We start from the raw sequence: 72,089 nt of genomic DNA, 5'->3' as shown, positions 1-72,089 counted from the left end.
GCTGTCGCCTCTTCCCTCTTTTTCTTGCCACAGATGTCAGGTGCCCCCAAAAGGGTAGGCTAAATATATAATGCCAATAAACATACATGCAGTAAAGAAACATTTCCTTAATCTACAAGCAAATACACCACATAGGTTGTATAGAATAGAGAAGTACAGATAAACTCCAGCAAAAGAAAGGGGGACGGAGGGAGGGTAACCTGGACTGCAACAGTGAATACACTCTAACATCTACATTTATGGTACGTACACAACTGTACTATGTTCATCGTGTTTCACTGTTGCAGTCATTACTCTTGGGTTGAATCCCAAAGCTGAGGATGGGTGGCTGGGCTAAATAGGATTAGGAGAGGCTATGAGGCCCTGCAGCAGTGGCAAAGCCTGCTCTGGATTTAGAGTAAAGAGGTAAGAGGTAGTGCTTTGTAAAGATGTGCACTGAAGTCCAAGTTGCATCCTCTAAGATGTCTTTGGTTGGTACTCCTCTGAGGAAGGCTGCTGAAGTGGCTGCTGCTCTGGTAGAATGAGGCCTAATGCCCTTAGGCACTGATTTGCCATGCTGAGAATAGCAGAAATGGATGCAATGGGCTATCCATTTAGAAAGTCTGTTTTGAGATGGCCTTTCCTTGTGATCCTGCAGCATATGACACTAAAAGTTGCTCAGTCTTTCTGAAAGCTTTAGTTCTGTCCAAGTAGAAGCATAGCTGCCTGTGTATGTCCACATGTTCTGTGGGTTTGGATAAAAGGTAGGCAAGTGAATGGTTTGGTTAAGGGTCACACTGGACACCACCTTAGGCATAAATGTTGGATTTGTCCTCAGAGAAACCCTGTCTGGATGAAAAATGATAAAAGGTTCCACAGCCATGAGTGCTTGTAACTCCAAGACTCATCTCGCAGAGGTTATTACTAGGAGCAGAGCTGTTTTCCATGATAAGAATTTTATATCAGCTGTTGAGGCTGGCTCAAAAAGAGGCAGTGTGAGCTTCTCCAAGACATAATTGAGGTCCCATGCCGGAATTGGTGCTCTCCTTGGAGGCCTGATGTTTTTGGCCCCTCTGAGGTACTGCCTTATTAAAGGATGAGAAAAGACAGGTGGTTCTGTATTGTAATGGGCTGAAATGGCAGAGGCATGAATCTTAATTGATGGAAAGGCCTTTGTCCAGCATCTCAGTTAGTTATTGTACAATCTGAGGGATATTTGGTACATGTGTGTCAATGCCTTGTTCCTGGTTCCAAGCACAGAATCTCTTCCATTTTTCTGCATAAGATTTTCTGGTACTGGGCCTCCTAGATAACATCCATAACAGCTTTTGAAAGAGGAGTGTTCTGTATGGCTACATTAGCCGCCATGCTGCCAGATTTAAGGTCCTGAGTTGGCTGTGCAGGATCAGATTGTTTTGTTGGGTCAGCAAGTGAGAGGTTTGAGGCAATATCCATGCTGGACCTTGAGACAAGCTCTTTAGGATTGGGTACCAGTGCTGGCGTGGCCAGTCTGGTGCAATCAGTATCATTTTTGGCTTCTCTTGTCTGACCTTTAGGAGTACCCTGGGAAGAAGAGGCAGTGGAGGAAAGACATATACTGTTAGGTTTATCCAGCTGAAGGATAGGGCGTCCACTCTCCATGCTTGTTTGTGATACATCCTTGTGCAAAATCTCTGTAATTGGCAGTTGTGAGGGGAGGCAAATAGATCTATGTCTGGCAGTTGTGAGGGGAGACAAATAGATGTATGTCTGGGCATCCCCATTTCCTTGTTATCATGCTGAAGACTTGTGGATCCAGTTTCCACTCGTGGGGATCCATGAGGTTTCTGCTTAGTTCGTCTGTCAGAGTATTTGTTTTTCCTGGCAGGAATTGTGCTTGCAGGTGAACTTGATAAGTCAATGCTGTGTCCCATAAGGTCATTGCTTGTCTGCAGAGGGAGTAGGAATGTATGCCTCCCTGCTTGTTTATGTACCACATGACCATAGTATTGTCCGTCTTTATCAGTAGCTGTCCTGGATGAAGTAGATCCTTGAAAGCTGTCAGGGCATTCTGAACAGCTAGCATCTAGATGCATCTGGCTTGCAGGCCATGTGCCCTGAATACATTTTCCTGCCATATGGGCCCCCCCAGGCATAATCTGATGCATCCGTTGTCAGTGTCTGTCTGGCTGTGGGTAAAGTGAATGACAGACCCTTGTTGTGGTGACAGGCCTGTGCCCACCATTGAAACTCCTGTTGCAGGCAGGGAATGAGGGTAATTACTGTCTCCAGGCTGTGGCAATGCTGAGTCCAAACACTTTGTAGATACCATTGTAGTTTCCTCATATGCAGTCTGGCATATGGAATTAGTAGAATGCAGGATGCCATGAAGCCAAAGGCCTGCAGGATTTTTCTTGCAGATAACTGGGTCTTTGCTGCTAACTTTTTGAAGTAAGAAGTCAGTTGCCTTTGTTTGTCTGGCGTGAGATAAGCCATCTGGGCAGTTGTATTTAAGCTTTCACCCAGGAATATTATCTCTTGAGAGGGTACTAGTTTTGATTTATTTTCGTTTACGGTGTACCCTAGGCAAATTAGTAATCTTTTTACAAATGCATGTCTTTGTTCTCTGCTTGAATAAGGCAGTTGTCCAAGTAGAGATATATTTGAATTCCTTTTTGTCTGCAAAATGCAATTACTGGTGCCAGGCATTTTGCGAAGACCCTGGGTGCAGTAGATAAGCCCAAGGGCAGTGCAGAGAATTGGTAGTGCATTGAGCCAGCTATGAATCTGAGGCATCTTCTGCAAGATTGTCTGATTGGGACATGCAGGTATGCCTCTTTTAGGTCCAAAGTTACGAGCCAAGCCTTCTTGCCCAGCATGGGCAGTAGCTGCTGTAGAGTCAACGTCTTGAATTTTGGAACCTCCAGAAACGTGTTTAGTATAGACAGGTCCAATATTGGTCTCCAGGTTTTGTCCTTTCTGGGCACTAAGAAAAGTCTGGAGTAAAATCCTTGCCCCTGCTCTTGTTGTGGTACTTGTTGAATGGCCCTCATGTCCATGAGGGCTGTAATTTGCTTTTGTGCCTCTGCCCATTGATTGTGTGGCAGGTCTGGCATACCTTTTGCTCTTGGTAGGGTGTGAAAATGGAACCTGTAGCCTTGGGACACTATGTTCAAGACCAGTTTGTCTTGGGCAATCATTTGCCAATTTGGTGAAAAATGTGCTAGCTTCCCCCCCAAGGGGGCTGCCAAAAGAAAAGTGCTTGGATCTGGCAGAGGAAAGTCATTGAGACCGTTTCCTGTAAGGTTGTGATTGGTCTTCTCCGCTTTTGGAGGTAGGAGCACCCCATTGTTTAGGCCTGTATGAGCCTTGGGGCTGAGATCTGCCTCTGGGACGTCTGTATCTGCCTCTTTGTGGCCTGTCTGATACTGGAATGGACCAATTTTTTGAAGGCCAGTTCCTGTTAAATCTGGGTGGCTGTACCTGTAAGAAATCCTTAACTGTCTGCATGGATTTCACTTTATCCTCCATTTTCTTCAACACCTCTTCTGCTTTAGCACCAAACAAAGTATCATGCTGTAATGGAGCATCTAATAATTTTGCTTTAACATGATCAGGCAGATTCTGTTCCTTTAACCAAGCATGCTTTCTAATAACAGACCCTGTAACAGCGGCCCTGCAAGAGGCCTCCAGTGAATCATAACCACATTGCAAAGTATGCTTTCCCACTTGTTCAGCTGCATGCAATAAATCCTGCATTTCCTTGTTCTCTGAACTTTCAGAATTTGGCAACATTTTCTGTTTAAGCAGTGACATTAAGTATTGCTGATATTTAAGCATATGAAACTGACAATTTAAAGCCCTTACAGCCAAGCTAGCAGAAGTGTAAACCTTTTTTCCCCCATCTGTCCAATGCCCTAGAATCCCCATCAGAGGGGACAGGGTTTTTTGCAGTAGATGCTTTGACCCCTTTGGGACCCTGAGATATAGTTTTGGGGTCAGCAGCGGGGTTTTTATATAGGAATTTATGAGAATCTGGGACCCTGTAGTATCTGTCTGGCTTAGCAGGTGCAGGGGTAAAGAGTCAGGGGACAGGCCGGACTCTGAGAATACATCATCTACAATGTCTAGAACAGGTGGAATAGCAAGGGGTTGTGCTGAGGAAGAAGCAGAAAGTCTGAGCCTTTTCTTAGATTCTGAGTAATCTTGGCTCTCCCAGTGGAAATGCTCCCTCATGGTATGCAGGGTTTCCCCAAAAGAATAATCCTCAGGAGGAGAGGCTGAAGGAATGGATTCTTCAGCATCAGAATCCTCATAGGGAGGAATAGAATAATCCTGTTCAGAAGAGGAATCAGAGGAAATAGAGACCTGATTAGAAGAAGCATATTCTGTCTCTTGCCTAGGCATCAGGAGGGGGATGGGAACCCCTGATCAAAGTAATTAGGTCTTCGGCCATTTTAAGCATCTGTTTTTTAGGAATAGAAGTCCGAGTAGGAGAATGCTGTACTTGTTTCTTTGTCTTTAGAGCTGCTTTAGTCTTTGAAGCTGAAGATGGTTTAACATAACTGTGTAGGTCTGAAGACACCCTCAGAAGCCGATGCCTGCTCAGTGGCTCCGGACCCATCTGAGGGAATGATTTCCGAGTGTCCAATACCTTGAGTATCCAGAGGCCCAGTCGGCTCCACATGGGAGTCTGAAGTGGCCTGTGGCTCTGAGGTAGCGGGTGCCAGGGGCTGCGAAAGCGCCTCACTGAGAACCGGCGACTGGCCTAACGGAGGCCTCGTCGTCGGTTTTGGACCTCAGATGCCTATCCTTTTCCTTGTCCTTGCGTTTTTTGTAAACTCCAGTCATCAGCTGTTCCGATGGCATTATATAATTAAACCTTTGGCCAAAGTAATGAAATGCAAAATCGAACAGACGCTTAATAGTGTGTTGGTTAAATCTAGCACAAAACCGACAGCTAGCAACGTCATGGTCAGGGCCTAGGCAAGGAATACAGTAAGAGTGAAAATGCTTATGAGGTATTTGCTTCCCACAAGAAATACAATTATTAACTTTTTCTGACATCGGTCTGGAGCAAGAAAAACGTTTCCCCAATGGGGTACTTAGCTTTAATGAAGACTTCGGTTCTGAAATTCGGATTTGAAAATCTCAGGAGTCGGCCGACCGGCACTTGTGAACTGCTTTTGCTTCGGGCACCGCACGACAAGAAAGACTGAAGAAAATGGCGTCGGCTGCATCTTTTATACCCCTGGTACACTGACATCAGGGAAGAGGTGACAGCAACCGATGCCAGACCAGGACTGCTGACTGCGGGTAGCCTGCGAGCAGGATAACCCAAGAGTAATGACTGCAACAGTGAAACACGATGAACATCCTGTAAATGGTTCATCTCCCAGGCTCTGCTTGTAAATGTTTCACCTCCCAAGCCCCTGCTTACATTTATCAAGGGTTCCAGAACTTGTCAGAGATTTGGGATGCATGACTAGGCTTAAAAAGCCCCTTGTAGTTGTTAGCCTAATAAATACCTATGAACCTATGTAGATTCAGGTGTAATGCTCTCTCCCAAAATTCAAACTGGCTCTTTATAGAGTTGGAAAGATCTGCGTCTCCTTAGTTGTTTACGTACAATATTACTGAAGTATCTTCTGTCTTATCAAAAGGTGTCTTGATTGAAAATTGTTCTACATTCAAGTCCTTCAGATTAATAGGAAGAGATATTTTTTCCTATAGAACAGGTGTCTTCTACTGACAGGCTCTTGAAGTGAACTCTCCAGGAAAAGTCCAAAGAATTGGTTTTAAATATTGCATTTCAGATTGGGAAAGCAGTTCCCTTTTTATGTGTAGGTTTGTCATGCACAACCGTCACAGGAATTCTGTAGTTATATATTGAGGAATGGAAAGGACCTCTTAAAAACTATCTTTGCCAGTTAACGTAATACTAAGATAATTTTGTTGGGACTGATTAAATACGTGTCCGAATCGGGAAATTTCATCAAAAGGATTAAATCTATGAGTGCATCAAGACATTTTATTGATGCTGAAAGTGTCAGAGATTATGTTTTAATTTATCCTTATGCACAGAGATTAGAAGAGTATATCTGCCTGCCGTATGTGCTGAACTGACACTTTTTTGCCACTATCAATCAATTGTCCAAACAGGTAAAAATAGTTATGTTCTTCTTTTTGATGTGTGCAAACAGCGGAGCTAAACATTTTGTAAACATTATGGGGCTGTGGACACAAGACAGAATAACTAAAAACTGAAAATGCTGCTCAGTTACTTGTAATATGGAGATAGTATTTGTGAGTGAGTCTCCCTGGAATGTGGAGGGAGAGAGAGAAGGTGTGTGGGAGGGTTTCCTGGAATGTAGAACTGGTATGTCTGGGAGAATCTCCCTGGAATGTGGAGGTAGTATTTGTGGGAGCATCTCACTGGAATCTGGAAATAGTTATGTATACAGGGACTAACTGAAATGTGGAGAGAGAGTGTATGTGTGGGAGAGTCTCCTTTTGGGAATGTAGAATTGTATGCATGGGACAGTCTCACTGGCATGTGGATACAGTATGTGTGGGAGGGCCTCACTCTAATGTGGAGACAGGATGCGTGGGAGAGTTTCACTGGTATACGGATAGAGTTATGTGTGGGAGGGTGTTGCTCTAATGTGGAGATGGGATGCATGGGAGAGTTTCACTGGTATATGGACAGAGTTATGTGTGGGAGGGCCTAAGTCTAATGTGGAGACAGGATGCATGGGAGAGTTTCACTGGTATACAGATAGAGTTATGTGTGGGAGGATGTTGCTCTAAAGTGGAGATAGGATGCATGGGAGAGTTTCCCTGGTATTCGAACAGAGTTATGTGTGGGACGGCCTCACTCTCATGTGGAGATAGGATTTGTGGGAGAGTTTCAGTAGTATATGAACATAGTTATGTGTGGGAGGGTCTCAGTGGATATACATCCACATCCAAGTTTGCCACATAATGGTTTTGCTCTGTGAAGGGAATCGAGTCTTCAGAGCCATCACGCTGAATGACTTTATGTTGATTAAAGTAATCTAAAACTGGCTTTGAAGGTGTATCCTTCTTAGGAACTGCAAACAGTCTGGAGTGAAATGTTTTACCTCTCTGATTGGAAGGTACCTTTTCTACCACTTTATTTTATTAACATGTAATTTGGCAACCATAAGGCTTGTTTTTAAGACATGCACATCCCCTCAATACTATCCTAACCTGGCAGCCATTGACAAAATAAGTACAGCATAATATGTACATTTCAATGGGAACTCTAATTTCATGCAGTAAAGCAGATAACTTATCCGTTGTTTTCATGACAGGCTGCACATAACTTATCCGTTGTTTTCATGACAGGCTGCACATTCTACTGAACCTGTTCTAACATAGAATTTTCATATGACACTATGTGACATAAATAATTTATTGCCCTTGCAGCTAAGGTATTGAAAGAATATATTTTTACCATAATTTTCTGGCAACTGAGAATATTTTAATATAAAAACAAAAGTACAGCTTTCTCACTCTGTTTAGCTATTGATAGAGAGACAGTAACAGGATTAGCTCTGTGTGAATTGTATAAATCCTATTAATTTAAAGCAGCTTTTTCAGCGGATAAAGCTTGTGAATGTCAGGATTGATCATTTGTTGCTAAACATTCTGAAAAATGTAATGCACTGGCAATACTTTCTGCTCTATATTTGGTAGCTGTATCATCTCAGTACATCTCTAATTAGAAGAATAATTCTCTGCAGACCAGTCCAGTTGAAAAAATATCTGCTACAAAATTTAAGGTATCCATAGAAATCAATACCTTATGTTGGAGATCCAGAAGAAAGCAAAGAAGAATCTACCTTATGTGAATCCTTTAAAAAAAAAAAAAAAAAAAAAAAGAGGTAAAATCTGGATAATATAACATTATCCTGTTCACTAGTGGAGACACAGGGGAGAAGTTTTCTATTTTTTTACCCTTTATTCCTTTTAATGATTCCCTCTGGTGACTTTGATTGTCTTAGTCTTTCTTTCCTTCTTCTTATCAAGCTCCCTGGTGTGCACAACACCTGTTTCTTATTGAATTCCTTCTATCAAGCTCCCTGGTGTGCACAGTGCCTGTTTCCTATTGAATTCCTTGTATCAAGCTCCCTGGTGTGCACGAAAACTGTTTCCTATTGAATTCCTTGTATCAAGCTCCCTGGTGTGCACGACGCCCGTTTCTTATGGAATTCCCTGTATCAAGCTCCCTGGTGTGCACGACGCCCGTTTCTTATTGAATTCCTTGTATCAAGCTCCCTGGTGTGCACGGCACCTGTTTCTTATTGAATTCCTTGTTATCAAGCTCCCTGGTGTGCACGGCACCTGTTTCTTATTGAATTCCTTGCATCAAGCTCCCTGGTGTGCACGGCGCCTGTTTCTTATTGAATTCCTTGTATCAAGCTCCCTGGTGTGCACGCCTGTTTCTTATTGAATTCCTTGTATCAAGCTCCCTGGTGTGCATGACGCCTGTTTCTTATTGAATTCCTTGTATCAAGCTCCCTGGTGTGCATGACGCCCCTTTCTTATTGAATTCCTTGTATCAAGCTCCCTGGTGTGCATGACGCCCCTTTCTTATTGAATTCCTTGTATAAAGCTCCCTGGTGTGCATGACGCCTGTTTCTTATTGAATTCCCTGTATCAAGCTCCCTGGTGTGCACGACGCTGGTTTCTTATTGAATTCCTTGTATCAAGCTCCCTGGTGTGCACGGCGCCTGTTTCTTACTGAATTCCTTGGTGTTTGTACATGGTTGAAAAAGGAGCTAAACTATGATATACAAAAAGGGAAAAAACACCTATCACAGTCAGACTTTAATCCTTTATGAAATGTGAATGAAGATCTTGGGGGAAACAATCAAGAAAAGTTTGATGAGCACAGATCACTTTTTATAATGTCTATTCATTTACTAAAGTTTGATGCAAGTCAGTTGCTGTGGCACCGAAAGAGGGAATAAAGCACTGAAAGTAGAAAGAAAGAAATGAAGAAAGTTCCGGGCAATTCTGCCTATATATGAATGACTCATGCACACACTAAGGGTTCATAACATAAAACCAGCATAAGCCTTCATGGAAGGTGTGATCACATCTGGTAAAAAAACAAAAGGGCTCTCAGCTTCTTCATTCCAGAATAAGGAACAACGCCAAGAATAATCAGGGACAAAGGTCTCAAATCAGGGACACTTTTTAAGTATTGGTAGTATTATATTAGAAAGTTAACAGAATTATGTAAATTACCTTGGATTTTATTAAGCAAAAAAAGGCTAGACCAGACAGTAAAGTTTTGAGCCAAAATTAGGGACATCCTTGAAAATCAGGAACATTTGAGAAGGTTAGTGATAACTGTGGCCAGACCACGGGGGGATAAACCAAACTGTTACGAATTTCTTTTACAGTGACCCTCTCTGAAGAAGATTGAATAATTGTGTACGTGGAATGATTTCCTGAATCATTGTAGCAAAATCAGAGATATATCACTTCTTGCTGTAATAACAGAAACTATACGTATATAGACCACCAGGGTAGATAATAATTAACATTATTTCTTTAAATTAGCTAATTCAGAACTCATAGGCAGCCACGGTGGTGCAGCGGTTAGCGTTGGTGCCTCACAGCAAGAGGTTCTCCGGTTCGATCCTCGGCTGGGGTGCTTTCTGTGCGGAGTCTGCATGTCCTCCCTGTGGTCGTGTGGGTTTCCTCCGGGTGCTCTGGTTTCCTCCCACATCCCAAAGACATGCTATAGGTGGATTGGACACACTAAATTGGCCCTAGGTGTGAGTGTGTGCATGTGTGTGCCTTCTATGGAAGGTTGGGCACTGGGCTGGCAACTCGACACCGTAAAACTCCACTGCCAATCGTGAGTAGACGGTGATCTGCTGTGGCGAACCCTAACTGGGAAAAAAGCCGGAAGAAGATAATTCAGAATTCAAGGGTTATCTTTCGGGTTGTCATGCAGTGCATAAAAATGAAGTTCATGAAATTTCATTATTGAAAAGCATGTTCACAAAAAGCTGTATTTTAACTGAATATGTTGATACAAGACATAACATGTCTTTTTTCAATATTTTGATAGCTGAAAATGCTAGGGCGGCCATGGTGGTGCAGTGGTTAGCACTGTCGCCTCACAGCAAGAGGTTCTCCGGTTCGATCCTCGGCTGAGGTGCCTTCTGTGTGGAGTCTGCATGTCCTCCCTGTGGTCGCATGGGTTTCCTCCGGGTGCTCCGGTTTCCTCCCACATCCCAAAGACATGCTATAGGTGGATAGGACACTCCAAATTGGCCCTAGGTGTGTGTGTGTGTGTGTGTGTGTGTGCCTTCAGTGAAGGTTGGGTGCTGGGCTGGCAACTGGACACTGTAAAACTCCACTGCCAATCATGAGCGGACAGGTGATCTGCTGTGGCGACCCCTAACCGGGAAAAGCCAAAAGAAGAAGAAGATAGCTCAAAATGCTTCTTCTATTTTTCTTTTATTATTATTTATTTTTTATTTAGGGCTCAACAACATTTTTTTTTATTTTCTGTATTTTTAAGCAGGTAGTGGACACTTTTCAGGCTTCCGGCACCACCTAGGCAGAGGGAGAAACAGAAAACATGCACACACAGTTACAGCTTTTAAATAAGACATTCTTAAATGCAGGCTTAAAAATCAAGGCAGCTCTGTGACAGAGGGATAAAACCCTAACTATGACCAGAAGGCCAAGGTCTGACCAGCAGCAAGGACAATGGAGTAGGTGACTGGGCAATTGTGTAGTGTACTGGCTCACCTTCAGTTCTGTGCAGGAGTGGGCGTTGCTCTGGTGATTGGCGTGAAAAGTTGCATATGAAATGAGGCATGATTGACATGCCATTCATATTAGACAGTGACATCATGAATGCAATTATGTGGCCGAATGTAACAATAGTACTGTAAAAGTATCACGTGCAGACTCAATTAACACCTGGCAAGTCTGACTATTTAAAAACAAAGACCAGTTACCACCTCGCATCTTTTAAAATATATAGGTGGTACTTTCCTAGAACTGTGGTGGTGGTGCTGCGGTAGCATTGTCGCCTCACATTAAGACATCATGTTCGATTTTCAGCTAGAGCGTCTTCTGTGTGGAGACATGCGTGAATGGGCATACCTTCGCTGAAGGTTGTGCGTCAGGGCCGGCAACTCGGCACGTAAAAATCTACTGCCAATCACTACCGGACCAGAGTTCCGCTGTGGCAACCCCTAACCGGGAAAAGCCGAAAGACACAACAACAAAATGTGGCACTTTCCTCACAACTTATCCGGTCAATAGATTGGTGATTAAAACTATGATGCCTCTCTGAAAGAAATGTTAGGGTGGTTTGTTTTCTTTGCTATCACTAGCTGTTTATCATGTAATGTTTCATAAAATTGTCCGAAAATAGGAGTACCTCTCAAACACACACACACACACACACACACACACACACACACAGTTCAGTCACACCTGATTTAGTTCTCACAATTCGGAGAAGCTTAGTGAAAACACAGCCATGGAAATTAAGAGAAATGCCATTTCCCCGGTCACTTAATACCCCCAAGCGTATTCTACTCGCTGTCTTGCGTCACTCATGAGACTCTAAGATAACATTTTATCTTAATTCTCACAGCTTTTCTTGGAAAGCTCACTTTGAAAAGTATCGAGTTCGCTTCCATTAGCAATCTCAGCACCGTTCTTTACCTCGTGCTACAGTTGTCAAGTCACTACTAACTTCACCATTCACAATGGGTGCACACTAATAATGTAACATGACTTTTTATAACTAGAATTTCACAGCTGGCAGGATTGCTACTGCCTTCTCGTTAAGATATCGATCTGATAACTTTAACCGAGAGTTGTTAACTTCTTTTGCCTCTTAACACAGTACTAACAGTCATTCGACTAATTTACATTTTAATTACACATTTCCTGCAGATGTGGCATTGTACAGTATTGTGACATTGTACAGTTGGGAAACAAAATAAATATTCATTCACACCAGATGAATATTGAATACTTCCAACTGACGTACAACAACGGGGAGGGTTTTGGGCGGTGCTTTCTACTGCGCATCTGGTGAGCCAGTACACTACACTATTGCCGGTAACTGAGCAGACAAAGGTGTCATGAACCCGTTATCTCTTGCTTGGGGAGTGCATAGTCAGGGCACAGAATCCATTTGAAATCCCAATCAGAGATCATGGATTAAGGTATATACTTGCCTTCAAGAAGGGCAGAGCGATTGAGAAAAACAATATCAGTAATAGAAACAGCAGCAGACTTACACATGCATATGCATTATGGACCAACCCATTGGGTCATAAAAAGCATTTGCAGAGGAAAAAGGCAACGCCTAAAATTAAAAAAACAAACAAACAAAAAAAACTGATCCACGCAAGATGAAAGCATTGCTGCTGTAACCTGCCTCTCACCTCTTGGAGATCAGGAGCATATAAAGGTGTGAAAAAAGTTATAAAAAGTCAGAGGTGAGAACCATGTGAGTACAACAAACCTTACAGTTTGAACAAAAGTATGCAGTTACTATATAATGGCCATCTGGTACTGGCTCACAGTTGAAAATGGTCCCTGGATCTTTCCTCAGTTAACAAATAAAGTAAAAACTATGGGGAGGTGTATTTGCATCAACTTCTAGCAAGTGTAAGGTACTAACAAGGTCTAGTAAGGAGGAATTAGGAATATGAAGGGGAGAAACAGAAACAAAGTAAGAAATGAATTGAAAACAGCCACATTAAGATAGACACTGACTACAGTAAAAGTGTAAAAATCCCACATTTTGTTACAACAAAGGCAGTCCTTCAATGGAATTCATTATTAAGCAATCAGAAAGACTGGCTAAATTAAGAACACCAGACAAAGAGTTAATCTGTGCCCTGAAGGAAGAGTAGATAGTCTGGGCTGTCATGAATGGCAATAATTTATCTCTAAAGGATAAGGATTTGTGAAGATTTCTGATGTTTGAAGGCAGTGAATTCCAAGCTGCGGGAACAAGTTTGGAAAATTCTTTTGCACTTTTTTCATTTAAAATTTGAGAATGAGCAGAGCCACGTCTCCTTTATTCTGGGATAATAGAAAGCAGGGATGTAGTGTTCATGGCCGCTTTGTTGACTAAGAAGGCTTACTGTTTTATTTCCCTAAATAAAGCTCAAATATTAAGAGCTGATGCCACAACGGCTGTCCTGATCCACAGAGGTTGATAGTATTGTGGCGGCAGTAGCAGCGGCTCCTAATATTTGTGATTTTTCTTTTTCTCATCTCCTGACTGTCCTTTAAACCACACAGTACACTTTGCTTGAAACGTCCTGAAGGTTTCTTTATTGCAAGTTCTTCCTGCCTTGCTCTTATAGAACAGACCTTCTTGATGCGTTTTCATGTCTCTGCATGTTTTACCACCATAGTGGCTTTTTTACGCAATGCCAAACTGATAAACTGAACTTATGGAGGAATATCTGAAGATGGTACTGCTCAACGCAAGAAACTCCACTCCCTGCAAGCCTTCCTCTGCCTGGAGAGTACAGATGTGTGCAGTAACAGAGACATGGTTTTAAAGTCATGGAAAATACCCCAGCAATGTAAGGTTATAATGCCTTTCACACCTGTAGACCAGCTAATGCACAGGAGGGAACTAAAATTGGAGGAGTCTCAGTTTATATTAAAAACAACCTCACATCCAGATTAGTTAAAGTGTATGATCCACTGGAACTCATACATGCTTAACTCACCGTAAACAGGGTGTTGTACCATCACCTTGCAACCTATGGGTCTCCCTCTATGTCCATTGGAAACCCATACTACCTATCTCAATGACTAGAGTCCCTCATCTCTCATTCCAATGTGATAATCATGGTGATCTCAACAGCCCCACTACAGAATTGGGAATCCAACACCACTTCTAATGCACAAGCCCAGCAATTCCTAAACTTTGTTAATGCCAATATCCCGGAACAGTTGGTCCATTCTCCTACCAGGGGTACAAACATCCTTGACCTTGCACTCATGAACATGGGGAGAGGGCAATGTTCCTCACCCAATCTAATATGTCTTCACTCATCAGATCTGACCATAAGGCAGTATTACTTGAAATAAAAATTAAATCCGGGCATCCAGTGAAACCAAAAACCTTTAGGAACTATTCCAAGGTTAACCTCTCTCTACTAAACAACACCTTAGCTAAATTCCAAGCACCTCTAAACCCAGTAAATACCATAGCATATGCTGAGTTATTTACAAAATCCTTGTATAGCCTTATCGATTGCTGTATAGAGTGAGCTGTGCCCACTCATATAAAGAATAAGACAAAGTCGAAAGACAAGCCACCCTGGTGGAATCACAATATCAATCAGTTATACAACAAAAGAAAACAATCTTGGCCAATCATAAGAGGAACAAAGCCATACATACTAAAATCCCCCTGACCGATCTAAACAGGCAGCTAAGGGGATCAATTAATATTTCAAAGGCTAAATTTGAAGAAAAAATAATTTCTCAGGCAAATGGCAACCACAAAGCTTTCTACAGCTGTGTCCATACCCTCAGGGTAATTACACAACACTGCACAGAATGTATTGTAAATGACATCACCCACACTGAACCAGAGGCCATTGACAACCTTTTGGCTGGCTAAGCATAAATTTATCCCCCTACTACCCTCCTGATTGTCCAAAGGCGATACTCTATACCACAATCCCCCAAACTACTAGGGAACTGGTCATCAATGCATTTTCCAAGGCCAAAAACATTGCATCAGTGGGCCCCAATAACATCCCGGGATGTTTAATAAATAGCATGAAACAGGACCTCTCTGGTCCACTTGAATCACTCTTCAAATGGAGCCTTCATTCAGGTTTTGTGCCCAAGGAATGGTTGATGGCTACAGTCATTCTCCTGCACAAAGGATTTCCAACCACTGATCCGAGTAACTACGAGCCCATAAGTCTTACCAGCCTCATATGTAAGGCCATAGGAAGAATAATCATTGACATGATAAATGAGGACATAGGTAACCAAACCCTGGACCCATCACAGTTCAGCTTTGTTAAAGGAAGGTCATGCCTATGAAATCTGGTGGGCTTTTTTAAGAGGGTCACCAAAGCACTGGATAAAGGTAGGACTGTGCACACAGCTTACCTTGACCTGGCCAAGGCTTTTGATACAATACCCCACTCAGGCATTTTAGTCAAGTTCACTAATTTAGGTATAAACCCTTTTATCATCCACAGGATAGCTAACTGGCTCACTGATAGGACCCAGGAAGTCACATAGGTGAGGCCACCTCCAAGATGTCAGTCACTAGCAGAGTTCCCCTGGGCTCCATACTGGGCCCACTCCTTTTTGGCATCTATTTCTCTGAAGCGGAAGCAAATGCTGAAGGTTTATGGCGGACTACGTTTGCAGATGATTGCATGCTGGGGTTTGGCCTCAACTCTCTGCAGACATAAGCATTCATTAAGAAGGTCTGTCTCTGATGGTGCCAAAGCCATGGTCTTGGACTCTATGCTAAGAAATGCATAATTCTACCCGTTGAGAAGTCAACCATCCTGGCTAACTACCATGTTGATAATACGCCCCTAAGAGTCGCTCCAGTGGTCAGGGATGTTGGTCTACATGTAGATAGTAGCCTTAACGTCAGCCACCACTTGGCACAATGGTGAGGAAATCCTTTTATGTTACACAACCTATAAGTAAGGGCATGGCAGCCAAGTCCAAAGTGGTCATTATTTCTCTGTACTCCACTCTTATAGAGTACGAGTACAATGCTACTCTTGGTATGAACCTGACCAGGTATATGCAGAAACTAGTAAAACTTCAGAGGCTCCTTACAAAAAGAGTACAAGGTGTATCAAACCTGCCTTAAAGTCCTTTCCCTCTACTCAAGTGTCCTATAGATCGTTGAGGGGTGATCTATGCCTGGCTTACAAGCCATTTGCAAACCCCATGCTTACGAATCTCTTACATATTTGTAAGTCAAAGAGCAACAGAAATACAGAGTCTAGAGACCTGAATTGTGCCTGTGACTTAAACAGAACATGCTGGAGCAACAGATATGTGTCCCAGTGACTGCCCTTCCTATGGAACAGGCTTCCCATCAACGTGAACCTGAATTCATCTATTACCCAGCACAGACTAGACTAGTGGATGGGGAATAAGAAATTTACACCAGGCCTGGCACCCATGTCCCTTATGGCGAGACGTAACGTATAAATTCCTGGCTCCCAATGTCCTATTTGGATACAGGACATCATTATTTTTTGTGAAAACCTGGCTAGGCTTAGAAAGGCCCCCTGGGTTGTTAGTCTAGTAACAATCTATGAATTTATGTTAGGCAGTGGGACAGTGAGCAATGAAAGTTTTACATGAGTAACTGAAACCGATTTTATTATTTTATTGTTTTTTTTTTCTTTTGTTACTGCATAAATCATAACTGTATGTGACTAGTCTAATTTATAGTAATTGAGAGCTCTGCTACCTCTCTAAGTTAGGCTTTCTGTTGCAGTCTACAATAATCTATTCTTGACTTGTATAGTTTTATTGTCTGTTATTGACTGCTTATATTATCAGCTAGTCTGGTGTACACACTTATAACATTTTTAGTTAAGTAAATGTTTTGTGAGACTGTTGTAACAGATTTAGTTTAAAAGTGTATCGTAGGTTTACATGATACAAGGGCCTTTGAACTTAATTCGCCTAACTTGGCATTCTCACTTGCATGTCTAACTTATTGAAGTGTGAGGACTACTTAGGGATTCTGTTATTATTTCTTGAGGGTCTGGTTTATTTTTATTTATTTTACAAAATGCGTTACTTAGATATTTTTTAGACATTGTTGTAGATCAGTGAGTACTGGATCTCAGTGAAGTAGTTAGGATAAGGTACGTTTAAGTGTTTACTGGAGCTTTCCTTTTATTTCATTTTCTCTTTGGCTTAGCTAATATACCGATTATTTTTTTACTGATTTTTAGTGTTCACTACACCATGAAAGCACTCAACAGTTATGCCTTGGAAACTGTTCTTAATTATAAATTTCCGGTTCAGTGTTCAATATGGAAGGTTTCTATTAAATGTGTAATGATGTTTACGTTTCTAAATGTTTTAATTGTATCAAATTGCAACTACTTTGTGGCATCTTAGAAAGGAAGAATAATTGTAATTGCAATCATGTCACATTATTTCAGACTCATTTCCTTTACAGTGTCTTGGATAGAGGAACCTTCAGTATTGTCACAAATGTCTGTTGATATCTATAAATTGTTTTCTAACCCCATATCTTTACAATCTGTCATGGCTGTAGTTATATATCCTAAAGTACAGCAAAACAATCTAGTAAAAATAGGGTCAGGGCTCAAATAAAAATAAAAGAAAGGCAACAAGGAGAAGTGAAGAATTCGCCCCAAAACCTACATTACCATCTTCGAATGAAGTGGCCATATTGTCTGCTGGATATTCAAGTAATACTAGTCAGGTTGTTTACAAAAAAAAGGAAGGCAGTTAATATCCTTAAAAGTGCTAGAAAGAAGAAATTCGAGACTGGTATAGAGTGTCAGGATCTTGTTGTATATGTAGCTCAGACTGCTGTACCATCTTTGACCATACACATAATTCACCTGCTATCACCTCCCAGATCATGAATCGTTCGTTCTACTGACTTACGCATTGTAGCAGACACTGCTTATCAAAATATTAATTTACATGTAATTACTGAAACTCACTCAAAGTCATCATTGCTAATAAAGTGAAAATAGATGATATCAAAACGCTTGATTTTCATAATCACTTTACAGTCAGTGACAATGCTACTGTGGTACTGTCACTGATATTTTGGTGGATAAATCATTGAGGGACATCTAACAATAATAATATGGCTTTAAGTCTTGTTTCCAGGGTTACATGCACCAAAGTAACAGATAAAAACTTGTGGTGGCTCTCGTGATGAGAGGAAAAAGAAGTGCATTAGCAGAAAATGTTAACTTACCCCAAGAATTTTTAAAATCTTTAATAGAACAACCAGTTAAGGATCATTCTATATCATCTGACAATCACACTGAAATTAATTACTTTGTGTAAATTCAAGACCTAATTTCAGTGGATCACAAAAGTCCTATAGGTGACAATACTCTCATACTATCTGATTCTATGTTAAGCCCATTCAATGAATACTTAGTTATTCAGATAACTTTAGGGTCATAGTATCTTCATTGCCAGGACTCAGATCAATCAATAACCTATAGCTACTGCAAAAGGTTTTTTTTTTAATTAATCCAGTTATATTCACCTTGTCCTTCATTGTGGTACTAATGATTTAATATTTACTCCCTCTTAATCACATAAAGAACTTAATACTAGAAATTTTGGAAATAAACAAAGTACACATCACATGTAGTCAAATGTTATCATCTTTTAAATGCAGTAGCTACTGCTATATAAAAGCTTTAGAATTTTAACACTAGGTTAAGCCACGTCTGTACTACCTGAGGGTTTGAGCTAATGATATTCTGGGAAACATTTATGTCAGACTGTAGTTCACTCTAAGGATCTTTTGAATCTTAGCTTTTTAGGAGCTAAATGTGTGGGATATAAAGTAAAACCTATCATCAAGCCTTTTAGGCCCATCTCCAAAGCAAACAGACAACTTAATTCTTCTTTCACTTTCTATCTCTGCAATGCTCATAGTATGGCTAACACAATCAACGAGTTACTTGGAGTAATTCATAGTGAGGATTTATTAGTTATTGCTTTTACTGAAGCCTGGGATTCTTCTTTTGTGTAATCTCAAGAGTCATAAAATATGAATGTTTGCTGAAAAATAAGAATTGGGAAAAATATTATTAAATTAACAATTCTATGGTTTCAGAACTTAATGTTGTGAATAACTTGGAAAACGTGGCTGTAGTTCTGAAGGATATATGTACAAATAATGATATTAGATGAATACGTATCGATCCACAATTTTAGACAGTGCATCACATGATGACTACTTATCGTTCCTGGAACGTATTATGTCACATAATAGAATTATTTTATTAGGTGATCTAAATTGTCCCCATATCTACTGGACAGCATACATTTCCAAATGTAGAATATAATCCATATTCACTAACATTTTGTTACTGAATGGATTCAAACAATTGGTCATGGAAGCTAATAGGGAGAAAAATATTGTGGCCCTCATTGAAACAAACTGCAATAACTTTTAATTCAGAATATTAAATATTTACCACAGTTGGGAGATTCCATTCATTGTACCTCATCTTTTGAATCCATGTTAACATCAGCTGTGAAATAGAGCATTTTTAAGAAGTTTGATTTCATACATTAATTTTGATCAGCTAAAACAAGCTATTTGCTCAACTAACTTGAATAATGTGTCACTTTCTTAATCTCACTCTGTTTATTTACACATAGAAAAACATTCACCAAAGATATTTCTGAAACAGTTGGGAGCAACAACAACAAGAAAACCAGGAAAATCAATTTCCTTTTTAGTAGAACTGTTTCAGTTCTATAAGAAACATTCTATCTCAAGAATGAAAGAATGTTAAAATTAGTAAAAAATTCAAAGCTATACTGCACTGTGAAAAAATATTTATGAAATCAAGTTAGCTCACAATCACACTAGTAAAAAGTTATATTGTAAAAATGTTAACTCTTGTTTAAAATACCAGCAATCCCTGTTCCATGATTAATTAACAGGCTAGATCTATTACTCAGCCAAATCAAATAGCTGCATTATTTAATTTTCAATTTGTTACTAAGGTGTATACATCTTGTACGGACAGATCTGCCTTCCTGATTTCTGTCTCAACTCACAATGCAACTTTCCTTATTATTTCAAAGAAATGTATACATAATGTTTTAAAAGGAACTTGTAATAAGACCTGAATGGGGTCTGATAACATTCTGGGTGTTTTAATTGACCAGCTCAAATGAGATGTTACCAATGGGTTGTATATTATCTTTAATTACTAATTGAAGAAGGATTCTGTTCCTTCTATGTGGAAATAAAATCTATTGTTATGCCGATTTTGAAAAAGGATAATAATTTTGACATTACAGACCAATTAGTCTTACCTCAGTACTACACAAATGCTTTGAGAAATGTCTGGCTAATCCTTTGACTGACCCTATCTTAACTAGTACTCCACTTGACTATTAGCGACATGGCCTTACTAACTAACCCCACATTAACTAGTACTCCACTTGACCTTTGGTAGCATGCCTTTACTGACTGACCATACCTTAACTAGTACTGCACTTAACCTTTGGTAGCATAGCTTTGCTGACTGACCATACCTTAACTAGTATTCCACTTAACCTTTGGCAGCACGGCTTTACTGACTGCCCCTACCTTAACTAGCACTGCACTTGACCTTTGGTAGCATGACTTTACTGCTGGCAAGTCAACTTTGACAAGTTTAATAGAGTTTTATGATCAGGTTAGTATTGCTATAGAGCTTAGATTAACTACTGGAGTGTTTTACTTGGATCTTACCAATCTTTCAACATCTTACCTCATTATTCTGTTTTAAAAGTAACTCATTTAGTCCAGTTCTCATTAATAAGATACTGGCATGGCTTACTGGAGTGTTTTACTTGGATCTTACCAAATCTTTCAACATCTTACCTCATTATTCTGTTTTAAAAGTAACTCATTTAATCCAGTTCTCATTAATAAGATACTGGCATGGCTTACTGGTTATTCACCATGCTTTTCTATCAAGGGGTCTTATTCTGACTATTTACTCATAGTTTAGGGTGTACCTCCAGGATTAATGCTGGTCCCACTTTTGTTTTACTTAGTTTTTTTCTACATACTCATTATACCAATCATTTTGAGTGAATAAATACATGATCGCAAGCTATTTTTGTAGAACAGTACAGTGACAATTTAAGTAGCATAAACACTGTTATCTGACTTCCATAAGTGGGCTAATGAATATGGTCTTTCTTTCAGTATTGACAAATGAAAGATTCAGTTCTTTGGGCAAATTCATCCTTTATGGTCCTTATTTCTAAATGGCACAGCACTGGAAGTAGTTAAAGAATTTAAAGATTTAGGTGCTACCATCAATAAGCTTAACTTTGATCAGCAGGTTACCTGTATTAAAAGTAAGGCTTGGCATTGCCTAGGTATTATACTAAAACCTTTATATCTCAGGAATGAATGTCATCTGTTCTGACTTTATGTGTCTCCTATACACTCTTTGACTGAGTAAGAACAATACCTTTTGCATTCATACAAAGAGACAATTGCAGTGACCAAGTGTATTCCATCTGTTAGAAATCACTTGGATTCCCCTGAGAGATATAGGAAATTAAATTCTTACTCAATCCATTAGAGAGAAAACAAATATTAGCATTTAAAACATTTATTGATGATCTTCTTCTATAGTCAATGTTTGAATTAACCATATGCAATAATGCTTTGACATTTAAACACAGAAATATCACTTTTGCTGTCTCAAAGCATCATTTTTTTTCTAGCAGGGACAACTATATTACTATTATCCTAAAAATATGGACTAGATTACCATCTACCAAGTTGAATAATTTCAAGAAAGGTTTAGATAACTGGTTCAAGAATAAAGATTTTAACCCAAATGTCATGGAATCATTTTTTCTTTGAAAGACCTTCAGCCTATAACATTGGATAATATCTTATGAACTTATATTAAATTACATAAAAGTAAGGTAAATAAACATGTTGACCTGTCCACAGCAGGTACCCAGTGCACTACAGCTGAGGAAGCACATTGGTGGCTAAACAACGCAGAGGCCAGTTACCATTTCTGCCTCACACCACCAGGGGTCAATTCTGAGTCTTAGTCTCCAGTCATCATATATATATATATATATATATATATATATATATATATATATATATATATATTTTTTTTTAATTTTATTTTTAGTGTATATATATATATATATATATATACATATATATATATATATATATATATATATATATATATACACACACACACACACACACACACACACACACACACACACACACACACACACACACTATATAAATATATTTATATCCTGCAACTCTATCTACTTGGGTTTTTTTCCTGGTCCACTATCAACCTCTCAAGAAATGCAAATTGAATGGCTACTTTAAAATGGTCATATCTACTATATTTTCCTTACCCTTATGACCCTGGTTATGGCAACAAGAGGGTCATGAAGACCTAATTGATTTTCTTGGTTAATTAATAAATAAAATAAATAATAAGTACCAAGGACTGGAGAGGTATACTCTGGAATGAATAGTGCCAGTCTGAGAGCATCACATCAGAAGAAGCAGAGGATGTCACATTTAATTTGCCCAACTGCCTAGATCCTTGTGGTTCTACAGTTTTCTGCTGTGCCAAGTTCCTGCTGATAATTCAGTCTATATAGTAGATTGGGACTGGACATAATCAGTCCATATCCTGAAGTAATTAATATACGTGACAATGAGAGATATTGCTGGGGTCTGATAACTTAGAGCCCATAACTATTTTTAGACCTACAAAATATGTATTTTCTGTACTTTGATAGTCTTTTAGTAGAAAACTAGAATTAGACCCTATGAACATTATTTTGAGGGAGGTCTGAATTGTCAGCGCAACTCAGATTATGAAATACTAAGTTATAGTGAGTGTAAGATGGCATTAAATACAAGTGTATCTAAGTGAAGAGAGAAAAAAATTGCTGTGTTACTGTTTCCAGCTAGATTATGTGTATCTATTACTGTATGCCTCTGTTCTCAGAGACTGCTCTAACAGGGGAAACATACAGCTGTGTGAGGTATACTCATAACAGTAAACACGTTTGAACTTCAGTTCCAAGTTCAGTCAAATAACTGGGTTACAGCCCTTGCTAACAAGGAGTTATTTTCTCAGTTATTTGCCAAGTTATGGACACTCTGCCCCAAATGCAAAGCTGATTTAGCCTTTGTCATTCAGAAGGCTACAACCCATCCCACAGCAGATGGTGCTAATTAGAAAATGGAGCAACATTTTGAGGAAAAAGAAAACAGCATAACTTCAAATGTGACCAAAATAACTTGTGGTTCGCCACAACTCATTGTCCTATATAACTGCATGTATCACATGCCAGTATCTGCCATAAACCCAACAAGAAGTACAAACAAAGTCAGTTCTTTCTAGATGTTATAACACCAGCATGAAGCTTTCAAAAGGGATAACCAAGCCACCCAGCCACAAACTATACTAAGCCCAAACAGGCACAGGTCCAGCATTTTTTGAACAACCAGAATGTAGCCCTCACTGTCCACTGCAAGAAATTGCACATTTTAGGGCAGCATGCCTTTTAATACTGCAAAATAAACATTTCACAAAATGGCAAGCTTCTGAAAAAGTTAGTCAACCAGGCATTCTGAAACAAAAAAAAAAAACTTTCAATAAAATCTGTAACTCAGGGGTTAATTGCAATGACTGACACAACCTAATGCAAAATGGGCCATTCCAGCATATTTCATTGCACAAAATAAGTAAATTATTTTATAAAAGTAAACACCATGGTGTACAGAGTATGCCTAGCTGCACCATTTAAGCCAGCTGTTGCTACATGATAGCTTGTCATAGACAGTCATTTGAATAAACAAGTGTCTCATAAATAATCAATAGTCTGTGCACAACAGGCAAACTTAGGCTGCAACGTTAATCTCATCGGTCACACTTATGCAAAGTCATTCGACCCATGCTAGTGCTCAGGGAGAAAAACAGCAGGTAACACTTAAAAATGTGAAAAGAGGAAGCTGGAAGGGCTACCCTCCCCATGAAAGCATATGGTACACATGGCATCATTCTTGTCCTCACAATTTAGCCAGACACCTAGGTAAAATGCCAAGCTATGAGTCTCAAGGCTAGGGGGAGGGTTCAACTAACATACTCTCAACAACTACTGTGGCAAAACCACTTCCTGCTTTGGACACGTACAACTTGTAATGTAAGTTAAGGTGTGGACTGAAGGTCAGGGTGCTGCTTCACTACTAAGCATTGCGGAGACCCCTCTAAACACAACTGAAGTAGCAACTGCCTAATGTCTTTTGATAGGTCCCAAGGAGTCTGTTTAGCCTATAGTCCAACAGACATTGTTTGCTTGCCCATGGGGAACCCCAAACTATTGGAAGTGAAAGAAACAAAGAAGTCTGTCATTAATTGTGCAGATATAATCAACAAGGTACTTCCCAGGTAGAATGTTATCCAGGATACACTCTTGTAGATGGAGAACAAAAGGAAGGAAGCTTAAGCTTGTGGTTTTAGTGCAATGATTGACACAACCTAACACCAAATGGGGCTTACTGAAACATCTAATGTCACAGGAGACTGAGATTGTGTAAGGTCTGAATACATAAATGTTCACAATTTGCAGACTAATTCATTCATTCATTCATTATTTTATAGAGATGAATATTAATAGAGATGAATATGCAGGCTCATCTGAAGATTTACCCATAGCTCTAACAAAAACTTGAAGCCTCAGTCAGAAAGAACTGGTCTGCTGGGATGGTTAACATGAAGACCCCTTTTAAGTACATCTTCACTATGGGAAAAGAGGCATAATAGGCTCTGACAGGAAACAGACTGATACAGAACAGCAATAAACTTTAATAGACTTGGCATTATTTCTCTTCTAAGTCAATAAAATAATCGAAAGCATTTGAATGCTTAGCCTGAACAGCTTAGCATCCTTATCAGCGTGCCAGTTAGAAAATCACTTTTGTTCTGGCAAATAACATTTTTTAGCTTTGCATCTTGAGATTTCTGTTACGGATTAAAATAACACTTTCTAGGTTGACAGATGATATGACTGCACCCTGAACCAACAGGTCCTACTTCAGAGGTAAATGAAAAGGTTATTGTAGAGTTTTCAGCAACAGGAAAAAACATAGTTGCCTGCAGAAGTCGTAAGGGACCAATGAAAACCAAGCATATCATTTATTTCCTTGCTTTGAGAAGAATCCTTTGAACCAAAGGGGCATTCAGCAACTTTTCTTCCCAATGCTTTGATGCTGCATTGTGAGACTTAATCCAAAACTTAGGAACTTTAACATTGCTGTGTGATGCAAAAGTTCTGACATCCCATAATTCCATTAGCTCATTACTGACTGGCTTTTGGTGACCTAACTGAATTACTTGGCTTTAATTTTCTAAAAGAATATTATCATCAACTGACGGATGGCTAGTAACAGAAAGACGATGGCTAATGCTGTGCAGCTACAGGGCTAGCCTACAAAGATGGTGTGATCTTGTTTATCCGTGTCTGTTTATGTATCATATAATTTTGGTACTGTTGCAATCACATAGAGAACCAAAGTGCAGATAGTTTTTAAATGTTCCATTTAGTAAAATCACAAATTGTTTTGTGAATTGCTGTGATGAGACTAAGTTCCATTAACTGACCCGGTTATAAATGTGACCCTGTTCCATGCCTCAAGAATCTGTTATCAGAACTTGGCAAGGGAAAGGAGGAAGAAATGGGCTCTGGGACTCATCTGGGCTACAAAGACCCACCATGGGATTTCCTGATTAAAAACAGAAACAGTGGAGTTTCCTGGTCTAAGTGGCTCTGCTCCTGACTCCAAAGATTTCTCAGATAATGTTGAACTCTTTGATGTGAAGCTTGGAATTCTAAACCATGATGATGCTGGGAGACAAGGATGAAGTTAATCAAAATGTCCTGGCTGATATCTGGGATGAAACATTACCTCCAGGAACAATAACACCAGATGTCACATCCTATCCTGGGTCAAAAAGACTTTTTGTCGACTAGTATTTAAGCTCATCTCCCACAAACCCACTTGGCTCAGATTAGTTTTGACATCATCTATCTTTAAGCCTCCAGACAAAAGAATCCAAGATTGTACTTACAACATGTAGTTGTAGCTGGAACCAGGCATCTGGAGAATATCCTTAGGACTGTCATTAGACCAAAATAGAAGAAAAGTGCACTCAGAAATCTTTATGCCCCCTGGAACCTGAGAAAACCACAGTAAAACAAAAAGACTGGAGCATTCCAGGAAACATTCTTCAGATTCAAAGTGGCTATATGTGCCTCCCGGGGTAACAAGAAAAGAATGGTCTAAGCAGTTACCATAGGTGTCTACATAAGCACTCTAGAATTTTCATTAGAAAGAGCCTCTTCTACTTTTGAAGTCATCGGTTCTAAGGCAGTGGTACGATAACTAATAAATTCCTGTACAACAGGACATTTAAAGGTGTAACAACCATGTTGCCTGAAGAATAAATACATTATACAAAAGAATCTTTTTCAAAAGTTCTAGAACTATCAAAGCATGGTTTCTTTGCATCTTTAGTTGCAGCTGAGATTTGAACTACTTTTCAAGTTATTCAGAAAGACCATAATACAATTTCTAAACCTTTATATATCTAAGGGAATAACATCAGATTTCAGGGAATCAATTTTCCTCAAAACTTCTAGATTTTCGTAGTGGTAGAAAGGAATTATGCACAGCAAGCAAGACAAGCATTCAGGTGGGCTAGTGCCTGTAGGTTTACAAAAACCTTCTTATTTTCAGAAATTTCCACAGAATTCCACTCAAAGTGCTGTGACATAAGATTCAAAAACTGCCCAAACTCTAAATAATTTGGAGGAAAATTAGCCTCCTCATCTATTTGTTCTTCACAAAGTTTAAAATAATATTTACCCCATTTATAAAATAGTGTCGAAAGTGTGTAAGAATAGGAATGATTTTCTCTTACCATAATGCTCAGTTAGGTCATCACTTTTCATATTGAATTATTTCTCTAATAATCGCTGCTGAGCTACTTTGTTGTAGAATCTCTGCAGAAATAATTCTGGGCTGAGAAAATGTGTCTGCATCACTTTGAACAGCACATTCAGTTGGCAGATTTGTGAATGGCTAATTTTCTAATGAGGTCTGCCCGAGATCATTTCCAGATATCTATGCTTTATCCATAGACTTCTGCATTTTTATTTTAATTAATTCTGCCATTAATTTTAGCAATTATTGAACTCAAGAGTGGCAAGAAAAGATCCCCTCAATTAAGCCAAGCTGACAAAGTTCACATAAGAATCACAAAATTATTCTGGCAACAGTTTTCAGGTTTATAAATACATATGAAATGTTGTTGCTAATGGTAAAAGCATACCTTAACAGAGCTCATTTGTCCATAAATGCATTTTAAAGCCTAGTAAATAAATAAATTCCCGTCAAGATGACTTTCAGACATACTAACAGGAAACTGTCTCAGTATTTCAAAGCAGTTACAGCAAATAAAGAAATGTGATGCTATATACTAAATATATCAAGGCTATGGGAAAACCAGTTACCTAAATCCTTAAGCATGTAAGGCATTCAGGCAGTTCCCTAACAGAGACACATTTTAAGCTAGCTGTATATCCTCAATCCCTTGATGTACAAAAATGTCATACAATTGCAGTATATTCATCAAATGACCAGAAAATTAATTCAAATATTCCAGTAGCTTGGGAGTCAGAAAAAAGGGCTGCTACCTCATAGAAGTAATAAAAGATCTGGATAAATCACCTTCTACGTACCCAGGGAGTGGCGCACTGCAACTGTGGTCCCACTTCACAAAGGCGGTGCCTCCACCGACCCTGGAAATTACCGGCCCATTAGCTTGACAAGCCTTATCTGCAAAGCCATGGAGAGGATCATAATGGACCTCATAAATAAAGACAGAGAATTTGCAGACTTTGGATCCATCCCAGTTTGGCTTTGTCAAAGGCAGATCATGCCTTCTAAACTTGGTTGACTTTTTCGAAACAGTCACCAAAGCCATTGATGAGGGAAAGGCAGTCCATACAGCCTACCTCGATCTGGCGAAGGCCTTTGATACAATACCCCACTCGGGTATCATTGAAAAACTCATCAGCTTAAATGTTAACCCATACATCACAAGATGGGTTGCAAACTGGCTGAGTGACAGAACCCACAGGGTCAGAGTTGCTGGCGCCATGTCAGACTCAAAGCCTGTCACAGGTGGTGTACCACAGGGCTCAGTCCTGGGCCCACTCTTGTTTGGCATCTACTTTTCCAGTACAAGCAAACACAGGAGGGTTATGGCTGACAAAGTTTGCAGATGACTGCAAACTGGGCCATAGTAGAAAACACATCTGACAGATATCCTTCAGAAGGGTCTCACAGAAACGGATAACTGGTGCCAGAGCCATGGCCTAAAGTTAAATGCCAAAAAATGCATAGTCATACCCTTCGGGAAAAACAAGGTTACCCCTAGCTACCAAATAGGTGGCAATCCACTGAGTACAGAAGAAGTTATCAGGGACCTGGGGACCCAGGTTGATAGTAGTCTGTCATTCGACACCCATGTAGCTAAAGTAGTTAGGAAGACCTTCTACATTGCCCACCTGATCATGAAGGGATTCTCATCTAGATCAAGGGAGGTCATAGTCACCCTATACTCATCACTCAGACCAATGATTGAGTACAATGCCCCATTCGGAATGTATCTGACCCGACACTTGCAGCAGCTGGAGAGGCCACAAAAGTTCCTCACCAAAAGGATAAAGGGTCTCAAACATCTGTCCTATGCTGCCTGACTGAAAGAACTCCAGCTCTATTCAGTCGCTTACCGCTTGCTCAGAGGTGACCTTTGCCTAACATACAAGGCCATGTCAAACCCAGATTTGATGAATATGCTTCACCTCAAAAAATCTAGATCAGTCAGAGCCACAAGGGCGGGAGACTTAAACCTCGACACGGCTATTAATAGGACATGCTGGAGGGATAGATTCATCACCCAAAGACTCCTATGCTGTGGAATAAAATCCCGGTATATGTGAGGCAGAGCACCTCGCTGGCCTTGTTCAAGAGAAATCTTGACCAATGGATGGGAGATCGCAGATATACCCCAGGGATTACCTCAGTGTCACTGCTCAACAGAGGCACAGCAAAATAATGGGTATAGTTCCCCATACTAAAGGGGTGGCGTAAGCCACAAAACTATGGGCTAGGCTTGTAAATGCCCTCGGGCAGATAGCCTAGTATGAACCTATGAACCTAAGGGTTTGGCTATGGTCTTCTGACTGGATGACTTATCAATGGCTAGGTTAGGTCATTCCATTCTGATTTGATAATTCATCTTGTGAAGGCTGTGTAATGTTCTTTTGACTGACCAGGCCTATCTGGCTTGCCATTAAAAAGGACAGGTCTACTGCTGAGCAAAAGCCTGAGTTACAGCAGTACATAAAATAAATTTTATATATATATATATATATATATATATATATATATATATATATGCAAATATTTGTAACAGAAAAAATACAACTATACATACAAATATTTCAGGCATGGGCAAATGCCCTTTTAGCCTGCCAATATACCAAAACAGTTATTCCCATAATGTGCCCATGTTGTTCTTTAAAATATCTAAACCAGTTCTTGCTTTAATGTATTTTGGTAGTCTGTTCCATGCATCGCCTGCTCTGTCAGAGAACCAATTGGTACACTTCTTATTCCTCTAGAATCTTCTACATAGGTTGTCTGATGATTCTCTACTATTTTTTGATAACTCCCAGACATTCCCAAAGGTAGTTTTCTCTAAATGTTTTATATACCTAAATAAGGTCTCCTCTTAAATATCTATATGAGCAGTCTACTTGAAAGGATAGGAATTTCAGAACATTGAACCTCTGATTATCAAAGACCAGAGGATCAAAGTTGTGAAATATCGAACCTATGAAAAAAAATCTAAAGCGTGAAAACTTATTGCACATTTTTGCAGGGGACAAGCCACCCTGCACCTCCCACACCCCCTGCTACTTAAATATGCCAACTCCAAGACTGCATTACAGTGACGAGAATAGTAAAGCTCCCTTTCTATACTGTATGGCGATCTCCATTCGCAAGGTCCGATATTTCAAAACTTTGATCATGTTCTGAAATTTCAATCCTTTGAAGGGGACCCCTATATGAGACATTGTACAATTCAGATATTTTAGTCTTTCATAATAACTTAAATTTTCACATCCATTGATACAGTTGGTATATTTTCACTTTTTGTTTTCTTATAAGGTTTCCATATTGTTATTCCACACTCAAGCTTGAGTCTAATGTAATTAACAAACAATGACTTTATCATGTGCGATTTACTAGACTTTATATTTATTTGACCGGGATAGTCTGACTGAATACATGTCCATTTTCAGTGGAGGCCTGGGGAGAAAAGCTCCACACAGTAATGTGATATATACAATACAACAGACAGACAGTTTATAGAATACATGAGGTACACTGTTTATACAATTTTTTAAATCAGAAATTAGCACCATACAAGTGTAGGACAAAAGATAGAAGAAAGAATGATGAAACTCTTACTGTCAAGAGTTAGGTAGGAGAGAGAAGGTCATGAGGTAAAAGGTAAGTGGTGGCAGGAAGATGTGAGGGGAAGAGGAGGTATGATAGGAAATAGGGAGGGAGGAAAAGATGAATAGTAAGCTGATAAAGGGACGGTGAGAGAGGTATGAAGAGACCAAGATGTGTACTAGGTTAAAGGGGAGAGGTTACAGGGGTAAGTAGTGAGGTGGGTAAGGTAATGTTTAAGAGAGATTTTGAAACTAAGAGTCTGGGATAGGCTTTTTAGAGTCAAGGGAAGCCTGTTCCAAAGGATGGCTGGAGAGTAGCTATACAAGTTCTGTCCTGCACATTTGTTAGGTTTGTAAATTTGTAGAAGATGTTGATCTGAGCTCCTTAAAGATTGAGTGGGAGTGTAATAGGAGACAAGTGAAGAGAGACTAGGACAGGAAATATATATCTTTTTATCAAATTATAGTTCTATAACTATCATTAACTGGTATGATTAAATTGTATGGCTGGTATGATAAAGTCAAAGATGGATGTACCTATATACCCAGGTCCTTAAATGAATCTACATTATCAATCACTGCATGCTGTATTAAATATTCACCTTTCAATTTAGGTCTTCCAAATCTCATATACTTCGTTTTTGTTGTATTTATCAGCATATTATTCTATTGTGCCCAAATGGTCCATTTAGTCAAGTTCTTTTGCAGAAATGCCATATCTGTAACACAGCAATCAGTTTGCCCAATTTCAGGTCATGTGCATACAGACTGTAGGACACCTCAGAAGAAAACGATAGCTCTGAAAGATACAATTTAAACAAGTATGGGCCCAGGACAGGGCCCTGTGGGACATCCTGACTATAACCTCGAATTTCATCTGTCCAGTTGCTGTATAACACTTGCCATGTCCTATTTGTAAGCCTATCTTAGCAAGAGTGCATCAGTACCTAGTTGTTCTAATTTATTGATCAGTGTTGTGTGTATGACCTTATCAAATGCTGAAGTTAAATCTATATAAATTACATCACAGCACAATTTGTCATTCATAGCTGCTATTATATTGTTATAGAACATCATGTTACAGATTGTAATTGATCTGTTTTCAACATATGAATGCTGATATATGGTTTCAAGTCCCATCCTTCCCAGTTCTTACAATAATGTATCCAATATAATCTTCTCCATTATTATTCCACAACAAGAAAGTAAATTATGGGTCTAGATGACTCTGGGTTTGTCCTTCTTCCCTTTAAAGCTAGGTTTACCAAGTGCATGTCTTTGATCTTCTTGAATCTCCCCACATTTATAAAACCTAGTGAATAGCAGATATAATTGTATTGTAAGTTCATGCCGAACTGTTGTCAGGTCATTATGACTAATTCTGTTCCTTCCTGTGCTTTGTTTGGGTCCAGTTTGCCATAATATTTTTCAATATAATCTGATTTCAGTATCTGAGGTTGTGTGGGACAATTTATCACTCCCTCTATGAAGCCAAACTGCTCATCATAAGATTTTGTAAATATATCTATAATCTGTTGTATCTGAGAATAAATTTTAGAGTCAAAACAGAGTTTATCAATTTTGTTTGTCTTTACTCCTACTACATTTTATGTATCAATAAAATGGTTTCCTATTATGCTCAATGTCTTTATATAAATTTTCAGCAGATTTGTCTTGATCATGTCTCATACTACATTTAATTTTCCTGCCCAACTTGTTTATTTCAGTTTTCAAAGTCGTAGTTTGACTTCTTTTCCATTTCTTAATTTTTTTGCTTTCTCACCGTAATCAAGTATCTTGTTCTTAAGGAGATCTATCCTCCTGTTGTTGTGTGCATAGATCTTGATATTAAATATTTTTTTGATTTTTTTTTACATTCATTTTTTCTTTCAAAACTTGTCATATTTCTTCTGCAGTTTTTCTACTGAACCATCATTCCAATTAGTTTTACATGGTGACGGTTTTGCTTCCATATAATCTGTCATTAATCTTCTGTGGTTTGGTTAAGATTTCAGTTTGGCAGTATTATCTCACAACAAATTAATCTTTATAACTCCACGATCACTGCACATCAATGGTGGTAAAACTTGACATGAAGTAACAGTAATTTATTTAGGAACACAAACAATGCCCAGTCTGTTCCCTTCCCTGGCAGGCTTTTTTTAACAATCTGAAGCAACTGTTGTTCCTGAAAATATGTTGTAAATAATTTCTTTACTAATGTTGTTGAAGCAACATTATTCCAGCCGGTTTCTGGTAAATTTAAGTCCGCAGCCATCATTCTTCTTCCCGGTTGTGTTTCACGCTAGAAATTTATGAATTCCTGTAGGTCATTAGCACTTGGCTTTGGTGATCTATACACTTCAACAATTGTTATATGTTCCAGGGTTGTCTTTATTGTCACAGTTCCACAGTCTATAGTATTGGTGTTAACACTGAACATGTAATAGTCGCAGGTCTCATAATAATCTTTAATCCCGATCATAACACCTCCACCTTATTTTCTGTTAGAATGTCTGTTTCAGTAAAAACATGTATACCCTGACAAAACTGATTTTCAGTTATTCTTCTTTAATCATATTTCCCAAACAATAACATCAATCTAGTGGGAATGTAGCAAAATTTTAACTAAAAAAAGTATTACTAATACTCCTAGCATTAACAACCATCAGAGATGCATCAAATGTTGCTGTGTGTGAACTGTTAAATTTTGACCTGGCAAAAATCCAGCTTGTGTTTTGTCAAATACTGCAAAATATCTATTGCAAAAATTCCCTGCCCTGATCTTGACAAGTGCACACCATATTGTCTAAACATGCATGCCCCAAAATAGACTTGGATGCTAGTCTACACATTTCCATTTTTTTTAAATGGGATATTTTTTATGTACATATTTACCCAAAATATCTTTTCATTCACAGTGATCTGGCTCTGCTTTCTATACATTTTTTGTGAAAAATACATCCTAACATCTGTACAAGCTATGCTAAGAGGGCTGCAGGTTCCCTACTAACAGTCAGAGTCCTTGTGGATGAGATCATTTGTGCCAACATGAATAAAAACAGATGCGTATTTCCTTACATTAAGGCGTTCAAAGGCCTTTTTCACATCCTGTCTTTCTGCTCCTGGCAAGCATAACACTATTAGATGTTCACTCTCTTCACTGCAAATATCAGTTCCTCTAATAACTGAATCTCCAATTACAAGAATATCATTTCTAACCAGATCTGAAGAATCTTCAGCTTCTAATTCAATAATATCTGCTCTATCAGTAGTTAGAGAGGAATGACCTAGTCTTATTAATCCCTCCGTTTTCATTGCTTATTACATTTCCACACATACAATTCTCACTCAGCTGGCTTCGTACATCCATAGCTTGAGCCATGTTGTCAATGTCTTTCTCTTTTTTCTTATGTCAATGTTATTCAGTCCTTCATTCATTTCCGATTTCTTCCTTTTCACCTGCCCTCTCTCACTTTTTCCTGCCTTCTCTGTTGTAAAAATTATGCCTTTGTCTGTAGACTGAAGGTTTTCTGATAGAAACATGGTATCCCCTCCCTCTAATCTGTCTGTTTCAGTGTCCTTTTTAGTTTGTATTCGGTTTGCTTTATAGACATGGTATCCCTCCCTCTAATCTGTCTGTTTCAGTGTCCTTTTTAGTTTGTATTCGGTTTGCTTTATAGACATTAATGAGTATTTGTTGTGAACTTTTCCATTTTTTTTATTTTCTTCCATGTGATCCGAATCCTCAGATAGCTGAATATTTTGTATCCAGAATTCCGAAGAGGTCAGTGGTATTATCTTATTCAGTAAGGGTTGAGCGATCTTCACTGACAGCAGACTTCCTTTCCTAAATGTGTTCTCTTTCCACTTTGCCTAATATTATTCATCTCAGTCGAGTCATTAATATATGTAACAGTTCTCCACGCTGTGCTAACTGCACTAGTGCAATTGTCATCAGTAAGTCTAGATTTACTTCTAATAATGGTAAGCAAATCATCTAACTTTGCACACGAGGAACACAGATCACCAGTGTGATCAGGTATTACGTTTAAATATACACAGCATTTATAACACTGTACAAGATACCTGTGCTTTAGTGAATCATTACTGACAATCATGTAAGGAATCCATTTTCAACTGCAAACAAATACAAAATCCTAAAACAAAAGAACTGTTACTACAGAATTCAAGATTTCAAGTCAACTTCTATGAGAAAAAACACACAAACAGTACACAAGTAAAAATTAAATTAAGTACAATCAAGTTATTGCTCTGACCTACTGTACCAGTTTTGAAAGTCACACAAAACCTGAAAGTTCTTTACACTGCTCGCAGTCACACCTTGTTTTAACAGTAAAGATCAATAAATCACAAACCAAGTGAAAAGTACATTTAAAACAACAAAATAAAAATCAAAGTAAATCTTCTTGTATACAAGCTATCCCTTTCTTCCTACAAATAGTGAAAAACAGTGGTAAAAATAAAATATAAATTAAAATAAATCTTCTCTGAGCAGGCGACTGCACAGTCACTCACAAACCAACACAGGGTTGTTTCAGATAAACTTTAGTGAGCATAGGATCTAATCCAGTTTTATTTGTTTAACTATGATGGCAAGAATAACATATCACCTGTCCTTGTTCACTGAGATGCAATGCTCTTGGACTTTTGGAGATAGTTACACAAGTTAAAGGGTGTACTGGGACAGCCCCCTACATGGCAGCAATCTTTGGCCTTCACAGAATACACCATTTTGACATTTGTTTTAAAGCTGGTTCTCCTTTGAGAGGACTGCTGTCACTGACCTGAGTTTACTGTAGCAGTTAGCCTCATTAGATTTCTGCACAATACATTATACAACACTTCATTCATTACTTGCATTGATTTTTACACTGCTCACTATCTACCCATTGTATATATATATATATAAATATATATATATATATATACATATATATAGATATATATATATATATATATATATATATATATATACACATATACACATATATATATATATATATATATATATTAGTTGTTAGCATGGTAATTTTGTCGGTAGTGTTTTCGGAAGTGGAGTTAATTGAATGAATTTGTTGTCAACTGCTGTTGACATGGAAAGTAGGACGTTTGAATGTTTAGTATGAACGAAAGTGGTACTAGACTGTGTGCGTGTGCGTGCATGTGTGGGCGTGTGTGGGCGCGTGTGCATGGTTCATAGATTAGTACTAGGCTAACTGCCCTTGTGAATCCAAACAAATAAAAAAACTGTCCTTGTGAGCCATTTTGCCTAGTCAATTATCCCATGTGAAAATCAAATCCTGCACTTTGTGTTTGTAAGGTAAACACCTTAACCATTATGCCAGCCTCCCACCTTCTGAATGTCTTGCATTGTGGTATTATTAGAGAAAAGATTTTGATTATATATATATATATATATATATATATATATATATATATCTATATCTATAGGCGGACATAGTGGTGCAGCAGTTAGCGTTGCTGCCTCACAGTAAGAGGTTCTCCGGTTCAATTCTCAGCTGGGATTCCTTCTGTGTGGAGTTTGCATGTCCTCCTTGTGGTTGCGTGGCTTTCCTCCTGGTGCTCCGGTTTCCTCCTACATCCTAAAAACATGCAGTAGGTGGATTGGACCTAGGTGTGAGTGTGTGTGTGCCTTCTGTGGAAGGTTCGGCGCCGGGCTGGCAACTCGACACTGTAAAACTCCACTGCCAATCATGAGCAGACAGATGATCCACTGTGGTGACCCCTAACCGGGAAAAGCCGAAAGAAGAATATATATATATATATATATATATATATATATATATATATATATATATACATACATATACACATACATACACACACACACACACGCCATATACATATACACACACACGCCATACACACACACGAGTTACTCTAAGTTTGTCAAATGATACTTTGGTTGACATCTGTTTAATCGTCACACATTTGGTCATCAGTCATCTAAACACACAGTTGACAGGCGTGCCAGAGCGATGATCCCCGGGTAAGGGAATATACCCTTATCCTCAGGGATTATGTGATCTAGGTATTAGAATATATAATTAGCATGGGTGTGGGGTTGCTTTCTTTTTTTTTTTAATTTTGCATGCATAAAAGATTAATTCTCAGTGTATGCGTATTAGTGTGTCTACGTGCATAATGTTGATCAATTTGATTCGACATTATGCATCTCGACCCAAGTATAGCTATATCTATATCTAATCTATATCTAATCTATATATTGGTTCATAGGTTGGTACTAGGCTATCAGCCCTAGGGCCTATACAAGCCTAGCCATAACAATTCCCTGGCTATTTCTTCCCACACTATTTAGTTCCTGGACCCCTGTATGTATATATCTATCTATCTAGCTCTCTCTATCTATCTATATATATATATATATATATATATATATATATATATATATATATATATATATATATATATATATATATATATATATATATATATATATATATATATATATATATATATATATATATATACACACAGATATATATATATATATGTATATATGTATATATATGTATATATACATACATATATACATATATACATATATATATATATATATATATATATATATATATATATATATATACACACACACACACACGTTGAAGGAGTTAGCACTAGAGTTACATATTTATTAATTCTAACTGGGATATTTTGATGGGTAAATCCCTTTTTCAGTGAAGACCCTGGAAGGAAATTCTTACATGTGATAAATAAGCAGCAGAATACAGAATACAAATGCTTAATATAATATTATGTCAGAAGAGAGCATTTGCCTTTAAAATCTGCTTTCAAGAGTTAGTCTAACTCATTGGTGCCATATCACCACCTCTTACTACCTTCTAAATGTTGCATACTTTCTCAAAAACTTCTGCAGACTCACGCCAATCCTCCACTCACATAGTTATTTTCAAGGGTCCTCAAATCTCTGAGAAAAAAAAATCTTCCTTTGGTCAAGTTTAAGGTGAATATTATTCAACTGTATCTAATGACTCCCTCCTTCCTCATCTGTCTTTGTATCTTGTTTCTATTTATTGAATTTTTACCTGTAGAAGCTTCTGCGCCCATATCGTATCATAACATATCACTCTTTTTCCCCTAGTTTATAATGAGCATGAACCCAACTCCACCTGCTATTCATAATCCACTTTCATTATCCTGAAAACCCTTGTCTTCTTCCTGTGAACAAGTTTTGTTTCTTGGCCGTATCCTAGATGGGTTTCTGGAACCAGCTGCAGCATTCCAGATGTGGTTTCACTACTGTATGATAGATGAGAAGTACATCCTCTTTACTTCTGGAGTTTCTGTCCCATAATCTATAACCCAGTCATTTATCATTATTACTAGGTCCAAAACAGGAGTGATGATCACATCTAGGTCACATTTTCCCATACAGTATCACAGCTTTACATTTTATAATGTATATGTGACCTCTGTGATGCTGCATACAAACTGGAGATGCTTGCATTTTCTGAATTGAACCTTAATGACAACTTTTCTACAGATCCATCTCTCTGTCTGGGCTCTTCTCCTCAATCTGAGCCATGGTCCTGGATTTTAATAACATCCACAGATAGGTCCCACCTGTTAGTTACACCTGTGATACACCTGTGATATACATGAACCAAACGTACTAAATGGTGAATCCTTCCACCTGGAGCACTGCAGAACTGCACACAGACAGACACTTCCCTTATTTCTGACAGCCTCCTCCTAAGATCACTCTTTGCGTTATCTGAGATAACCATCCCTCCAGTTTCCCATGCTTGTGCCATATACTTCTGGTTTCTTCAGCTTGCCAAGTAGCTTATAATGTGGCATGGAGTCAGTGACCTTACTGATATCTGGACAGACTACATCCAGGTCTGCAGGCACCCACTCGTAGAACGGTAGAAGGTATGACAGCAACCAGCTCTTTCTGGCTGTGACTCCGTGCTGGCTTTGGACCTGAAGATCATTGTTCTTTAAAAGTGTCACGAGTCTTCCATCATTTCCCTTACCACTAGTGTTTGTTTAGCTAACTTGCTGTTCCCTGGGCAGCATATATTACTTCATTAAACAAAGCGGCAAAGTAAATACTCAGAAGACTGTAGAGGAATCATTTTCTCACCAAAGTACAAGACTTTCTTCTCCTACTTGATACTTACTCCCATCATTACTATACTGACTCAGCACATATTCTCACAGGTCTTCTCTCTTCCTGCCAACACAAACTCAGTTAAATTTACAACTGAGAAGCTTGGTTTGCTGCTGGGAAAATCACCCCGTGTCTCCTTATGAACACTTTAGTGACTTGAAGTTGGCTGCCATTTGGCCTGTATTCAACTAAAATTTGTCCACAAAATTCTTTATTCTTCACCCTATCATTTCCTATCCAACCTTCATACCTGACAAACCAAACCTAGGGAACTCAGATCATCTGTTGACAGAGTTGTTATTGTCACTAACAAAACACAAATTTGGTGATGCACATTTCTTAGTGTTTAAAATAACAGGATCATGTACCTCATGAAACAAAAGGACTCAAGAAGGCAGTAAAAATGAATAAATCAATTAATGAATTAATTAATTAATAACTGCAGCTGAACTGCAAAAGCAACTGTGATACCACATAATTTCTTTAACTGTAGCTTTGGCCAGCTTTAGCTGCTGTAGTTACAGCCTACCGATGCCTCTAGCTGCTGTAGTTACAGCCTACCGATGCCTCTAGCTGCTGTAGTTACAGCCTACCGATGCCTCTAGCTGCTGTAGTTACAGCCTACCGATGCCTCTAGCTGCTGTAGTTACAGCCTACCGATGCCTCTAGCTGCTGTAGTTGCAGCCTACCGATGCCTCTAGCTGCTGTAGTTGCAGCCTACCGATGCCTCTAGCTGCTGTAGTTGCAGCCTACCGATGCCTCTAGCTGCTGTAGTTACAGCCTACCGATGCCTCTAGCTGCTGTAGTTACAGCCTACCGATGCCTCTAGCTGCTGTAGTTACAGCCTACCGATGCCTCTAGCTGCTGTAGTTACAGCCTACCGATGCCCCCAGCTGCTGGAGTTACAGCCTACCGATGCCTCCAAGCATTTCTGGAGTTACAGCCTACCGATGCCTCCAAGCATTTCTGGAGTTACAGCCTACCGATGCCTCTAGCTGCTGTAGTTACAGCCTACCGATGCCTCTAGCTGCTGTAGTTACAGCCTACCGATGCCTCTAGCTGCTGTAGTTACAGCCTACCGATGCCTCCAAGCATTTCTGGAGTTACAGCCTACAGCCTACCGATGCCTCCAAGCATTTCTGGAGTTACAGCCTACAGCCTACCGATGCCTCCAAGCATTTCTGGAGTTACAGCCTACTGATGCCTCCAGCTGCTGTAGTTATAGCCTACTGGTGCCTCTAGCTGCTGTATATACAGCCTACAGATGCCTCTAGCTGCTGTATATACAGCCTACAGATGCCTCTAGCTGCTGTATATACAGCCTACAGATGCCTCTAGCTGCTGTATATACAGCCTACAGATGCCTCTAGCTGCTGTATATACAGCCTACAGATGCCTCTAGCTGCTGTATATACAGCCTACAGATGCCTCTGGCTGTATATACAGCCTACAGATGCCTCTGGCTGCTGTATATACAGCCTACAGATGCCTCTAGCTGCTGTATATACACCCTACAGATGCCTCTAGCTGCTGTATATACAGCCTACAGATGCCTCTAGCTGCTGTATATACAGCCTACAGATGCCTCTAGCTGCTGTATATACAGCCTACAGATGCCTCTAGCTGCTGTATATACAGCCTACAGATGCCTCTAGCTGCTGTATATACAGCCTACAGATGCCTCTAGCTGCTGTATATACAGCCTACAGATGCCTCTAGCTGCTGTATATACAGCCTACAGATGCCTCTAGCTGCTGTATATACAGCCTACAGATGCCTCTAGCTGCTGTATATACAGCCTACAGATGCCTCTAGCTGCTGTATATACAGCCTACAGATGCCTCTAGCTGCTGTATATACAGCCTACAGATGCCTCGGGGTGTCCAACCTTCTGGTTTGCTGGGGCCGCACTGAGTGAACAGAAATGGTCTTGGGGCCACATATAAAATATATCATAGTTAACTCTTTCGTTGCTCCGGAAGACTATAGAGGCGACCTCCTGGCTGTACTGTAGGTGCATTTGAACAATGAATACATGTAATAAATGCCTGATATTTGCCTTAAAATTCTAATTCTCATTCTAATTCTCTAATCTAACAGTTAACTCTAACATCTAAGTTAATATATATATATTTTTTTTTTTGTACAAATAAACAGATATTCACTACAGCACTAGCATTTCTCACTGGGAAAACCATTCCAGCAGTCCCAACTACGTAAAATGTCAACATCAGCAGTCCTACAATACTATAATCCATAAAAATAACCCAACAAATGTGCCATAAAGTAAAGAATTCACATCACTGACTTAATAAAACAATTCTGAATAAGCTACAAGAGAGTCTCACCCAAGCAAATAACTGGTGCCAGAAATATGGCCTCAAGCTAAATGCCAAAAAATGCATCCCCCTTGAGGAGAGTGATGTCCCCACAAATTATCACATTAATAACAATGTTGTAAGCACGCAATAAGTCGTATGGTACTTGGGCACCCAGGTTGATAGAAACCTGACTTTTGACCACCACGTTGTCTCCGTTGTAAGGAAAGCTTTTTACATGGCCCACTTCATTAGTAAGGGTATTTCATCCAGGGACAAGGAGGTCATAACATCTCTGTATTCTTCCTTTACAAGAGCCATTATTGAGTGCAATGCCCCTTTTGGCCTGTACCTCAGCAAAACACCCTGCCAAAAGAAAGACTACAACCATTTCTGACAAAAAAGGTCAAAGGACTAAGTTCACTTAGTTATCCAAACAGACTAAAAAGCTTCTTGCTTTCCTCTGTCGCTCACTGGCCCCTATAAATTTCATCACTGGCTTGCTTTCCAGGCCAAGAAAGATCCTGCCTTAAGAGACGTCCTCCACCTCAGAAATACTGGTTATACTTAAAACGCTCACTACAAAGACCACAGCCTTCACTGCAACATAAACAAGCCACTTTTTATGGACAGGTTCTTGACACAAAAACCTTTACCTTCTGTAAAAAGCTCCTCTCATCATCAAACAATGTAGTTCAGCAACACGATGGCTGGATGGATAGCCATAAATGTAGTCCTTGGGTAAGTAGCATAGCCTTCATCAAACCAGATGGAAAATCCACATACTAACCTTTCCCAGCTGGATGGCTAAGATCTAATATTGGTTACTCAAATCTAGTTGCCCAAGAAGAGGGGCATGTTTAACTAAGAATTCCATTTGCAAAATTATATTCAGTATAATTATTAAATCTCTCACACACACACACACACACACACACACACACACACACACACACACACACACACACACACACACACACACACACACACACACACACACACACACACACACACACACACACACACACACACACACAAGCACCCCTACTTGTAAAATAGGCAACTTCAATAATAACATGACACCAACTCACTGAATGAAATTGTCTGGAAGTCAAAATATCTGAAAAAGAAAATCATAATAGAGATGGATTCATCCATGTAATTTCCAACCACCAAAAGGACCATCAATAAATCAACAATCAACTGCTCGGCAAAAAGTAAATCAATAAGAAAACCATAAACTATAATGCTACATATTGGTGTAAACATATAACTTGTGTCAATCTCCAGGTTAATCCATACCAAAAGATTGTTTCAGAGCTTCAGCTATGTACAAACAGCTTTCTCCTAAAAACTTAACTCATTGGTATTTGCCTTGCTGTAATTATAACTGTAAAAAAAAAAAAATGTTTTTAAGTTTATTCTGTACCTCAATGATTCTCACGGTTATGAGATGTAATCTCTGACATATTGTATGAGTACTACATCCATAATTTGCTGTCTCTCTCTCATGTATTATATTGTTTTGTGTTATTTTTGGAGCTTTTCTCCCCAGGCCTCGGCTGAAAATGTAAACAAATGTAAAATAAAATAAATACAAATAAACTTCCCTCCAATCTAAAGCCATTTGACATTCAGACATTTTAATTTCTGCAGAAGTTACTCACAGACTGACAGTTTACTGAGCTGTAATGCTGACCTTCGCTTTTGAAAAAAAAAACAAATTCCCAGACTTTGTCAATAGCTCAAAGTGAAGAGAGGATTATTTATTTATTATATATTTATTTATTTTTGGAAAACATCTTTAAAACTGTTAAACTGATTACACACTCAGAAACACAGAAAAGTTATTGTGATTATGTAAACCACAGACTGCTGCAAGAAATCAAAGTCACATTAGCACTCTATGCTTATGTCCGAACAGACGAATCATACCTGTCAATTCCAAAAGAAGTAAAGTAGCTTAATAAGAAGGTTATTTGCAAGGTTACATGGCAGTTTATATTGGAAATAAGCAGAGATATTAAAAAGGCTCTGTTTTTCATAATTATGCCGAAAAGTCTTCCAAGGTAAATACAACTTCTGATTTAGTATGGAACCATACCTCTCAACCTTAGAGCAAGAAATCTGGACAAAGCGAAAAATAAAAGTGGGACATTGGCCCAAAAATAGTTATGCATCACAGACACCATTGAAACAACTGTTGCTGCAAACATTATACATCACTTATAATCTTTCTATCCCATTATTGTCAGTTAAACATTATATGGCTCATTCAGTCCTGCCTTCTTTTGCATCAAAGAAAACCATGCTTTGAAATAACAAATACATTAAAAATAATAAATAAAACACATTGCATCAACATCCTGCAACTTCCTACCTGCAAGCAACCACAGAGCTTTCACTGAAACTAGGGCTGCTGGTTTCCCCAGAATGACAGCTCTCTCTAATTAAGTCTAATGGTATACAATCTGCCAGTATCTGGACTACCTGAAATAAATTAAATTATGGCCTGTAAATTGAAAGCACACTTTGTTTAATTAAACTATATTTCTAAGCCCACTTACTATATTTTTTCAGTAACATCCCAATATCCATTTCCAGGTCACTTTACAAGACATTGGCAGTGGTAGACTTGGCATCCTCAGAACCCCACAGGCCCACGCTAATACATTGTCCATTAAATGTAAATATCCATCCACTGTAAATGGCAAGAAGCTATGTCTTAAAAAATCTACTTCTGGCATGCGTACCCAAGTATTAGGTTTTGAAACAAAGAAACATATTCTCCACAGTCCGTAAGTCTCATTCTTTAATAATAGTCTACTGTTGCAGCACTCCCAACACATAAGCACACACATACACACAAATGCCCAACATTTAAAAAATGACATTATGCCCACTTGATTTGCCAGTATTGATGATCCGCCAAAGCTATGCTTACTGTTGTCCAATCTACCACTGCTTAGAACCCACCAATGAAAAAACAGTACTAGGTGCTTTTTTTGTTTGTCTGAAAAAAAAATACAACTTTATATGCTACAGTCCCACATAGTCAGTCCACTACTGACCCATTAACCCTAGGCTGCTGTCTCATTCTTACTCCCTGGAACTGCCTGGAACTGCATTACCTTGGATGACTACTTTTATTTCCTAAGCAAAAGACACAAATTGGAAGAGGAGGCAAAAATCCAGACATTCTTTGAAAATCCATACAGTTAAGAGGTATGAGTTCATGTTCAATACAACGCTCTCCCTGTCAGGAAAGCTGCAATTTAATGAAAGTGTACTCTTAATGTATGATGTATTTGTGAGCTAACTTGTTTGTGTTCAGTAGGTAGACTGATCATTGTTAGCCTCTTTGTGCATGCATCTCTCTCTGTCATGCACACATACACACACACACACACACACACACACACACACACACACACACACTCCTTCTACTTTCACGCACACAATTCTGCTTTCATGCATGCATTCACTCACTCCGTACTTACCTATTAACACAGGTAATTGCTGTCCCTTTCAAAGGCAACAGCGGCAAATCCATACACGAGTCCCTCTTCAGCGAGAAGACACACACACACACACACACACACACACACACACACACACACACTCTGATTGTTCGGTGCAAAATACCGATGTCTGTAGCTGCTGTAAACACAGCTGACCGTTTTGGCTCAAAAACAAAACTAGAAGGGTGCTGTAGTTACATGCACACCAACATTAGCATTACAGGTCACGGGAGCGAAAAACATAAAACAAAAAAAGTGTTTAGTGGCATGCGTACATCGATGTTGCAGTTAGAGGTTGAGGGCCACATGGAAGAGCTCTGAGGGCCGCATGCGGCCCGCAGGTTGGACACGTCTAGCTGCTGTAGTTACAACACACTGATGCCTGTAGCTGCTGTAGTTACAGCCTACTGATGCCTGTAGCTGCTGTAGTTACAGCCTACTGATGCCTGTAGCTGCTGTAGTTACAGCCTACTGATGTCTGTAGCTGCTGTAGTTACAGCCTACCGATGTCTGTAGCTGCTGTAGTTACAGCCTACCGATGTCTGTAGCTGCTGTAGTTACAGCCTACCGATGTCTGTAGCTGCTGTAGTTACAGCCTACCGATGTCTGTAGCTGCTGTAGTTACAGCCTACCGATGTCTGTAGCTGCTGTAGTTACAGCCTACTGATGCCTGTAGCTGCTGTAGTTACAGCCTACTGATGCCTGTAGCTGCTGTAGTTACAGCCTACTGATGCCTGTAGCTGCTGTAGTTACAGCCTACTGATGTCTGTAGCTGCTTTATATACAGCCTACTGATGCCTCTAGATGAGTTACAGACTACTGATGCCTCTAGCTGCTGTAGTTACAGCCTACTGATGTCTCTAGCTGCTGTAGTTACAGCCTACTGATGCCTCTAGCTGTCAAATATTGCTTGTTTAAATATGCACTGATAATTCCAAAACCACACTACATGCCATGTGTTATAGGTTCATAGGTTTACAGGTGTGTACTATGCTAATGACCCTGGAGCCTTTACAAGCCTAGCCCATAGAATTACCTCGGCATCGTGCCACCCGACCTTAGTTCCCAGTGCCTCTGTCAAGTAGAGCCACTGGAGTGATCCCCGGGGTGAATTTTCTATTTCTCATCCACTCATCAAGATTTCTCTTGAAGAGGGCCAGTGAGGTGCTCTGTTTGACATGTATGGGAAGTCTATTCCATAGCATGGGCAGTCTCTGGGTTATGAACCTGTCCCTCCAGCATGTTCTGTTGATTGTGGTAATGAGGTTGAGTTCTCTGGAGTGTGTGGTGTGGAGGGATTGGGATTTCTTTAGATGTAGCATTTCTAACAGAGCTGGGTCAGACACAGCTTTGTAAGTCAAGCAGAGATCGCCTCTAAGTAGGTGATATGAGGCAGAGAATAGTTGGAGTTTTTTGAACTTGTCCATATATGACAAGTGTTTAAGGCCTAAGATCCTCTTTGTGAGGTACTTTTGTGGCCTCTCCAGTTGCTACAGGTGTCTAGTGAGGTACATGCCAAATGGGCATTGCACTCAATGATTGGCCTAATGAGGGAATAGTAGAGGGAGACAATGACCTTTTTCTTCCTGGATGCAAAACCCTTAGTAATGAGATGTGCCACACAGAAGGACATTCTGACCACAGTGGCAATGTGGTGGTCAAGAGAGGTTGCTGTCAACCTGTTTATTTATTTTATTTATTTTCAGTTTGATTACCGGGGAAGTCCACTGGGCCAAGAAGTGCCCATTTTCAGTGGAAGCCTGGGGAGAAAAGCTCCATGTGCAATACAGTACAATAAAGGTTACAAAATACAAAAAAAAAAAGGTTACATAATGTTAGAGATGAAATACAAGAGTAAGATTCATACATTCAAAAAACTGCAAATGTAATATACATCATGAGACAGTTTAAAAAAGCAGAACATTTTTATTTTGCTCTTTAGAAGTTTACAATATTTACAAGCTTGGAGTTTATTTAAAGTCTGCTAGTTCAGGTTCTTTAGAGAAATTAGATTAAGCTTGAGAGTATAGTAGAGCAGGAGTATGGAGAGCTTAGTGGGAAGAGTTATGTAGTGTGAAAGCAGGAGCATTTCCATTTGGAAGATAGGTGTAGGAAGAGTTGGTTTTTGAAGGATTCAATGTTAGGTATAGTCCTAAGTGAAGGAGGGAGAGTTTTCCATTTTTTACCTAGAGAGAAGGAGAGTAGAAGCTGGCCGGCGGGACATTTGCATTTGTGAATGGCGATTAGGTTTTGGTGTTCGTTCAGATCTCAGAGATCTGTTTGGGATGTAAGGGGGAAGAATGTTCTTTAAGGCCGGACATTTATTAGGGGAGAATATTAATTTGTGAGCGTTGGTTAGTTAGAGATAGTCTAGGTGGTTAGGGAGTTCTAACCAATTCAGAGATTGAAGGCAGAGGCAGTGGTGAGTTGATGTTTTGGATTTAGTGGCAAATTTGGAGATCTTATTATAGCAAGCTTCAAGTTTAGAGGTGTTGGAAGCAGACAGATTGGTTAGGAGAGGGGCTCCATATAGAAGAGAAGGTAGGAGGTAGGTGATTGCCAGGGTATGCCTAGAGGAGTTGGAAAGAAATTGATTGTTCCTATATAGCATACCTAGCTTTTGGTGGGTTTTCTTTATGGTTTTGTTGTATGTGTAGATCGAATTTGAGGTGTTCGTCTATGGTAATGCCAAGGAGTTTTGCAGAGGGGACTACTTCTATAGCAGTAGTCGACTGGCTTAGGACATTGAAAGTGTTTTTGTCAAAGAAGGAAACCTTGGAGGGGAGGAAAATTAGTATTTTAGATTTATTGGAGTTGAGGGAAAGGTGGTTTTGTTGCATCCAGTTCTCTGTAGTGGAAAATGCTATTTGAGTTTAAGTCAGTAGTTCAGGAATGTTGGGGGCGGCACAGATCAAGGCAGAGTCATCAGCGTATTGGATGAATGTAGTGTCCGGGATGATGGTGTGAAGGTTATTTATAAAGATGTTGAAAAGCATGGGTCCGAGGATGGATCCCTGAGGAACGCCAGTAGGTGTAGGCAAGAAGGAAGAGGAGGAGTTCTTCCATTTGACAGCTTGAGATCTGTCAGATAGGTAGCTGGAGAACCAGGATAGAGTATTAGAGGAGAAATTAAGGTTGGCGAGATGAAGGAGAAGGTGTGTATGGGAGATGGTGTCGAAGGCTTTAGAAAGATCTAGCAGTGCTGTGGATACAATGAGTCCAGAGTCTCGAGCTTGATTGACAGTTTCTAGGAAGGATAGTAGGGCAGTTATGGTACTGTGGCCAGGAGGGAAGCTGTGCTGGGTGGGTGTTAGAAGGTGATTCTGAATTAGGCATGGCAAAAGTTGGTGGTGGACACCTGTGTTCTCAGATCTCTTATAACACCTTCTGTGTTCAGTGGACTACCATCAATGTGGTAATTCATGGGAACCAGATTTTTCCCAAAGGGGATGATGACACATTTTTTGGCATTGAGCTTAAGGCCATGGTTCTGACACCAGTCGTTGGTCTCAGTGAGGCCTTTCTGTAGGATGTCAACATCACTTGGGGAGTTAATAATAGCTCCCAACTTGCAAATGTCTGTAAACTTTGTCAGCCAGAGTCCCTTCATGTTGACCTGGACTTTAGAGAAGTAGATACCAAACAGGAGAGGACCCAAGACCGAACCTGTGGGACTCCACTCATGACTGGTCATCATGACTTGGAGTTAGAACCCACAGTGTGAAAGTAGCTATCTGTGAGCCAGTTTGCAACCCACCTAGTGATATAGGGGCTGGTGCCTAGCTTAGTGAGTTTTTCTATGATTCCTGAGTTGTGAATGGTTTCAAAGGCCTTGGCCAGATCAAGGTAGGCTGTATGAACCACATTGCCTTCATCTACAGCTCTGGTGACTGACTCAAAGAAGTCGACCAAGTTGAGCAGGCATGATCTACCCTTCACAAAACCAAACTGTATCCAGAGTTTGGAGATTCCCTATATCCTTGTTTATTGGGTCCATGATGATACTTTCCATAGCTTTGCATATCAGACTCATCAGGAAAATGGGGCGATAGTTCCCAGGGTCTGTAGTCACTCCTTTGTGGAGAGTGATGACTGTAGCAGTGCACCATTCAATAGGGACAAAGCCTGAGGTGAGGCTGTGATTGAACAGGGCACACAGGTGAGGTGCCAGTTCACTCTGTAGTTTATGTAGAACACAACCAGGGATATAGTCAGGTCCCATAGAAGCTGTATTCTTGGTCTGTGTGCAGCAGTAATACTGGGTGTTGGCAATCTGGTATTGTGATTGGTCCTTTGGGGGGGGAGGGGTAACTGACACTGAATCTGTCGGACAGTATATTGGCAATATCTGTTGGCTCGGTATAGGAGGTACCATTGTGCAGCACCTCAGAGCAAATCTGGGTATTGCCATGGAGATTCTTTAGATAACTATAGAAGGCCTTTTGGTTGTCTTGGGACTTCACCTTATTCTGCATCAGTTTCCTCCTTCTGTTGTAGAGTTTGTTTATGGCAGGGGACCACCAGATTGGCTTCCTTTTTTTGGAGGAGAGCATCTTGGTTCTATTGGGTATGGTGAGATCCATGCATTTGTATACGTGTTTGTACAGTGCATTGATGTATGATTCAGCGGTCATGCAACTATCCTCCATTTGCATGGGTGCTGTGAAGTTAGCCACCTCTGTTTTTAGGACACCAAAGTTAGCTTTGGAGAAGTTTTTCATGGTGGTTACCTTTGTGGGGCGTGGGGGTAGGCAGGTTGTGGTTTTCCAAAGTGATTAGTTTGTGGTCGGCTCTGACCAGGGAGGAGTTGACTATTGGTGTAGAACAACAGTCGCCCATGTTAGTAATGGCCATTAGATTTATCTTATAGCATCCATGATGACAAATACAGTTGTATTGATATCTGACCTCATTACTGCAGCTAAATTGGTATTGAATATTCTTTGTATACTTTTTATTTGTATTGTAATGGTTTCTTATTTCTCTAAATTTGCAACTATCAGGTGACACAATGAACTGCTTAGCCTCGTATGAAAGCTCACAGCTGTATGAAGAAAATGTTGCTGACAGTATCTGTGTTGTTTGAAAGTTCATGCATCCTTTGGATAAACTATTAAGCAGAGGCCCCATCTGCTTAAGTTGGTGGTAAAGATCCATGGCACTTATCAAAAACAGTCATCATCATCATCATCATCTTCTTTCAGCTGTTCCAGTTAGGGGTCGCCACAGTGGATCATCTGTTTCCATTTCTTCCTGTCCTCTGCATCTTGCTCTGTCACACCAACCACCTGCATGCCCTCTCTCACCACATCCATAAACCTCATCTTAGGCCTTCCTCTTTTCCTGTTACCTGGTAGCTTCATACTTGGTATCTTTTTCCCCAATATACTCAGCATCCCTCCTCAGCACATGTCCAAACCAACATAATCTTGACTCTCTGGCTTTGTCTCCAAACCGTCCAACCTGGGCTAACCCTGTAATATACTTATTCCTAATCCTGTCCACCCTTGTCACACCCAGTGCAAATCTTAACATCTTTAACTCTGCCACATCAAGCTCTGACTCCTGCCTTTTTGTCAATGCCACTGTCTCCAACCCATATAACATAGCTGGTCTCACTACCCTCTTATAGACCTTCCCTTTCACTCTTACTGGTACTCGTCTTGTCACAAATCACTCCTGACGCTTTTCTCTACCCACTCCATCCTGCCTGTACTCTTCTTCACCTCTCTTCCACACTCACCATTGCTCTGAACTATTGATCCCAATATTTAAACTCATCCACCTTTGCCACCTCTACTCCTTGCATCCTCACCATTCCTCTATCCTCCCTCTCATTCACACACATATATTCTGTTTTAGTCCTGCTGAGCTTCATTCCTCTTCTCTCTAGAGCATATCTCCATTTCTCCAGGGTCTCCTCCACCTGTTCCCTACTCTCACTACAGATCACAATGTCATCTGCAAACATCATAGTCCACGGGGACTCCTGTCTGATCTCAATCTGTCAACCTGTCCATCGCCATTGCAAATAAGAAATGGCTCAGAGCTGATCCTTGATGTAATCCCACCTCCACCTTAAACGCATCCGTCACTCCAACCGCAGACCTCATATCAAAAAGAGTAGGGGTCCTTTATTTTATAAATTCATATTTACAAAACCAGTGCAATGCACACATTTACATATTTATAAATTTTCACAAATCTTCCTTACTTTACAACACACTCTTCTTTTTATATGGACCGCCACTCCTCCTTTCCTAACCACCATTTAATTTTCCGTATTATATTTGGTATTATCTACTTTCCATTAAATATAATTTCATTCAATCTTTCATTCCATACAATTCATAAAATACCAAATACCTTCTTATCAATATCATACACAGCTTCTCTGTTAGAATTTTCATAAAATCCATATTCTATCATGTTCATTTGCTTAGAGTATTGTATCTCTTCTATTTTTCCTCTGCAATTTTTGCCCAAAATATCTTTACCCTCTTGCAGTCTACAAACACATGTTCAACTGTTTCCATTCCCCACAAAAATGACATATTCTTTCATTTTCTTATACTGCATATTTCCTTTCACTAATAATTTTTGATCTCCACAAAAATCCTGACATTCAACATATTTCTTATATCTTTCCTTTATAGCCTTTATTTTTTTCTTTTGTGAAACTGGATTCACAAATAATTCTACATAGTTATATTTTTATGGCACATTTTCCTATAATCTTCTGACTTATCTATTTTTAAACTTCCACATTCTTATTTTTTTCTTGATACTTATTAATTTCTTGATTTGTCCACATGCTAACCTTTTTATTTATTCTTAATAAACACCATCATCTTTCATTTTTTTCTTCAAAATTCTTACAAATTATTTTCTTTTCTTTTAATCCTCTTCAACACCTTATACAAATTTAAAGATCTAGGTCAACTATAGATTTTACTGACCCCAACCCATACCCCTCTTTTAACAGGATTCAACTTGGATCCCCAGATAAATCTGAATATCACCTCAATAAATTGTTTTTCCATATCATTTGGCATCATGTATATATTTGCAACATATGCTATCTTTCCCATCCAAATGGAATTTATCAAATATACCTTTTTCTTTAAGGAAAGCTTATATCTGTTCTACATGCTAATTCCTTTTAAGTATCTTTAATTTTTTCCCATTGTTCCTTAATTATATTTAAACCTCTAAATTGTATTCCCAACACCAAAATTTCATTTACATTGAATTTTATTCCTTCTATCTGTTCAGTGGACCCAAACCTTTACTTTTTTTCTCTTTTTAATGTCATTCCCAACTTCCTCAACCCAAAGTTCACATGCAAAAATAACCCCTTTCATCCTTTTAGTATTCTGAGCCATAAGAATGATAAAATCTGCATATGACATAATAGTAGGATATGTAATACCATAATTCTTTACATGTACATCCTCTTGCATTTTCTCATTCGTTTTACTAACAAATTTGTAACTAGAACAAAGAATACTATCATAGGATATCCTCGTTTCAAACCTCTATTCATTTCTATTTCTTCCCCTATCCAACAATTAACTAACAGTCTTATTTTACTACTGTTCTATACTAATTTACATACTTTCTGGATTTTTATGCTGAAATAACATTTCATTAATATCCATAAAATATCATGCTCTATAATATCAAATGCTTTGTTTATATAGCCAACCACTATTTTTGCTGTACTCCCTCTGATTCCAATATCAAGATCTGTATCATATGAGCGAATCACACAAATTGCGAACGCTCATAATATCGAACGTACCGGACCTCGAACTTCCTATTGTGGGGGGGCTGCACCCCCCCAAACCCCCCACTAAATATATATTCCAACTCCGAGATTGCACTACAGTGAGGAAAGGGCAAATATCCCATTCTTCACTGTACCGCAATCTCAGAAAAAGCACTTCGAGGTCCAGTACATTCGATATTATGAGTGATGGATATTGTGTAAATTAAAATGCTTTTCCCTAATATACTGTGTGTACAGTGAAAGGAAATGTGCAAGGCCAAACAGCAGTTTTCAAAATAATATGCTTGCTTTGCAAGAACAGTTATGTTCAGCTTAGATATTAATAACATATAGCTGTGGGCATTACTGTAAATGCATCCTGTTATAGAAAAAAAAAAGGAAGTTGACTTTCATGGCTTTCAGATGCAGAAATAAATAATATGCAGACAGGTCAAGTGACGCAAAGATGACGTGGAGGACTTTTGTGAAGTCTTCAGATACAGCAAGGACCAAAAAAGGGCATGAAATAACCATGGACTTTTTCAGGACACAGACAGAAACCAGAAGAACAAGTCACAAGGACATTAAAAATAACATTGGTTGAAGAGAGTATATAAACTGGACAGTATTTTTCATTCAGTGATGACGTCTTAGACTAAGTGTGCCTTAGTCTATTCATCTGTCTAGCTGTGTTATAATAAAATTGAAATAGCTCTGACAGAATTAACTGTTTGGCAAGAATTTGTTCTGAGACAAATAAAGTACAACAGATACAGTAGTATGGAGTTTGTCTGGTCTACTTTTGGACATTTTCTTCAGTGACATTTCTTCACAGGCAAAATAAAGACCTCTGCTTGCCATTTCTTCAGAAAAGAAAGAAATACATTTCTTCAATGAGCGTTCACAATTTGTGTGATTTGCTCATATGATATAGACCCCCAATATCATGCATTGTTTCCCTAACAAACATTAGTAATTCCTGGTATCCTTTACCTTTAACCCCACATATATTTTCTTGCAATATCTTTCCCATTTTGCATTCTCGTCAACTTTGAAAAATTTTCATAAAAAATCTTATAAATCAGTATTATTCAAAACTGCACATCTCCAATTATTTATATCATGTTTTTCCTTTTGTTTCCATATAAACCTTATAATTCCTCTACATAATTGTGTATAACCATATTTTTATATATCAAATGTTCGGGTTCCTATCAGAAGACCGAAGACACATTTTGTTGTATGCGTCTTGGTTGAACTTCAAATGTCGAACACACAAAATGACGAAGCGGCATATAAGCAAATTCTTTCCCAGAAGTTGCTTGGCTGCCTCCGTCACTTTGCCATTTTCGGCACTGTAGTGCAATCTCGGAGTTGGTATATTTAAGTAGGAGGGTGTGTGTGTGTGGGGGGGGGCGAAGCCCCCCACTTTATGTAATGTTTGAATGTGTTTTTTTTTTTTTTTGGAACAGCGATTTTTTTTCCCTGGGGAAAAAAAATCACTGTTCTGGTAGTTCGATGTGTTGTGAATTCGAATTTTTGAGTTCGATATAACATTTGTTCATTTGATCGTTTGTTGTTATAATAGACCGAAATGTTCTATACCATCTTGTCCTACTGCCAAATGTAAATTTACTTTATTAAACACCCTTTCTAATTCTATGACAGTAATTTGTTTTTCAGTTTATTTGCTTCCTGTATAAACTGTTTAACCTGCCCAATTAGGTTCCTGTTCAAACTGTCTTTTCCTTATTTCTGTAACATACTGTAATACAGTGTTTATAATCTTTCCCTATTCTTCCTCAAGAAACCCCTCTCTAGTTTTCATCACCCTCATAACTCCACTATCTTCTTTTACCACCTTACTTAAATATGGTGACACCTCTTCCGTTTTACCTTGTAAAAAATAGCTTTGCTTATATAGCAATTCTTTAATTCTTTCTAGATGATTACTATATATTTCTTCTACCTTTGAATAATAAGCTGTATCATTTCTTTCTAAAACATCTAATACATTTTTATACATTTCTTTATACTCCTCTTACTTTTTTCATGTCTTAAATCTCCAATGTAAATATATCATTTTATACTTCTGTTTGAACACCATCCACCCATTCTGACCAATTAATATAAAACTCCTTCACAATCACATGATCTTTCCATAACTCTAATATAATATCCTTTCCTTTCTAACCCCATACCTTTTCATGTATCCCTTCAATTCCTTTCCATATTTTTATTTGTTCTTTATTTTCAGTATCTCAATCCAAATTGCTAAATGATCTGAAAAACCTTTTTCTACTACCTCTTCTTTTATCATAGTTATACTTGTACATACCAAAAAATAATCTCTGTTCCAATATTACTTCTCTTGTAAGTATACCCAATTGTATTCCCGAAAAGTAATCTCCCACATTTCAGAATCTCTCTCATTTTTTTTTTATTATCTATTTTGTCTTTTATCTTGTATTCCTTATATCACAGTTAAAGTCACCTATCAATATGATATCCATATTCACTATTACATAATTATTTCCTGAAACAAATTTTCACTCTCTTTATATAAAAAACACTAGCATAAAGTGCTATAAGTCTATAAACTCTCCGAGTCCACCTTAAAATCTACTACTGTTACTCTACCTAATCTGACTAAAGAGTAATTCAATACTATCGCTGCCTTGATGTATACAATTGCTACACCCGAACAGGTTTCTTCTCCCAAAATTCCATATTCTATCTCCTTTTTATAACATTTCTGTTTGTTCTCTTTCTTCCCTAATCAAACATCTAACATCTCTACTAGTATAACATTGACTTCACATTTGTTACACCATTCAAGTATCCCAGTTCTTCTTACTAAACTCTTAAGCTAGTAACATTGACGGCTAAAAAGTCCAAGATTATTTGACTCTCTTCCGTTAGTGAAATAATTTGTTACTACTTGTTTGGGTTTCCTTTCTTTTAAATGCTAACTTGTAATCTTCTTTTGCTCTCTCTCACCCTCTTTCCAATACATGTTTTCCTTTGTTCCTACTTCCCATTTTATTTCCTCTTCATCACTGATTTCAGAGCCAACTTCACATGCTCCTTCTCCCATGTTTATTTCCTTTTTAGTTTTGCATGTATTCAGTGTGTAACATTTGCTGTCTCTATATTCTCTTTCTTTTGTTCTATCTGTTGTGTGCCTCCCTCCTGCCCATTCTATAATATCTTCAGTTATTTCAACTTCTTTTACTTTACAATCCATCCATAAATGCACTGTTTGATTACATTTACAAAATTTCATATCACATTTTTTGTATTGTGACCAAACTCCACATATTCATAACATTTTTTCTTTTCACAATTGCTTATAAAATGTCCCTCTTTACTACATAAAAAAAAAAAGTTTCTGGTTGTCCCCTTCAGTATTTCTCATACTTAGAATATGTATAACTGTATCATTTTCCATCTTTAATGTAACATTGTAGTCCCATTCCCCAATCCATAACCCCATTATCAAAAGTTTTGAAATGCCTTTAACTTCTTTACACAAACTCTGCAATAAATAGTCATATACAGAGTCTTTTCTGTCTCTGCCTTAAATTGTATGTGTATTTTTTTTGTATGCGTTTCATGACAGGAAGCCTTAATAAAATACTTATTCCATGGATGAATATCTTTTCTCTTTTCATGTTCACCCAAAAGTTTCTAGTATTGAAACAGTTTTAAAAATGTCACAATAACAATATGTTTCTTTTTTAATCAGTATAAAGGCTTTTACCATTTGTGCCTTGATACCCAACGGCCCTATTGCTGTGTCCCAGATTTCATACCCGTTTATCCCCTTACCTTCATTTGTTTGTATCCGTACAACATACATTTTTTCTTTTACTTCCACCCTTCTCCTTTTGGACCTCAAAGTATTTCTGTAAATGCCTTCTTTTTTATATCCTGCACTACTTCTCTCTGGATTTTCTCCATAATCTATCCCTACGAAGTATTTTAATATGTCCAATTCACTTTCTTCTGCCATGTCTAATAGATCATTCCACAACCCTGAAGGGCTGCACTAACAATATCTTGCATGTCAACGGCAAACAAATTTTGCGGAAATTATAGCTCCAACTCCTTTGAGGGTTCAGTTACTCTCCTACAAATCCTTTGAGGGTTCAGTTACTCTCCTACAAATCCTTTGAGGGTTCAGTTACTCTCCTACAAATCCTTTGAGGGTTCAGTTACTCTCCTACTGCCATCTTCCTTTCCCTAATCAACAGGTTTAGCCATACATCCTTTCTGAAAGATCAACTTTTCACTTTTTCCAACCTATTCTCCTCTATGCTGGAATCAGCTACACATCCCTCCTCATTTGAAGGCTCAGCTGCCTCCATGTGCATCGACAAAGTCCCTTTACAATAATATACAGCTGCCATCCCCAGTACCACTAGTGCCTCCATGTGCATCGACAAAGTCCTTTTCCAATAATATACAGCTGCCATCCCCAGTACCACTAGTGTCTCCATGTGCAGTGACATAGTCCTTTTACAATAATATACAACTGCCATCCCCAGTACTAGTGCCTCCATGTGCATCGACAAAGTCCTTTTACAATAATATACAGATGCCATCCCCAGTGCCACTAGTAGACTCCATGTGTATCGACATAAAGTACTTTTTCAATATACAACTGCCATCCCCAGTACCACTAGTGCCTCCATGTGCATCAAGATAAAGTCCTTTTACAATATACAGCTGCCATCCCCAGTACCACTAGTGCCTCCATGTGTATCGACAAAGTAATTTTACAATCATATACAACTGCCATCTCCAGTACCACTAGTGTCTCCATGTGTATCGACATAAAATCCTTTCAATAATACAACTGCCATCCCCAGTGCCACTACTGCCTCCATGTGCATCAAGATAGTCTTTTTACACAGCTGCCATGCCCAGTACAACTAGTGCCTCCATGTGCATCAACATAAAGTCCTTTTACAATAATATACAGCTGCATTTCCCAGTGCCACTAGTAGACTCCATGTGCATCGACATAAAGTCCTTTAACAATAATATACAGCTGCCATCCCCAGTACCACTAGTGCCTCCATGTGCATCGACAAAGTCCTTTTACAATAATATACAGCTGCCAACCCCAGTACCACAAGTGCCTCCATGTGTATCGACATAAAGTCCTTTTACAATAATATACAACTGCCGTCCCCAGTGCCACTAGTAGACTCCATGTGTATCTACATAAAGTCCTTTTACAATAATAAACTGCCATCCCCAGTACCACTAGTGCCTCCATGTGCACTGACATAAAGTCCTTTTACAATAATATACAACTGCCATCCCCAGAACCACTAGTGCCACCATGTGCATCGACAAAGTCCTTTTTCAATAATTTACAACTGCCATCTCCAGTACCACTAGTGTCTCCATGTGCATCGACATAAGTCCTTTTTCAATAATTTACAACTGCCATCTCCAGTACCACTAGTGCCACCATGTGCATCGACAAAGTCCTTTTACAATAATATACAGCTGCCAACCCCAGTACCACAAGTGCCTCCATGTGTATCGACATAAAGTCCTTTTACAATAATTTACAACTGCCATCTCCAGTACCACTAGTGTCTCCATGTGCATCGACATAAAGTCCTTTTTCAGTAATATACAACTGTCATCCCCAGAACCACTAGTGCCTCCACGTGCATCGACATAAGTCCTTTTTCAATAATATGCAGCTGCCAACCCCATTACGACTAGTGCCTCCATGTGCATCGACATAAAGTGCTTACCAATACTCTTCTTCTGTCTTTATGGATGACAGATACTATAGTGCAAATATGCATTACTAAACGTATATTTCCTATAATAGTAAACTGAAATGCAGTTTCAGTAACATTCTTAATTATTTTACCATCTAAAAAATGAATCATATTGTCAGACATATTGGATGTAAACATAAAATTGCTATTGTTCTTTGTAAATCTATAAAATCATGCAACAAGCTCATCTTCCCAGTATAAAGATGTTATCCAAAAATATATATTGTATATATTCTGAACTGATTATGGATGTCTTTTCTCATCAATGAAGTATTAAATTAACATATGCTTTAGTACAGGCAGCTCCCATAGCCACACCTGATTTTTGGTGATTGGGCTCACCTTCAAAAATGCAAAGCTGGTCTGTAGTGCCAATTCCAAAAATTCATATAGAAGTCTTACTTCTATATCATCCATCAATGTTTTAAACTACAATAAATAGATCAGCTATATCCACAGTAACTAGTTTAGCACTAGCAAAAATGTAACAGATAAATAACTTAGGAAGTGTCATGAATATTTTAGCACATAACTAATGCCTGAAAAAAAGGTTTTAGTTTTCTCTCTCTGTATATAGTTAATGGTTCAGTTTTTGATCCTGTTGCTGTCACAACAGGCCTAAATGAGGGATTATTTATGATGGGCTCTGTTGACTTTATTTATAGAAACCTGTTCATTCTATGGGGTATTCAGCAACATTAGTTATGTTATTTTATTTAACATTTGTTTACCAGGAAAGCCCGACTTGCAACAAAGCCAATTTTCAACAGAGGCCCAAGGAGAAACGCTCCAGATGCATGTCTTTGTAATGTGGGAGAAAACTGGAGCACCCAGAGGAAACCCATATGGATGCAAAGAGGACATGCACAGAAGGCACCCCAGATGAGAATCGAACCGGAGAACCTCTTGCTGTGAGGTAACAATGCAACCGCTGCACTACTGTGCCATCCATGGCATGTAAGATGTTGCCTGCTGTGATGTGATGTGTTCTATCATCATGCCTCAATGTCGTTAGGCAACATGATGAAACTAGGTTCACTACCATGTTATGGTAATGAGGGTATCTGGTGCTCTGCAATCTCCTGTCAGTAGGAGCCCACTAGTATCACTGTGGGGGGGGGGGTGAGGCAAGTTTACTTGGGGCAACAAGTTTGTTTATACCAAGTAGGGACATTCTTACCATGCAATGGAATAGTGGTGTGTGTGTGTGTGTGTGTGTGTGTGTGTGTGTGTGTGTCTACTGAGCAACATAGTAGTAAGTAAAGGGGGACTGCTGGACTGACAAGTACAATACCATATAGTCCTACCTGTTACTCTGTTAGGGCTACATGATAAAGTGCTGCTGCAATTGCGCATTGTGTACAATCAAGGATGGAGCTGGTTTCCATATGGATTCCAAGCCAATGCAGTTGGGTCATACAAGGTCTTGTCCTGCTGCACACCAGCCTTTATCATCCACTAATGGCTTTGGTTCACAGGTTTGTCTTGCAGCAGCCTTGATGCACTGTACACAAAGATTTAAAAACAGCATCCTAAGACTTTACCAGATGTCATTATTCAGTTTTATATCATTTATTTCATATCATGATATTACTTTTGGGTCCTGTATGTAAAAGATATACACGTGTTCACTGCATATTTATTGCAGTTGTGATATAAATAATAGGATACCTTGGCTAACTATCACAGGTATACCTGTTTTTCTGGCTCCAAAGAGGAATAATTTTTTCATCAGCCTTGACATTGCTCAGTTGTTTGTTTTGAATGTCTGTCCTGTAAAATATTTCCTAGTATAATTGTTTCTTTGTAAAGCTTATGAATCTTATAGATTATATGTTTTTTGTGCTACTGTTATTCATTTTATATGTATTGTTTTGTCAGGTGTTGGAAAGCTTCTCTTATGGGACACCACTGTAAATGGCCTTCTGAGATGGACATTGCCAATTAATAAATGTAACTAAACTTTTATTGCAGCCATGTAGCATTTTTCTGCTGGTCAGAGATTAAGTAAATATCACTAAGAGTGGTTCCTTCAGGATACTTTCCAGTTTTCAGAAGCCTGGTACCCTATCAGTCCCACTGCTCTTTCCATGACATAATTCAGCCATTTTCTTCATACTCCTCGCCCTCTCTTTTCTTAAATCCAGCTCTTAACTCCCCTCCTTGCCATTTTGTCTCCAAGTACAGAAGTCTACACGTTACGGTAAGGCAAATAATTCACTCAGTGCCTCTGCAAGGTTTTTGGCCTATCTGGCTGTATTACAATCCATGATTTGCCTGGTTAAATCAGAGGGTCTCTTTTTTTCTAAAACATTCCCGAAAGATGATTTTCCTCCACATCTTATCCTGGGTTAGCCTTTTCTCTTAACTTCAAATTGTCCTCCCTCATTCTTCCAGTTGTCTCCCCCTTGTCTCAAGAAAAGACTTCCTTCATATCCTCCCCACATAATTTTTTTCTAGCACTTGAATTTTCTCTCATTTCTGTGGACATCTAGGACACTTCAGTTTTCTCCTAAACCTTATCTTATTTCTTGTAGACAAAAACCTATTGAAATGCATAAGGAGAACCTCTCTGAATTTAATCACAGATTGTACACCCCCCAATCTATTCTACCACATCCCTCTAGTTGCTTGTGCACTTCCAATCCCAGCTGGCTGAAATTTACCTTTTGATAATCTCAAACCACTGTTTTACCAGTCACGTCTGCTCTTCAATTACCGTTCCCACCACTTCCTTTCCTTATGTCCTACATTCTCTAGTAAGGCTCCCTTTGAGTCCTATCTTCCAATAGTTCTCAGTCTTCAAATTTCCTGAGGTCGTTACTTTTGCCACACTCCTGTGATGTCTCATCACTATACTACTACTTTCTGTGCCTCAACCAAGTCTTTTCTTTCACTACACTCTTTTTATGTTTCTCCTCCCACATTTTCTGTGGTCATCCAAATCATTATATTCTTTATGTACCCCTTTACTTGCTCCCTCCTTCACCCAAATTCAGTTACAGTATGCAACTTGTCCCTGATTGTATTCTTGCTCCCTCCTTCACCCAAATTCACAGTTACAGTATGCAACTTGTCCCTGATTGTATTCTCTACAATTCCTCCTACCACAACTCCTCCTACCCATTAACAATCAATCAATGCCAAACTTCTGGACTAAGTCTATACTGCATCCCACATTTCCTTAAGACCCATCCAATGATCCCACATTTACTCAAGACCCATCCAATGATCCCACATTTCCTCAAGACCCATCTAATGACCCCTCAACTTCCCACGTCCATCTAGAATAACAAAACCCTTCGGATTCTTTTCCTCCTCTTCTTCCATTCCCTTTTAACCAGCTGTTAAAGTAATTTCCTATATCCTCTTCTCTCCTTAAATATCTTACTCTCTCACTCCTGCCCCCATTTCTCCCCATAACCTGCTTCATTTCCCTATTCTTCTCTCACACTCACTCCTGACCACCTCCTTTAACTTTTAGACCCCCACTCTATCCTAAACATCTTCTGTTCCCCACTCTTCCCTGAAGACCTTCCGTCCCCACAACAAACTTCAGGTCTCTACTCTGTCCTCTCACTCTCTTACAACCATCTTCTTTCCACATAATCTCCATCACTCTCTTTTATGACAATGTCCTTTCCCCTACACCTTCCTCAATCTCCCACTCTTCCCTTACATAAAGACCCAATTCTGACATTATTTTCTTCAGTTCCCCACCTTAAAACAATAATTAGTTTTGCACATCCTAACTCAACTCCCACGTTTATAATGCAAGTCACTAATCCCATTATATATATATATATATATATATATATATATATATATATATATATATATATATCTATAAACTCCCACCAGTCCGATTCTGCCTTAACGAAACTCTTGCCCAACACCCACAAATCCTAATGTATCTCCTCCCACCTCTCTCGTTTGTCCAAACACTGACTTTGTCATCATTATTTTCCACACCACTTGTCCTGCAAGACATAAGGTGACATCAGCCTGAGCAGGACAGACCAGGCTTTTCAATCCTCAGCAACAACCTCTAACTCATCCTGTGGTACCTCTATCCATTCCCAAGCAAGTTGAGACATGCAATTCCTCCACTGTGTCCTGGGTTGCCTCAAGGCTTCCTTTCATTTAGCTATATCTGGTAAGGTGCCAAGGTGGAATCCTCACTAGGAGCTCAAGCCAACACACCAGAGTCCTATCAACATGAACGAATAGTGGCTGTACTCCAAGGTCTTCTGTGGACTGCTGAGCTCTCCACTCTGTCATGAAGACAGAGCCCAACCACCCTACAAAGGAACCTCATTTCTGTTACATTCATATGCTCATCCTGTCCATCACTAGCCAAAGCCTGTGAGCACAGGTAAGGATAGGGACACAGACTCACCAGGAGGTAAGGATAGGGACACAGACTCACCAGGAGGTAAGGATAGGGACACAGACTCACCAGGAGGTAAGGATAGGGACACAGACTCACCAGGAGGTAAGGATAGGGACACAGACTCACCAGGAGGTAAGGATAGGGACACAGACTCACCAGGAGGTAAGGATAGGGACACAGACTCACCAGGAGGTAAGGATAGGGACACAGACTCACCAGGAGGTAAGGATAGGGACACAGACTCACCAGGAGGTAAGGATAGGGACACAGACTCACCAGGAGGTAAGGATAGGGACACAGACTCACCAGAAATCTGAGAGCTTCATCTTCTGACACCAGTGTCACTTCCACATTTCAGTCCAATACAATGCCTATAGTTTTGTCATGATGGCAGCAATCCAATAATCAATATTTTAGTTTCTTCTACCCTCATTTGTGAAGAAGACTCTGTGGCACAAACTCCTCCACTTGGGCTCTCTGTTGGCATAGAGGCATAAAGCACAGACTATAGTATAGCCCAGGTAACCAGAGTTTGATTAGCAGCTTGGGCACTTGGTGCAGACAAGGCATGGTTGCTTGCCCATCTTGGAAGGGAAGGTTGGTGGCACTCTGGATGTCTATGCCTATAGCTCTGGAAAGTCAGACCTCATGATGGAGGGCAGAGTGAATGGTTGGGTGAGTCTTGATCGAAGTGCGATGGTCTAGGATTGGGTGTGGGTGGGTTGTCCAAGAAGGTAATGGTAGCCTGCATGTGTGAAGGATCAGGACATATGCTGTCCATATCAGCACTGAAGAGACAGGAGTTAAGACACTATACATAACAGGCTGGAATTGCAGATACTTGATGCTAAGACAACATCATTTACAAACAGTGATGGTGATGGAGCCCTCATGTTGTCAAACTGGATATTCTTCAGGCCTCATCTGTGCTTAATAATCTCATCATGAAAGTAAACAAAAGGCGAGACGACACAGCCTTGATGAAACTGTACTACCTTAAATGTGTCACCTATAACATGGATACAGCTCCAATTCCTCACAGGAACTGCACGGCACACAGTGTTGACCATGCAATGCAACCCTCACTAGTGTAGCACTTCCATTAAGACATTCAAAGTATATGATCATATACCCTCCCCACACCACTGGTGAATTCCCAAGATCCATCCAATATCTGTGCAAAGAAAAAGACTTTATGTATTGTTGCAAAGCAGGATGGGTGCCACACTGCTGCTCCTAATTGTAGGCTTGACAAATTAGAAAAAAAAACTTGTTTCTGGCACCCTGGCATTTGCTTTCCCATCATGTTTTCTTTTTGAAAGTGGGGCCACTGCTCTAATCATTTTGCCAAAAGTGTAGTACTGTCCTAGCCATCCATGCTATATTAAAAAGACTTGTTAAGCATGACACCTAACGATGTCCAGTGGCTTCAGAATTGCCACTCAAGAAACACCTTCATAAAAAGTTCTCCATAAACATATAAGCCACGACCAATTCAGGAACAGGAATACCACAGGAACACAAGTTCAAGAACTAGCATTTATTAATACAAAACGTTCTGGTACCTCGGTGTCTTGCCTTCTAATGGAACAATTCTAAACACAACTCTTGTCCTTATAAATGTATGCACCACCACCAGCATAAATTACATCAATTAAACTATCAATATTCCAATGAATTGATTAACTGACCACTTACGCAAAAAGTCATCAACTTTTAAACTTTTTAAGATATTTTTATAAACTATATATATAACACACTGCATCATTCTGAATGATATATTATAATACATAAGCATCAAATTTATCATAGAGAGCAATTCTACATATCATAAAAAATGTAATTTAATTTAATACAAAAATCCACTTTACTATACACTATATATAATTTTATGTGCATCTAGTAGGGTAACCCTACCCTACTAGAACATTTTAAATCAGAAACATTTCATGTGCAAAAACACTTTTCAAATATACATATATGTGCACAAATAGTCAAAATACATCTAAAATTGCAAAAATGTATTTATGTATATATATTTACAATTCAGCAACTACACTTACTATATGATACTAACCTACGAACTAGAATTATTTTCCATATTCATTCCATTTGGATGCAAAGTGTTATAGTTAATAATTAAATCTACTTTCAAGTCTGGATAACCCTGTCCTAAAGTTGCCTCTCATGCCATTGGGTCGCACCAGAACACTAAAAAATAAACTCTCATCCTTACCCTAATGCTTAGACAAAAAGTGCATTGCTACTGGACTTATCTCTCTTCCTTCTAACATCCCCTAGGTGCTCTAAAATCCTAACCCTGACCCTCCTCGTAGTTTGACCAATGAACTGTGTGACAGTTGCATCCCAGGATGTAAATAACACCACAGCTGTTACAGTCATAGAATTCACAAGCCCTATACAACTTTCCGTTAATTCGACATCCATGTAAGTTCCTTACCTGTTGAACTGTTGTCTCCCTGTTCTGAGAGACTGAAATGCAAATATACAGAGCAGAGTATATTTTTTTGGTTTTAGAGTTTGTACTGTTAGTTGTTGCTTAGATCTCTGTTGAAACTGCCCCCCCCCCCCCATTTTCTGCCGTGTCTTCAGTTGGTATAACTGTTTTTTACAGCTTGTGTGTTATCTAACTCAAGGATCACTTGCATAAAATTTGACCTGTTAGTAACAGCCTGCATTTAATTGCTGGAACGTGTTCTGAGAGACTGCCTTCCAGACTATCTACAGAGCTTAGTATATTTTTTTGGTTATAAAGTTTGTTAATTGTTGCTTAGATCTCTGTTGGAACGGTTGTCTCCCTGTTCTGAGAGACTGATCTGCAAATATACAGAGCCGAGTAGTACTGTTAGTTGTTACTTAAATCTCTGTTGAAACTGTTTTGTCCCACCCATCCTCCCTATTTTGGGTTTGTAGTTTAAATTTGGTGGCTTTTGCAGTTGCCCACCCCACTGTAGATTTGATTTGGGACACTCCCCCAGTCCCATCTCTTTACCACATTCTACCTAATAAACTCTTTCTGCACTGGCTTTTAGTCCTTTTTTAATTTAATTGCATTTTTTAAACTGTGTTTGGTCTAATATTGCAGTGTGCTAGCTTGCACTGCATGTGAATTGTTTTTACTACTGTTTTTGCTACTTTTCTGTAAAAAAAAAAAATGTAAGCCTGTTTCCTACCTTTCCTGTAACTAGTGTTCCAGATGCAGATTTGCTGTATCCAGGACTGTATGTAAGCTTCTGAGTCCCCCAAGCCTTTCTGTGTTGGAGGGAAGCCTTCTAGCTTATCAGTGGGAGTGGCAAGCACTAGGTAACCTATCTACCACATAAGGAGTGGTTCTGGCCCAGAAATTGTAGTTATTGGCTATATGGGCAATCTCTTCCATCTCTCTCAACCTTCTGATTTGAAAGCCTGCATTTGCACTTGTTTCTGTCCTGTAACTCGTCTAGTGCAGATACGGATTCTTAGTTTTAGCACTTAAATTTGCTTAGTCATGCTCAGCACTTGTAAGCACTAAATAAGCTACTAATTACTATAGCACTCAATATTCCTCATTACCTAGAGGAAAGCAGTTTTTGTACTTTTCTCACTTGCTTAGAGAAAAACAGCTCTTGTACTCATTTTCCTCACTTATCTAGAGGAAAATAGTTTTTTTATTCAGGCATGTCCAAGGGTCAGCTCCCAGTGTTCTCTCCTGTCTATCTGATGAATCTGGGCATCTTGAGGCAATGTAGAAATTACCTCATGTACACAGACAACCCTCTACTCCTACCACCCAACACTACAACCTGTGAGAGATGCACTTATCTAGCCAAACTGGAGATAAAGCTCTCTCCAACCAAGACTGAATTTGACAGTCATGAGGAGATGATGAACATTTGCACCACACCCATCACATAGTCTCACTAAATCTACACCACCAAAATCCACACATAGTAACACAAAAACATTCGCAGAGGCTCTCAATAATAATCTGTCTAAGCAACAGAGACCTCCAAAGCAGAAACGCAAGCAACCTCCATCCCCCAACACAACCCAAATGACACATAGCCCACAGACTCAGTGTGCCACTCAACCACAGCCCATAAGGCAAAACAACGTACTCAACACACTAGTCATAGGTGACTCTATAGTCAGGCACACTGATGTCCCACTCACCAGGCTAAACAAGCAGAAGGTTACTGTCAGCTGCCTATCGGGTGCCAGGATCCGCCACATAACCCACGCACTCGGGTCACTCCACAAGTACAAATATGACTCTGTCATTGTCCATGTTGGTGTGAATGACCTGGGATGTACCTCCCTGGACTACATGAAAAGAGACATGGAAGAGCTCTCCGATCTTGTAGCCCAGGCAGGTATGACCCTAGCCCCGAGTAGCATTCTGACATCGCCCTGAATGATACCGCAGTACAAGGACAAAATTATTGACTTCAACAACTGGCTAAGCTTCTGGTGTCATTCTAAGGAGATCCAGTATCTGTCTGCTTGGAATGACATGGTCGACAGACCATGATGCTTTGCCACAGATGGCCTGCACCTGTCACCCATGGGATTCTGGATACTGGCTAAGGCTCTTGCTGCCCCTATAGTGCCTTTTTTAGGCAAGGTTCAAATAACAAATTCATCACCGTAACAGGAACAGGCAAGCAAAAACTGAGGGTAATGCTACTCAATGCTAGAAGTCCAAATCTCAAAATGCACTCACTCGAGGCACTCCTTAAAATGGAGAACATCGATATCTGTGCAGTGACTGAGACCTGGTTCAAGGCTCCAGAGAGCACCCCTGCACTATCAGGCTATAACTCATACCACACTTTTCGGCCATGTAACCTGGACCGAAACACCAAAGGCGGAGGTGTGTCAATATTCACCTCCAGGCTAGTTGCTCAACATAATGCATCCGAGGTTATCCAAGTGCAACTAACTCTGGGCAAAACTGCAATCCAAATTGTAGCTTGCTACAGATCCCCCACCATGCCGCAGGATTCCCACTCCTCTTTTCTTGATGTACTGGAAAATATTAGAGTTCAACCAAACACCCTAATAATGGGTGACTTCAACTACTCCACCATTAACTGGGAAAACTACTCGTGTACCAACTCCTTAGCTCAACGCTTTCTGGAATTCATAAACTCCAATGCCCTGGATCAGCTTATCCACACCCCCACCAGGGGCAACAATATCCTAGACGTAGTCATTACCAACATGAGTGACTGGTGTTCCACACCTGAAGTCAACTCCTTGTTGGTCCGATCCGACCATAACTAATCACCCTTGATATCCACATCCCACCCGTATTAAGGAAACCACGGTAAAAAATTTCTCCAAAGCCAACTTCATGCTTCTGAAGACAGAAGTGGTGAACTTCATGACACCCATGCAGATGGACAATACAGTTACAACTGCTGAATCCTACACAAATGCACTCTATAAGCACTTACACTAGTGCATGGACCATGCTATCCCAAACAGAACCAAGATGCTATCCTCCAAACAAAGGACGCCAATCTGGTGGTCCCCTGCCATAAACAAACTGTACAACAGAAGGAAGAAACTGTTGCAAAGAGAGTAAAATCCCATGAGTGGAGAAGCTCCCTGGTCAGCCTCAGTAAGAAGCTGAGATCCCTTATAAGATCCTCCAAAGCTAGCTACGAAAACAAAATTGCCACTAATTCTAAGGACAATCACAAAGCATTCTATAGCTATGGCAAGCATCTTGATGGCAACACCCAGATCTGCTCTGAGTTACAACACAAAGGCACGAAAATTACAGAACCAACTGATACTGCCAACATCCTGGCAGACAGGTTCAGTGCTAACTTTACCCCCCCCCTCACCCCCTAAAGGGCTCATACCTATACAGGAAGAATGCAGAGTCCCTGTAATCACAACTACACAGGTAAAAGCTGCACTCTCTAAAGCCAAAAAACACAGCATCCATGGGACCAAACAACATCCCAGGCTGCGTTTTACATGAACTTCAGAATGAACTGGCCCCCCACTTAAGCACCATGTTCAATAATAGCCTCGCATCAGGCTTTGTGCCCACTGAATGGTGCACAGCAACAGTTATCCCACTCCACAAAGGGGGAGTCACCACTGATCCCAGGAACTATCAACCTATTAGCCTGACGAGCCTGGTCTACAAGGCCATGGAACGTATCATCATGGAACTCATAAACAAAGACATTGGTAACCTCCAAACTCTGGATCCCACCCAGTTTAGGTTTGTGAAAGGCAGATCATGCCTCCTGAACCTGATCAACTTCTTTGAGGCAGTCACCAAAGCCGTAGATGAGGGTAAGGTGGTTCACACAGCCTATCTTGACCTCGCCAAGGCTTTCAACACCATCCCCCATTCTGGAATTATAGCTAAACTCACTAAACTAGGTATAAATCCCTACATCACAAGATGGGTTGCCAACTGGCTCACTGACAGCACCCACACTGTAAAAGTTGCAGCTCCAAATCTGACCTCAAAGCAGTGACAAGTGGAGCACCACAGGGTTCCGTCCTGGGACCTCTCCTGTTTGGTATCTACTTCTCTGAAGTACAGGCTAACACAGAAGGCCGCTGGCTAATGAAGTCTGCAGATGACTGCAAACTAGGAGCCATAGTCAAGTCCCCAAATGATGTGGACATCCTACAGAAGGGACTCGCTGAGACTGATGCCTGGTGTCAGAGCCATGGCCTCAAGCTCAATGCCAAAAAGTGCAGTGTCATCCCCTTTGGTAAAACTCTGCACCCATGAAATACCACATAGGCAGCAATCTACTTAACACCAAATGTGGGATAAGAGACCTTGGGACAGAGGTGGACAGTAGTCTCTCCTTTGATAGTCACATCACCACAGTAGTTAGGAAGTCCTATGTGGCATACATCATAAAAGGGTTCTCATCCAGGAAAAAAAGGGGTCATTGTTCCCCTCTACGTGACACTCATTAGACCCATTATAGAATACAATGCCCCTTTTGGAATGTACCTCACAAGACATCTGCAGCAGCTGGAAAGGCCACAGAAGTACCTCACAAAGAGGATTACTGGCCTCAAACAAATGCCCTACACTGACCACTTCAAAAAACTCCAGCTTTACTCTGTAGCATATTGCCTACTCCAAGGTGATCTCTGCCCAACATATAAAGCTATGTCAAACCCAGATCTGTTGGACATGCTACACTTAAAGAAATCACAATCTCCGAGCTACAAGCTCTAGGGACCTAAACCTTGTCACCACAATAAACAGGACATGCTGGAGGGATAGATTCCTGTCCCAGAGACTTCCCATACTCTGGAACAGGCTGCCCATCTATGTCAAGCAAAGTTCTTCATTAGCACTCAAGAAAAATCTTGGGAAATACACCCCGGGGATCACTTCTGTGTCCCTACTCGACAGTGGCACAGGAAAATAACTTTCTTGGGTGGCGTAAGTCAGGGAACCTTGTTGGCTAGGCTTACGTAGGCCCTTGGGCCGATAGGTAGGTACTACCTATGAACCTGATTACATACTGAGCAGTGTCCACAACAACAGGTACCTACTCTATTATCCATTCTATTATGACCTACAGGACCCATGGATTTCTTGTTCAGTATTTCTTTAAGGTTACCATACCACCCACAGGAGAAAACAATATGTTTAGGAAATAAAGCTCCCATGGAGCTGTCCTCACAAACTATTTCCCATGCTTGTCTAACTCATCTCCACAAAGGCTGAAAAATCAGTATATCTGGTAACAAAGAATAGTTTTTCTTTTTCATTTCTACAACCAGTTTCATTGTACAAAGCATCCCTCCTAGGAATGACAGTTCCCCTAGCATACCCCTCCACGTTACCCAATGCCCTGTTTCTAGCTTTTGACAAAGATTCTTCCTTATACCCTCTGACAGACAACCTATCATGTACCTCATTTAAATTATTTTCATACAACGTAACAGAGGTATTATTGAGGAATTCTCTTAAGTTCTCCATAGGGCAGGGATTGTATCAAATGTGGAGGGTACATGCTAGTAGTATATAGAAAATTGTTAACAGCAGTTGATTTTCTATGTGGTTTAAACTGGATGCTATTCTTAGCTACACAAAGTACCACATCCAAAAATGTGACACTAGATCTATCAGTATCCCAAGTGAATTTTAAGCCATGCAAATTATTGAGACTCTGCATGAAGCCCAAAAAACCCTTTTCACTTCCTTTACAAACAGTAAATCATCAATGTACCTCTTATAATAAACTACATTATTCACAAAATAATCATCTAACATCATGAACTGATTTTCAAAATCTCCCATATAATGTCATATGAGGGGGGCAAATGATACCCCCCACATTGAGTACCCCTCATTTGCAAAAAAAAAGTAATTTTTCCACCTAAAATAATTGTGAGCCAAACAAAATTCCAAAACAGTCAAAAGAAACCCTGTACGTGGACCCTCCCCAAGCCTTCTAGCAACAACTGCCATTCCCCATATTTTGTCAATATTAGTATAAAAGGCCTTAACATCTGCCGTTCCCCAAAAATAATCATCCTTCCATTCAAAATTTAACAGGTCCTGACATATTTTCTGGGTATTTTTAACATGAAAAGGTATATTTACTGTGTTTTTTTAAGATGGAAATCTAAAATAGGTTAACATTTTCCAAAAAAAGACCCTTTACCAGAGATAATTGGACGACCAGGGATTTCACAAAATTTTTATGAACCTTTGGCTATGCATATAAAAAAGGATGTCTAAGATTTTCAACAATTAATTTTTTTTTAACATCCTTATGTTTCAAAAAACAAAGTGTTTCCCCACGTTCCAAAATGTCCTTAAGTTCAATAACAAATCTCTGGATGGGATTGTGCTCCAATTTAACATAATATCCTTCCTCTAATAACTCTAATACCATCTCATCATATTGACTTACATTCATTATGACCCAATTACCTCCTTTGTCAGCAACCTTGATTACAATTTTATCCAAATTAGACCTTAATACCTGTATTGCCTGCCATTCTGATTTGCTAAGATTATAAAGATTTAAAATTCTTAACAAATCTACCATAATGCTTCTCAACTTTACTACATACCAATTTTTCAAAAATATTAATGGCACTGCTAGTTTTGGGTGGCATAAACATAGTATTAGAAATCAACTTGGGTATATCTAAATGTCCATAATCTGTAACAAAAAGTTAATTTTCAACTATGTGGTCTTCACAAGCACCCATGATCCCATCACCCAGTTCCATGCATTCTTGAAACAGAACACCATCATAAATACTTAGATTCATCAAATCATCATCAGAAAAACTATCACTTTTATTTAACCAAAAATCTTGCTGTACATTATAACTCACAACATTTTGTTTAGTTTGAAAAAAATACCCTTAAATGTAACTTGCGACAGAATTTTTAATATCCAATATAATTACCTGCTAATGATGGAATTCTAGTGGGAACGAATTTCACTCCCTTTAATAATACCTTTTCAATGTCATTAGAAATAACGGTGCTGGATAAATTAACAATTTTCAAAATGCTATTTTCCCTTTGATCATAAACAGCAAAATAATTACCACACTGCTATTAACGTCGTTAACAGCATTGTTCACATCTTGTCCAAACAGAAACTCTGTGTTCAAATTGTCAAAACTCACGAAGGGGTCAGGGTTATAGTCTCCATTTTCTACTTGTTGTTCTTCCCGCGCTGCCTCTTCGG

The sequence above is a fragment of the Protopterus annectens genome, chromosome 7.part0 (assembly GCF_019279795.1).
Source record: "Protopterus annectens isolate FY-2018-M chromosome 7.part0, PAN1.0, whole genome shotgun sequence".
Taxonomy (NCBI): Eukaryota; Metazoa; Chordata; order Ceratodontiformes; family Protopteridae; genus Protopterus; species Protopterus annectens.
This window is presented reverse-complemented; position numbering follows the sequence as displayed.